General features: G+C 31.8%; 4 protein-coding genes across 6 annotated transcripts; 2 read left to right on the top strand and 2 right to left on the bottom strand.

The window, feature by feature from the left end:
* Positions 1–16,890: 16,890 nt before the first annotated feature.
* LOC111022495 (Protein kinase superfamily protein) lies at positions 16,891–20,814 on the bottom strand. Of its 2 annotated transcripts, none has more exons than XM_022299659.2 (6): positions 20,513–20,814; positions 20,244–20,407; positions 19,296–19,506; positions 18,306–18,540; positions 18,065–18,215; positions 16,891–17,650 (listed from the first exon to the last, which is right to left on the bottom strand). In XM_022299659.2, exons 1-6 carry the CDS (start codon positions 20,574–20,576, stop codon positions 17,216–17,218), a joined length of 1,260 nt encoding a protein of 419 aa, XP_022155351.1. In that variant the 5' UTR covers positions 20,577–20,814; the 3' UTR covers positions 16,891–17,215. The 2 variants fall into 2 exon arrangements, with proteins under 2 accessions (XP_022155351.1, XP_022155352.1); XM_022299660.2 differs by having other exon boundaries at positions 20,244–20,383; positions 20,513–20,812.
* Positions 20,815–32,843: 12,029 nt separating this feature from the next.
* On the bottom strand, positions 32,844–43,385 carry LOC111022501 (ENTH/ANTH/VHS superfamily protein). The gene is made up of 15 exons (XM_022299665.2): positions 43,076–43,385; positions 42,850–42,919; positions 42,679–42,776; positions 41,971–42,109; positions 41,735–41,862; positions 37,339–37,431; positions 37,147–37,197; positions 35,473–35,538; positions 35,330–35,395; positions 35,072–35,152; positions 34,891–34,971; positions 34,494–34,667; positions 34,292–34,370; positions 34,079–34,206; positions 32,844–33,532 (listed from the first exon to the last, which is right to left on the bottom strand). Exons 1-15 carry the CDS (start codon positions 43,163–43,165, stop codon positions 33,179–33,181), a joined length of 1,698 nt encoding a protein of 565 aa, XP_022155357.1. The 5' UTR covers positions 43,166–43,385; the 3' UTR covers positions 32,844–33,178.
* Positions 43,386–52,113: 8,728 nt separating this feature from the next.
* On the top strand, positions 52,114–56,381 carry CRR3 (chlororespiratory reduction 3). 2 transcript variants are annotated; one of them, XM_022299697.2, is made up of 4 exons: positions 52,114–52,395; positions 52,516–52,658; positions 53,998–54,129; positions 55,301–55,971. In XM_022299697.2, exons 1-3 carry the CDS (start codon positions 52,163–52,165, stop codon positions 54,120–54,122), a joined length of 501 nt encoding a protein of 166 aa, XP_022155389.1. In that variant the 5' UTR covers positions 52,114–52,162; the 3' UTR covers positions 54,123–54,129; positions 55,301–55,971. The 2 variants fall into 2 exon arrangements, with proteins under 2 accessions (XP_022155389.1, XP_022155388.1); XM_022299696.2 differs by having other exon boundaries at positions 52,116–52,395; positions 55,955–56,381.
* A 4,672-nt stretch (positions 56,382–61,053) lies between these two features.
* LOC111022508 (F-box protein SKIP23-like) lies at positions 61,054–62,229 on the top strand. The gene has a single exon (XM_088117460.1). The coding sequence runs from the start codon at positions 61,054–61,056 to the stop codon at positions 62,227–62,229; it is 1,176 nt and encodes a 391-aa protein (XP_087973586.1).
* Positions 62,230–72,089: the final 9,860 nt, after the last annotated feature.

The following is a 72,089-nucleotide window of genomic DNA, read 5'->3' as shown; positions in this document are numbered from 1 at the left end:
CCTTCAATGATGCATCTGAGGTAATTGCCCTCAGAGAGTCCCAGACAACGATCTCACCTTCAACGAAGTCTATGCATATCATAACCCAATGGTTGTCGTTGACATTGAAGGGTAAATAGACAGTCTCCACCTCACGCCACTTGAGCGGGTAGTCCGAATGACTTCCGTCCATGTATGCCATGACGGTACTCTCCCGCGCATCCCAGTCATACTCCTTCGCCACCTGTGCTGGAGTGGCATTCTTTGATTTCACCAGCTCATATAGACCATCAGTTCGACGGAAAAAGTTATGTATATTTAATATGGATGTTGTTAGGCATGGATAAGAAATAGAGAACAAAAAATGGAGTAACAGACAATTACGTGGGACGTACCGACAACACAGTGTCTCCAGTGGTGAACTGGCGAGAACATAAGTCAGGACGTTCTTCTAGCTTCTTCCGCACGAACATGACTAGTGAATCAACGACCTGCAAGTATCACCGTCATATTAAAAGTAATAGACACAAAACAATTAGTAATTCCCATCCTCCACCATTCAAAGCCTATGTACCTCATTCGTGCACCAGTTGTTCGGCCTAAGTAGATCACGAAACCATTGCTTCTTTCGATACGCATATGGTGTCCTTCGGGACGAACAATTTGATTCGTAGTCTTCAATCCACTTTTCGAATTTGGCCTCCTCTACAGCTGGGAGATCTGGGAGTGGATTGTACACGATCACCTTCTTTCGCTTCCCGCCCACTTTAACTTCGTACGACCCTCCAAGTCTCTATGGCTTTTTCTTTTCCTGTTCTTCACGACGAGGGGGTGGACGCGTGACTGGCTGAGATAACACACGTACGTCGTTGTCATCTACACGTGTCTGGCCTTGTGGTTGTGTTTCCTCGGACGCTTGTGATTGGGATACGATATTTGGGTCAGTGTCTGTATCTGATAAATCCTGTAGAATCTTGACCTGAAAAGATGTTATCATTAGAACATCGTCAAAATAAGTTAGTGCGCAGCAATTGAGATACCTGTGTCGGTGACTGGTACAGATCGGCGTCGATGTCAACATCTCTCATGTGTTTCGATGTACCAATGTCGATACTCTGGACGTCATTGGGATGATCGGGAGGTGTTCCTTGAATCACATATTCTACCTCAGGTTCCACGGTTTTTTCGTTACCAACCTTGACCGTGTCAACCGCAACAGTGTCGACCTCTGTTGCCACCGGGTCCACATCTTCGTTTTGGACATTTTAGACAACTGCGTCTTCATGACCATCGCCCACTGCATTCCTATGTCCATCGCCCGCTGCATCCCCATGTCCATCGCCTTTGGGATGACTGTCTGGTGCCCCCTCATGAGTACGCCCTCCATCGCCAGCACTTCCTGATCCACCAGCATCGTCACCTCCTCTGCCTATTCGCATATCGGCTGGGTCGACTAGTTGACCATGTACATAAAATGAAATATTTACCAACCTTGATAGAGAAAACATTCCATAATACAAACTTAATGAAGGAAACACTTACCCTTGCAAGTCGCCACAAATACTTGCGTATGGCTTTCAGCTCACCCTCTACACCTTCAAGTCTCCTATCCATAGCGGCTACACGTGTGTCCAACACTTTAATTCTTTTTAACACTTTCTTGATAATCTTCTTCTTTTTTTCTTTGTTCTGTATCGCCTCTCCATCCTGGTTACGATCGACCTCGGCAGCGGTAAGAGCACCAACATTGTCGGTTGGACGGTCCGTGTTTATGTCCTCACCCTCGAATGCAGTCTCTAGACGTTGACAGGCTTTCTCATCAGCTTCTAGTTCATCTGATGTTGGTGGTTCGATTGCCCTATTGAAAACCTCCTCTCCGTCGGTTCCAAGCCCCTAATTCTGGCCTGCACGGAAAATGATATCAATACTACACAGTTTGAAATAAAGTCATAAAAAAGGGTCAGACTTACTGTTGTAGACTGGAAGATCTCCCTCTCCAGCACGAGCCATCCAGTCGACTGACCGCACCTCCACCGGAGCATGCGGGGTACCAAACTATCACTTATCTTCCTGGCAACTCGTCCCGTCATGGAAGATATTGTCTCATACGCCCACACCTGCACAAATTACAAATAATGTTAGTAACGATTGGTATGTCCAAATTAAATTAAAAATTCATATATATTTATTTACCTGGAACACCCACGGGAAACCATAAAGACTGTACGATTTCCTCAACGCCCCCTGAGGTGTCTTCTTCGCAAGTGCTCGCTCCAGACTCCTCACAGTCTTCTCAAATGATAGTTGCCCTCAGTCATGGTTGCAGCACACTTCCCAGTCATCTACTATTCCAAGCAGATTACTGTCGTACTTCACGCTTCTTTCCCGCCCGTAAAGTACAAATTCAACAAAGTATACAATTGAGACCTTGACTGCATCCCAATCATCCTCAAAACGAAGCACTTCATACTTCTTCTCAAACTCAGCCAAGGTTAGGTCTACATTATCATCGAAGTACAGGGCCCTAAGCCTACGATGATAGGTGTCCTTCATAACGGTGACTGTCGAATATTTTAGGCCGCTAATTAAATCAAATTCTCTCCGTCCAAAGGACACTTTACTACCAAACAAGTTAAAACTCATGGTGTCCTTACGACTCTCATTTATCTCCCTAAGCAACAGACAATGAATTAGTGGCTCGTTAAAGACAAGATTCACATCAAGCAAATGCCCAACTGCAGTCTTCCTAAATAAACGAAGCTGACCGGGGGTAAGTTCTTCTTAATAGCCTCGGATGTCTTCGCTAGGTGCGATAGACAGGTGAGCTGGGACGAGACATACAGCGCGAGAGGGACCTTCGGTACCAAATCCATTTCCTATAAGTAAATACACACAAACATTTACACTCAGATTCAAACCATCAAGTTTACACTGAACTAAACCATATTTGGTCATAAATGAACACTGTTTAATAACTCGCTAAATAATTCGGGTAAAATATATATTACAGTTAACAAAGTTTACATTCTGTAATTTTCCTCGGGCACAACCTCAGGTAAGATCGAGCCCGAGAAATTTCACAGAATATAGACTACACAAAAATATGTAAAGTCGCTCAACGTTTGTAAGCTTCTGTCATTTTTCTCGGGTTGACCTCGGGCGAGGTTATGCCCGATGTATTCAACTTAGTCTGAACCTCGAGCTAACCTCGAGGACCTCGAGGTTCAGCCTCAAGCATCTGACGAATACCTCGTGCTCAACCTCGCCCGATATCGACCCGAGAAAAATGGCAGAGCTCTCCTCCTTCTTCAACCTCCCAACACACTTAGAACGGTTCCCTCCCACATACCTCAAAACTTAATTTCAGCTCAAAAATCAATTTCGGCAGAACAACAATGAAGGAAATCACAGCAGAACAAAATCCCAATAATGGAACGAACAAAATAAAGTAAAATTGGATAGTGAAATCACTCATTCATGTACATGGTCAACAAGATACAGTGCTGGTGTTCAGGAATCAACAGAAAAAAACCCATTCAACATGAAAAAACATAGCCCTAACCCTTTGGAACAGTGGAAAAATTGAACTTACCTCGAGCGATTTCGAACGGAGACGGAGTGGGAGAAGACGACTCACGCGAATGGAGAAGGAGAAGACGACTCACGCAAACGGAAAAGGAGAAGACGAACGGAGAAGGAGAAGAGGAACGGCGACTGAAAACGGAGAGAAATTGGAAAAGTTGGAACGGTCCAATTTTTTGAACGAAGGGTACTATAGTAATTTCACTACCTATAAAAATTAATTTAATATTCAAGTGGGTCATTAGGGCGCAATAAAACAAAGAGGGTTATTTGAGCATTTCAAAAGTTTTTGAAGGTCATTTGAGTCAATATCCCAGAATTAAGCCCATGAATTCAAATGAAACGGCACCGATCCAGCCACTCCACCAGACAAGACTTATCCGGTAATTTAGGTGGGTAGCTACTGTTTAAAAAAATGCGCAGAATAAATAAGGCATTTTAAAAAATAGTCAAACATATTAAATATTGTGTAAATGACTAAATAACGTTTTTTTTAGAATCCCTAAATATTATTTTAGACAAATATACCCTATAACTATATGTGAGAGATTTTATTTGGTACAACAACTTGCAAAAACAAGGCATTCTAATTGTAGGAATCAATTTTAAATAATCAAATTTAAACAATTAAAAATCTAATTTAAAAATTGAAAGTATATTTTGAAAGTACATAAATAAAAATTTATTCAAAATTTGACTAACGTTTAAAATTTATAAATTTATAAGTTAAAATCTAAAATCTAAAATTTAAAATTTCTAGGTGGTAGGAGTAAATATATTTAATGGGTCCATACAACTATTTAATCAAATTAAATCAAATATACCTTGTCACGTGAAGTCGTCATGGTTTCAAATGAGTAGGAAACAACATTTGAATTGAAAAATAAGTTTGTTGGGATGGTTAAATACTTGTAAATTCCAAAAAAAAAAACATAGAAAAGGCATTGTGGGAAAAAAACTAAAAAATGTAAAATTCCAAATATATCCTTTAGCCATTTTTACAAAATTATAAACAAATGGATATTTTCTTGAGTGGGTGGCATAATTTAGCCACTTTCTTAAAATCCCCTTTGAAAAATGGTCAATAGTATCACATTTTGCATAAATAGCTAAACTACTTTTTAGGCGATCTAAAATTTTGATGGCTTTCCAATTTTGCCCTTAAATCTATTTTGGTTTCTCCTCATTTGAAACCACCTAACATACGTTAGATTTGAACCAACCTCCCATCTTCCCTAACGGATTTAATTGATTTGATTTTATATCTCAACCATTTTTTAAATTTAGTCTCAAAGTGATCTCTCATTGTTCCAACCTTTCCCCTCTGCAACAATTTGATTGACAATATTGTTCAAGGTGGACGTTGTCGTCTCATTCTTCCAAGCTCTTCACTTCAACGATGGATTAAGTCTCATCCTTTCAAGCTCTCCCCTCGGGAATAGTGAATTCTGTACTAATCGCATTTTTATATGATAGTAGTTGAGACCAAAACAAATCACTCAGACCATGACTTTTAAGGTGTTTGAGATCAATGATGTGAAAGCATGGAAATCTATTTTAGTATCTATAACTTTCTACCTCCTAGGCTTCGTCGTGATTGCGAAAGCTGCATGGTATCTACTACACTTAGCTTGGATGTGGGCTGGGGTTAGTCTTATTCAATTTTCTGTTTGTTTGTTTCTCAACAAATCATTTTCAATGAACAAGTTAGTTGTGGAAGACATTAATGTAGGTATTTCCTTTGTAGATATCAACATTTATCTAGAAATGAAAATGCGACACTAGTGCAGACCACTGTAGATATTGATATTGACCTCCAAAATGCAGACTAGATATTGATATTGACCCCAAAAATGTAGACCATTGTAGATATCAACATTGACCCCAGAAATGAAAGTGCGACACCAATGCAGACTATTAACATTTACCCAATAAATGGAAGTGCGACTCAAGCGTAGACCACAATTCACCATCAACTCCCCAGTAATTATACGTGTATCTATTGATATATACAGTGTGCATATGTTATTATCGTTTGACAAGACCACTTAACGTGACAAGGTATGTATGATTTTATTTGATTTTAAAGTTGTATGGACCCATTAGATAGGTTTAACCTCCCACCTAGAAATTTTAAATTATAGAGTTTAGATTTTAACTTAGAAATTTACAAGTCAAATTTTGAATAATTTTTTATTTATCTACTTTCAAAATATACTTTCAATTTTTAAATTAGATTTAGTTGTTTAAATTTGATTATTTAGAGTTGATTCCTGGGGTAAGTTGTTTTTTCATACCAAATAAAATCCACATATAATTATAGGGGTATATTTGTCTAAAATATTTAATATAGTTATTTAAGATTCTAAAATAAATGTCATTTAGCCATTTATACAATATTCAATATGTTTGGTCATTTTTTAAAACGCCTTATTTATTTTTGTCATTCCGTCCCATTAAAATAGTATATATCGCCTTTAAGCCACAACCTACTAGAATAATAAAAAGTTTTCTTTTATTCAAACTTGGCACCAACAAAGTGCCTTGTCTAGAGATTATTCATAGATGTCTCTTTTACAATTTTCCTAACATTATTCTTGGAAATAGTTTAGTGGAAGGTATATTTTTTGAATTAGGTGGTAAAAAATCATCATTAATAAAAATCTGAAATTTCAAATTTTCATATTTTATGACTTAATTAGGGCTTGTTTAGTAACGTTCTTGTTTTTTGTTTTTGTTTCTTTATTTTTAATTAAGAAAAATGTGTTGCATGGTTCCAACCTCTAAGAATTCAAGTATGATAAAACAATTTTTCTTTTATTTATGTTTTGGAATAAATTGGAAGTGGGAACAAGAAAGGATAAACTAGTTTTGGTTGTTTCCAAAATTTCTATATAATTGTGAGAATGTTCCCAAAAAAGGAAAAACAATAAACAAAGTTAGTTGAAAAATACTTAGATTACTTGAGAAAATTGGAAACGAGAAACAAGAAACGAGAATGTTACCAAACAAGCCCTTAATTTTCACAAGTTCTGCAACTTACTAAGTATGATATGATATAAATTTATCATCAATCAATTTTAATATTTAGGGAAAAATACATTTTTAGTTCTTGAGGTTTCGAGTAGGTGTCTATTTGGTCCCTAAAGTTTGGTTTTAGTGTCTATGTACTACCTCAAGTTTCAAAATAGATACTTTTAGTCTTTGAAGTTTGAAAAATAGTTCTAAATAGTCTCTAAGTTTACTAGTGTTAAATGACGTGGTGTTTTAATTGCTGACTAAGTAAAATATATTAATTTAATAATATATTTATGAATGATTGGACTTTTCTTTTTTCTTTTTCATATGAGATAATGTCTTGGATGAGCTGTTTTGGAAACTTATTTTCACAAATGTCTAATATTTATCAATTTTACAGTTCTAGATTTCTTGATTTAAAATTTTTCTCAAATATCAAATTTACCCTTATTTATAGCATTTATATTTATTATAATTAATTTTTTATTTAAATATAAAATATTTAATGCTCCAAATTTGATTTGGTAAACATTAATGGGACCTAAATCAGTTATTCCCATAATCGCATAATTTACTCCTTAGTTCTACTGAAGAATGAAATTTATTACAAATATTTTTTCATTTCATTCCAATTTTTGGCTCAATTTCAATACATTACACAATATACATATATATATATATATATATATATATATATTTATATGGAGATATAAACTTTATTTGGCTAACTATAGCGACATACACTTATATGATATATAAATTATATCTGGCTATAAACTATAAAACTATAAAATATATACGGCTATATCCCTCTACAATTAACAAACAAATAACCTACATAATCAAATATATAAGACGTTACCGCCAAAACGGCTCCGAAACAAACAAAAAAAAAGGTGCGTGCCGTTACCGAGATATAAAAAACACCCAAAATCAGAAATAAAAAACAAACCTAGAATATTTAAAACGTAAACATTAGAGAACGTGTTGGATCGGTATGACAACCCTAGAGGGGGGTGAATAGGGTTTAATTAAACTTTATAAACTTTTTACTACGGTGGGCCCAAATTTAAACAAATAAGTAAACTTTTTAGGAACAATTAATTTTATCACAAATTAAACAATAAATTAGAAATACAAACACCCTAATTAATTTCACCACCCAAATAATTCAAATATAAACATTGAACATAAATATGAATAACAAATTCGAACAATTAATTTTATTTAATTTGTAATAAAGAAAATTAATTGCAAAAATTAAATAGAGTAGGGTTAGAGAAAATGACACCAGAAATTTTATAGTAGTTCGGCAACAACCGGCCTACTCGACTATAATTGGGAGTTAATTCAATAAAATAATAATTGATTTTGAAAATATAATATAATAAAATAATAATAATAATAAATATTTTTTTTCTTTCACTCTAACGGCTCTTCAACGTTTTTTTTTTCCTTCTAATTTTTTTTTAATTCTTTTCTTCTCCTTTTCTTTTCTCTTTTCATTCTTTCTATAAACTAAAAAAAATTTCTTCTTTTCTTCTTTTCATTTTCATTTGTAAACTAAGATTTTTGACTCATCACATGTCCTCCTCTATTCGTCCATGTAGGATTTAATTGTCACGTTATTCACTTCAAGAATTTATCCTTTCAACTTGATTCGGCAATAACTTCTTCGTTTGAGCTCCGATTTGGGTAATTCAAAAACTATTGGAATCCTTATTTCGAGCTATACACTGTGGATACTTCAAAACAATAAAATTGTCAAATAACAAAATTAAGTTTGTTATCATCAAAACATTAATTAATTAATTAATTAATTAAAATTAATTAATTTGAGATTAAGGGCCAAAAAGCCAACAATCTCCCCCTTTTTGATGATGACAAACAACTAAAAAATGCGTGGACAATAAATAACAACATTAATTCCAACATATCACCATAAAAAACATAATCAAAATTCATTCAAAACTTAATTTCCAACAAATTAATTTATTTTTCTTATTACCTCTCCCCCTTTTGGAATCAATCAAAAAGGACAAGTAAGAAAAATAATAAAAACATGAAAGCTCATCTTTTAAAAGCAATTTAACACTTCCTTTTATAAGGGACAAAAAAGAGATTTAGCACAAGTTTTTGTAAAACTCCCCCTATAGATGCTTTCTAAAAAAAATTAACAAGAAAAATCAAGAAGCATCACTTATAAGAAAATAATTCTAAAACAAATTTTAATTCAATGAATACTTACTCTCCCTAAATAGATAAACAATAGTATAAGAGGGGTAAAGTTTCAACATACCTCAATAAGCTTTAGTATCAATACATTTACCATTTTCATCTTTGTCAAGCTTAAGGGAGGTGCTCATGGGAGTTTTTGCAATTTTAGCTTTAATAAACTTGAACATTTTCAGCAAATTCTCCCAACATACTCAATGTTGAAATCACTATGCATACTCTTAAAAAAAATCACATAAACAATAAAAAGCAATATGTAGAAACAATTCATCAAATTGACAAGTATTATAACTCCCCCTAAAGATATGCATTCTCCTCTTAAAAAGACATATCAATAAATATCAAGGAGATAAAGAGATACAAACAAAAATTATCTCAACAATTTGCACAAGATAGATATATATATAAAATCATGGTAGATTAATCTTTCTCTAACAAATTATCAAAATATTACACAAAATTTCTATTCAAGAAAATATGGTATAAGACAAGAAAAATTTCAAGAGAGTAATTTTAACTCTCATGGTTATGCACAAAAACAAATTTTCAAATCAAATGATAGTCTAAGCAAGTTAATCTCAAGGAATGAACTTATCAAATCCATGCAATATATAAAACACCATCATGATACCAAAATATTAAATGTTAGAGAATAAATACCAATTGATAAAGAAAAAAAAAACAAAATTGATACCAATTTGTCAAAATAACAATATCATCGTTTATGCCACCAAAAAAGAATTACAGATTAAATATAAGCAAATGACATCATAAAAATATTAATCAAACAAACATTGATGCCTAATGTACTTGATCATAGGTCTAATTTGACTTATGTCACCACAAAAAAATATCAATCAAATATAGACAAAAAAAATCACAATAATCAATCAAACACTTTTGATAAACAAGCTAACAAAAGTTTTACAAAAAAAAACATATTTCATAAATACTCCCCCTATGAAAATGCATTCAACAACTCTTTTCAAACAAAATTTCAAAACAAACAATTTTCAACATGGGAAAAATTTTGAATTTAATTTTCATAGAGAGCACATAGTTTATGGCCAAAAAGCATTCAATCAAAATTTTGTTAATCTCATCCAAAGAAGATTCTCATGTAAAAGACATAAAACTCAATAAAACAAACTTGTTCAAATAAAATATATCAAACTATCAATAACCATAATTATCAAAATAACAATAATCTAAATGACCAAAAATTCAAGACTTTAAATTTATCAAAAAATCAAGAAATTTGGATAAATTTACGAATCAATCAATTTGATAAACATCAACATTAAAAATCAATAATCCAATATTCAAGCAATAAGCAATAAGGCTTATGGATAAATGTCAAAATAATACTCAATATCTTCATTATGGTGCAAAATGGATATTCAATATTTCTCAATGACATATAACAATCCAATATTTCAAATAATTGGTAACAAAGATTATGGATAAGTCTCAAAATAATTTACCACAATGTTTTTCAAGAGAATTAATCCACTAATTCATAAATAATCAAATAAAAAGATTAATGCAAAAAAATATTTGCAATTTACTCAAGAGCATTAATTCACTAATCCAATAAATAATCAATCAATAGACATAAATGCCAAACATATTCTCAATTTACTCAAAGGCATTTGATTCAAATAAACAATAAAATTCAAGAAACTAATCCAAACTTCTCTAACCCATCAAGAAGATATAATTATTCCATAAATTATACCAATAGCATAATAATCTAAAAAAAATATAAATGTTACCAAATAGGAAACTTTCCTTTTGTTAGGTTCAAGCAAGCTATAACGTTGCCTCATTTGAATTAATTTTCAATTTGAAGTCCAAAGCAACCCTTTTCTTCTTGAAACATACCTACAAAAATAAAGCTCAATCAAAAGATTTTGGTACCCATTTCTTGGGTCCTTCATTGTTAGGAAGCATAGATTTTGGCACCCATTTCAAATTAGTTCCAACATTATTTGTATTTAATTTTGGCAAATAACATGTATGAAATTTATGACTAATTTTGCCACAAGAATAACAAACAACATCAGGCAAGAATTTCTTTTTAACAAAATGATTTGGCACAATAGTTTTCTTATAGAAATTCTTCCTTTTCAATTTAAAGCAATTAGGCTTAGTATGACCTTTAACTCCACAAAAATGACATGTAGGCACAAATTTGTCATTATGCATATAATTTGATTTTCCATGAACATGCTTAGATACAAGTTTAGCACTATGTATATAATTAGTTCTCACATAAACATGTTTAGGTACAAATTTTGATTCTACATGCATATTTGTCTTTCCATGCTTAGGCATAAATTTAGAACTTGCATTTACATTTGAAGCTTTAGATTTAGGCAAGTGACAAGAATAAGTTTTATGTCCATACTTGCCACATGAGGAACAAACAACATTATACAATGATTTATTTCTTTCAACAAATTTGTGTACTCTACTTTTCTTTGGGAAATTTTCTTTTGGAGCATTGTGAGACTTTGCTATTTGAGAAAAATTTCTTCTAGAAGAAGTAGTTCGTGCATATTTCAATTTAAAACACTTGGGTCTAATATGCCCTTCAATACCACAATGATGACATATAGGCACAAAACTAGATTTAGCATTTTTAGAAACAACATTAGGCATATTAAGCTTAGGCACAATAGATGATGCTTTAACAAAGATAGTTTTAGAACTTGAAGGAGTAGAACATTCATCTATATAGCCTGAACCTCTCTTATCACCAAAAGGTTTGCCTACTTCAATTATTTTATCTAATCTTTGACTACCTATTGTCAACTTCTTAATAGACTCTTTTGCAATTTCAAGCTCTTTAATTGCAAGCATTTCTTTTTCCTTAAGCACATGCAAAAGATCACTTTTCTCTTAACTATCACATTCAAGAAATCTAATTTTGTCAATAAAATAAATTTTCTCTTTTTCTAAAGATATATTGCTGGTTTCTAAAATAACAATTTCACTTTCCAAACTAATAATTTTATCTTTTAACTCCAAAGAAAAAGATTCAATTTTCTCATTTTTTTTCTCAAATCATTTAAATCCAATTTTAATTCACATGCTAAAGATTTGAGATCCTCATTTTCCTTTTCAAGAAATTTAATCCTATCATTCAAGATATTTTTCTCATCATAACAATCATCAATACTTTCATGTAACAACATATCATTAGTAGCTCTATTTTTCAAACAAGAATTTTCATCTATCAAAGATTTATTCTCTATGGATAATGTCTTATACTTCTTTGATAGTTTAACATATTTAGAACTAACTTTTTCTAAATCACATTGCATGCTTTCAAATGCATCAAACAATTCATCATATGAAGAGGGTTTATGAATTACCTCATTGTCATCACTTTCAAGATCGCTCCCGTTGTCTGAATGAGCCATCAAACACAAAGAGGATCGATCATATTTTTCTTTTTCCACTTCATGGAATTTTTCTTGATTTTGAAAATTATAATTCTCCTTCACATCAAATAAATCATTAGTAGTACAAGGAGAATTTTCAATACTATAAGCATCATCAAGAAAATTCCAAATATCATATGCATATGTTAAATATGAGATTTTATCACATATATTTTTATCTAAAGCACAACATATGATATTTATAGTTTGGATGTTAAAAGAAATCATTTCATCACTTAATTTGGATTTTGATAAATCATTTTCACAAACATACAACATATCAAAATCAATAGCAAGCAAAAAAGTTTTCATTCTATGTCTCCAAATATCATACTTTTTACCATCAAAGAAAAGAGGTCTATCAATGTAATAACTTTCCAAATAATCTAAAGTTGGCATAGCTCTAGCAATTAAGCTTTTCAAATAATTTTTCAAAAATTAACAAGATACTTAATATCAAGGTAAATTTGAAAAATAATTTATGTAGAAGAGCGAAACCGAGCTCTGATACCAATTGTTGGATCGGTATGACAACCCTAGAGGGGTGAATAGGGTTTAATTAAACTTTATAAACTTTTTACTACGATGGGCTCAAATTTAAACAAATAAGTAAACTTTTTAGGAACAGTTAATTTTATCACAAATTAAACAATAAATTAGAAATACAAACACCCTAATTAATTTCACCACCCAAATAATTCAAATATAAACATTGAGCATAAATATGAATAACAAATTCGAACAATTAATTTTATTCAATTTGTAATAAAGAAAATTAATTGCAAAAATTAAATAGAGTAGGGTTAGAGAAAATGACACCGGAAATTTTATAGTGGTTCGGCAACAACCGGCCTACTCCACTCCCCAAGCGCCTCTTGGGTATTCGATTAAGAAACTTTGACTCTTTCCACGGTAGGAGTCAAACCGGTATAAAACCTTCTTTTTACCGGAGCAAGAAGAAACCCGATCCTTTCCATGGTTCAGGATCAAACCGTTACAAATACTCTTTTTAAGGCTCAAGAGCAACCCTTAAAAAGGATATGAAATTTGAGAACGAACTTACAAACTCTCTCAAAGAGTGGATATACAAATATTTGCTCACAAATTTGTAAGAAAAAATTCTTACAAATAAAAGCCCTCAAATTGGCTAAAAGAAATAAAATTGGAAGCTCAAATATCTCTCAAATAAAAAATTCTCCCTCAAGAACATAGAAACAAAAATTGAAGCTTTGAAGAGAGATTAACAACGTAGAAATTTGGAGAGAAAATTGGGAGAGAATAAGTTGTATAAAATGTTGAAGGAAGTAGGGTTTAAATAGGTGAGGAAAAGTTGAAAATAAATTTGAAATCGAAATTGAATTTGGGCTATTAGATCTTTAATGATTGAAAATCAAAGGTTGGGAGTTAATTCAATAAAATAATAATTGATTTTGAAAATATAATATAATAAAATAATAATAATAAATTTTTTTTTTCTTTCACTCTAACGGCTCTTCAACGTTTTTTTTTTCTTCTTCTTTCTTTCTTTATTCTTTTTTTTTTAAGTTAACGTTGTAATTTTTTTTTTAATTCTTTTCTTCTCCTTTTCTTTTCTCTTTTCATTCTTTCTATAAACTAAAAAAAAATTCTTCTTTTCTTCTTTTCATTTTCATTTGTAAACTAAGATTTTTGACTCGTCACATGTCCTCCTCTATTCATCCATGTAGGATTTAATTGTAACGTTATTCACTTCGAGAATTTATCCTTTCAACTTGATTCGACAATAACTTCTTCGTTTGAGCTCCGATTTGGGTAATTCAAAAACTATTGGAATCCTTATTTCGAGCTCTACACCGTGGATACTTCAAAACAATAAAATTGTCAAATAAAAAAATTAAGTTTGTTATCATCAAAACATTAATTAATTAATTAATTAAAATTAATTAATTTGAGATTAAGGGCCAAAAAGCCAACAGAACGGACTACCGGAAACAATGGTGAAAAGCGAACAAATTGGAAACAGGCTGCCGGAGACAGTAACAACAGAAAAGGATAACGCTAAAAAGACGATTGAAAAGGTGCATAAATTTAGGGATTTAAAAAGTAAACCTCAAATAACTATTTTTCTATTTTGAGTTTCAATATCTTAATAATAATTACATGTATATAAAAAATGGTATATTGGTAAAATGGAGATGGGTTCCATCTTTAAGGGGTGTATTTTAAGACAAGACTGTAAATTTTGTTGCATGAATCCCTTTGTGTAGTTATCATCTTAAGATGTAGTTTAAGACAAGACTGTAAATTTTGTTGCATGAATCCCTTTGTGTAGTTGTCATCTACAAAGAGTCTATCAATGTACTCACCTCTTTTCTTATTTTATTCGAATTATCTCCCCTTTCATCTTCTTCTTCCTCCCCTTCTCTGGTGAAACTCACCAGCCCACTAACTTTCGACGACCTTCGTCAGCCATGAAGATAGAAAGAAGAATAATGGGAGGTGGATCTGGTCAGAAACCGCAACAACCCAAAACAAAAAAAGACCAACTGGTATTTTTTAATAATATAATATATATTATTATATATATATCTCTGATTTATTTTTTCACTGACCGAGCAACCTCAATATATGATAAGGGTGTTCAAAGAAATCGGTGACCTGAGTAACCCGAACAACCCAACCCAAACCGTAAGGGTTGGGTCGGGTTGTTTTTTTCAGACCCGAAATTTCGGTTCGGTTCACGAGTTAAGTGAAATTTTAGTTGGTTCAACCTGAATCGAACCAAACCAAACATTAAATTATATATATATATATATATATATATATATATATAGTTCAAAATGTCGAGCGACACGTCGACATGTTGCTCGACATGTTGAGTGTAGGCATGCTCGACATCGACACGGGGGGAAAAGTCGATTTACCCCCTATGTCGTCGACATGTCGGTTTTCTCTTTTTTTTTTAGGGTTATTTTATTTTCGTCTTCTTCCTACTATGCCACTACAGTCTACAATTTCTCACAACCTCGATGACTGTAATCTTAGTCTGTTCAATGCAACATTCGTATTTTAATACTGTATAATTAATATGATTCAGAATTTGCTTTATTGATAATTTCTTCTCTAATCTGATTCTTAATTACAATTGAACAATACATGTGAAATATTGACATATATAAAGACTGAAATAATCTTAGAAATTTTAAAAAATAAAATATTATTATATACAAATATTGGTGATACATCAAGTAGAATATGTAATTTCATTAATACTAAAAAGATGACATCGGAGGATCTAGTGTACTATCTTAATAACTTTAAATATAAATTATAATATACTGAAAGTTTTGTAGGTAGTTGCTCAGAGTAGAATATAAGTGTGTTTGGAAATTGTGTAAATTTAATTGGAAAGTTGGATTGATGATTGATTTGAAAATGTGTTTGAAAAATGTGTAAATTCAAATTTAAGAAGAGAAGTAGATAAAAAGATACGAGTTAATTAGAATTTAGAAATGTGTTTGGAAACCAAGTCCGTAATTATCTCATTTACAAATAAACCATATTATGAAATACTCTAAAAAAAAAAGTAGTCAAAAGTTTAATTTATATATTCAAATAATTTTCATCCACTAAAGAAAAAAATCTTTTTAAGATATTTCCATCGACGTCGACATTTCCATAAGTAAAATGATCACATTTTTACATTTAATGGTTAAAGGTGATCAATTATAGACTAATTAAATTAGAATTCAAGTTTTATTTGTTAATTCAAAAAATTTTATCAATTTCCACAATACCTCGACATTTCAAACACTGATATATATATATATATATATATATATATATATATATATATATATATATATATATATATATATATATATATATATAAACGAAGTAAACCCTAGCTGCTGCTTTTGTTTTCCTCCCCCCTTCCTCCCTTTCTCCATCACCCTTCTCTCATCTCCCTCTCTCTTCTACCTCTCACTTCTTTCATCCTCTCCCTCTTTTGATTTCTCATCCTCATCTCTCCCACAAAGCAAACCCTATTTATTGTTATCGTTCTATTTCCTGCCAGATCTGCTGCATCTACTATTTTTTGACGACGTTCGTTGCTATTCGCACCAGATCGGCCGCTATTCGTCGTCGTCCGCTGCTGTCCGCCCCGGATCTGGTCACCAATCGCTGCTGTCCACACCAGATCTATTCGTCGTCCACCGTCAAATTTGTTCATCATTGTTTGTTGCCGTTCAGCACCTCGTTCGCCGTCGTCACCATTCTTCCTAACCCAACCCATATCTCATCTCACATAATAAAATAATAAAGAAAAAAAGAAAGATAGAACTGGAACCCGACGATCCGATCCAATCCAACCCGAAAATACAGGGTTGGGACTATGCATTTCGGTTCATCCAACCCAAATTTTCGGGTTGGTCCAAAAATCTTGTCTCACCCGAACACCCCTAATAGAGCAACATTTGGGCAATGTAATTCTTCGTGTATTATTAACAAATTCATATTGCATCTAAGTAAAGCTTGTCACATAAAGGAAAATGATGTTATCTGATAATAACAATAATTTCAAACCATTAAAATGAAACCTCCCAATCATAACGATTAAATTAAAACTAATAAAAAAAGCTTCGTATCGCAGGGGCTAAAATAGTAATTTAACTTATTACCTATCAAAATCAATACTGTTTTTTCTCCCCCTCCTAATCAAACTACAGATGTACAGATTTTCTATTCTTTTTACATTGGGGATAAAGGCTAAAAATAAAATACTGTACAAAAAAAAGATCTGATAAGAAATTGAATTGAATCTCTTCTTTCCAAATGATGAGAAAGGGGGAATCAGAATGGCGATCCAACTACACTTTCAGCAAAAGCTTTCCAACTCAACATTTACATTCTAACATAACTAAGGATACAAAACTTATAAACACAAAGAATGATCCTAATAGAAAAAAGCCCTAACCTTCTATGGGACGTTTCCCACGAGTATCGAATCCTCGACTAACTGAAGTCGAAGCAGAAGCAGTTTCAGCAGCAGTTGCAGTTTCGGTAGCAGTTGCAGTTGCAGTTATAGTTCCAGTAACGGTATTGGTCGTTGAAGCATAGGAATCAGATGCACCAGAAGTTCCAGCAGCGGATGACGATGCACTTGTTCTACGAGATCGTCTATACCGAGAACCGGGTATTCCCGGTCTCGTTGGTTCCTCCAGAGCACCAGGTTTCCTTGAGAGGGTCAAAACTACACGCGGCATGGTCGGTCGTAGTTGCGGATCGCCTTGTGTGCACAGCAATCCTATCTGAACGCACATTGCAACTTGGTCAGGAACAGCTGATGATGCCAATGTTGGGTCCATGATCTCCAAGCTCCTGCCCTTCTTGTATAGCTTATAAGCCTGCAGCCAAATTCAGATCTCGATAAGACCTTACAGATTAGAGGTTCATGTCTCAATAAAACGTCTTTTCTCGGCCTCTCGATCGTTCTTTGAAAACAACTAAACCAGCCCGTAGGTAAGACGTGTTTATTGACTATTGAGAAGATATTAGAGTGTTTGGCTAACATTATTTAATTCGGCAGCTGACTTCATGCTTTAAACTGAGATCAATGGTAAGGATAAGCACTAAAGCAGCTGACTACTCTGTGTTTATGCGAATTCCTCTAAATGACTGACGAACTATGGCAGTTAAAACATATTACCCAATCACTAGATTCTACATCTTGGACTTGAAAACTTATATTGCACTAATTGTACGTTGATCACAACTTTATTATAATCAGTCTACATAGCCTAGGCAATTAAAAAACTTACCCAATCGAGTAGATTCTCAGCGTCAACAAATGAACTAAACGACGAGTTCCGCTGGCCACTGATGAGTTCCAGAACCAAAACACCAAAGCTAAAAACATCTGCCTTTGCTGACAAATGCCCGTGCATTACGTATTCTGGAGCCATATATCCACTATTCGTACATGGAAAAATAAAATTAGTACAAGCCCAATTTAAGTTTCACGAGTTTGACTGATTATTACATATAACAAAAAAAACTTACTTTGTACCAGCAACGCGAGTATTAACATGAGTTTGATCTTCAGGGAAAAGTCGGGCCATCCCAAAATCTGCAATCTTAGGGACCCATTTATCATCCAACAAAATGTTGCTTGCCTTAATGTCACGATGAATAATGACATTATGTGAGTCTACGTGAAGATATTGCAAGCCCCTGGCTACACCAAAGATTATGTCATATCTCCTCTTCCAATCAAGATCTCCTCGTCGGATGGATTCTGCATAGTTTGTCAGTTCCGTTATGTTGGGAATATTATTAGGATAGTAAGAGCATATTAGTAAGAGTTGGGGTTCAACTAAATCTCGGAAATTCAACGAAACTTTTACCATCAGTTTGTCTTTAAAAGTCGTCAAGGCATTTCAAAGATGTCAAATCAAAACTAAATTTTCTCGACAGGAAACCTAGATGTTTATTGCTCTATACTAGTCTAGCTAAAAATTGGCATTTAACACAAATAGAAAAAGGGTATTAATTAATGAGCTATAGTATAAAATTTTATTTGCCTAATCTGGATGAAGATGGAAATATTAAAGCAATTTTAGATGAAAGAATCGGTGCATAATACAGTTATAATTTACTAAAAAATACAGCTACTGCCAGGTAGTACAGGAATGTAGTGAACTAATCATCTATCAAATAATACAATAATATCAACTTCTTACTCAAAAGTTAAGAATTATGCATAATTATCAATGCAAATTGCAAATGCTTAAAAGTAACAAGATGAATGGGTAATTCTTTTCGTGTTTGCACTTCTTCGAGCCAAAGAACAATTAGAGGAAAACTAAATGAGACTTCAGGTTCAGGAAAAACGAATAGTTAAATTTGAGAAACTTAGGTACTTGACAACATAGACACAGTAAGAAAATGAAATCCCCAGACATTGCTTCCGATAACAGAGCATATTAGTTCAATCTTCATTGGAAGAAAGAAGTAAATAGGAGAAAGAGAGAGTCTTTAAGCAGGACTTACTGAAGAGAAGCTTGTCGAGGCTCTCATTCGTTACGTATTCGTAAACTAGTAGTTTCTCTGTTCCATGTGCACAGTATCCCAACAAATTGACGACATTCCGATGCTGCACACGAGCCAACAACTTGGCCTCAGTCATGAACTCTTTTCTCCCTTGCTTTGAATAATGAGATAACTTCTTAACTGCAATCTCTCTTCCATCCTTTAACTTTCCCTACAGATTACAATGAGTAAAAGGAACTTAGATCATAGAAATTTCAAGGAAGAATTAGAAACTTGACCAAAGGAAAAGACGAAGTTTCTATAGAAATTTCGAGGAAGAATTATAAACTTTCCTCTCTTAGTAAGCTACTTCCTCCCCTAAATTCCTTTAAAAAAAAACTATCACGCCATGTAAAACTATCACCAATCAATTAACATTGACAAGCAGAAAGCATATACTTGAAAAATATTAAATCGTGAGAGATTAAATTGAAACTTTCTAAACAATGGAGACTAAATGAAAAAACACTCAAACACTGGGACTAAAACATATATTTTACATATATTTAGCAAACTTAATCTTGATAAGTTGTTTCAAGCTCATCCCGAATTTCGCAATTTTCTGAAGTGAGAAGAAGAATATGCAATAACTCAGGGAAAGTGATGGTTTCTAGATTTCTTATTGTTCAGTTCGAGCAAATATTAAGTGTCTTTCTGAGTCAGAAAAGTTAAGTACAAACATCGAAGAGCACGCTGTTAAAACAGATATAATTTTAAAAAATGCAGAAAATGGCAACGAGATGAATTAAATACTTCCAAGTAGGCCAAATCGTTTTTAACTACGACAGCCAACAGTTTCGATGAAATAAAATAAGCACAAATGGAAGGAAAAACAAAAACAGTTTCGATGGTTCGATTCTCAATCAGAACATAAATTTTACAGTCAATCAAATTTCATTCGGATCTAACCTTGTAAACTGGACCAAAACCACCTTCGCCAAGCTTGTGATTCGGGTGAAAATTGTTGGTGGCTTCAACTAAGGTTTCGAACGGAATAAGCTTCTGTTCCTTAGCTGCAATCTGCTCCAAATCCTCCTCGCCCTGGCTCTCTAATCGAACAAATGATCGAATCGCTAAAGGAATCAGTATCAGAAGATACACAAAAAATGATTTGCCCTAACTAGAAATTGACCAGAAAGAAGAAGAAGAAAATAAACGAAGTGGGTTTTTGCGGCTACCTCTGGAGGAACCGATTCTGAAGGGTCTGATGAGATTCTGAAACAAACTCTTGGACTTCGTCATGCTCGTCTAGGCCATGAAGTTGGAAGAGGAAGGTGGAGTTTTCAAGGTCGAGAAACAGCGAAAATGGTCATGGAATCGAACCGAATCTTTCACCAATCGGAGAACAAGAAGGGGTGCTGCTGTGCTGCGACAGAGAAACGGGGGAATTCGCTTCTTGATCTTGGTTTCGAGAGTATAAAACAGAGATTGAATTGCGAGGCAAAAGAGAAACATACGAATTTGACCCAATAGACCCACTGTTTGACCAAGGAAAAGTCAAGGCCAGCTTGCAGAAATACGACGCTTTCTTCTCTGAATTTCATGTCCACCTTTTTATTAAAATTTACCTTTTTTATCTTTTTACAAGTTACCGTTCTATTTTGATCCTATATTTTTAGTTTCGTTCATTTTAGTCTCTCTATTTTTAAAATATTTCCATGATCTTAAGAAGTTACCATTTTTTTGTCCCTATTTGTAAAATTTAACATAAATTCTACACATAACAGAAACCCTTTAATATAAAGTCATAGTTATATTTCAAAACATGTATTGAATATAATGTCGTACATGTTGAAATTGTGATAGAAAAATGAGATTAAAACTAAAATTAAGGCAACAAAATTGTCACTTTTTCAAAGTGGATGAATAGAAACGAATATTTTGAAAGTAAAGAGACTAAAATGAAACAAACTTAAAATACGACTAAAATAAACTAAAAATAAAAGTATAGGAACCAAAATGAATCAAAATCAAAAGTACGGTGAGAAATAGTTTTTAACTTTTACTTTTTTAATAGCTAAAGTATACAAAGAAAAAAAATTATTTGATCATGCATTTTCAATTTTGATTCATTTGAGTAGGTGTACTCTTAAAGTATTTGCCTTAGATTATGAAGTTTTAAGAAAGGATCATTTTGGTCATTATTTACAAAATCTTAAAACAAATTCTACACATAATAAAAATCCTTTAATATAAAGTTATATTTTGTCGATTTTTTTGCAATACTATAAAAATGTTGATTTACTCCTGATTGAGATTGAAATATTGATAGAAAAATAAAAATTTAGACTTCATGTGATAACGTTCATATTTCTTATTTTTCGAGTGGAAACAAACATTTTTTATAACTAATCTCATTTCTCATTTCTGAGAGTTGAGAAAGATTTCAAAAAATAGACTAAATTAACCTTCTTAATCTTACGTACGTGTTAGTGAACTTTCCTAAATTTGCATGTGCGAATATTGAATTTCCACATCATTTTTCTTTTGTCTTTTTTGTTTTTTGGTATTTTAAATAGTAAATTGACACGTCGAAAATTTTGATTTTAACGACGTAATCAGATATGTAATTTTCTGAAGGTGAAGTGTGAACAAAAAAAAATTATTAAAAGAAAAAATTATGGAAATTCATGTTCAGGAGAAAAAATATTGCACGCGCTCCTCGAAAATAATAATAATAATAAAATTATTGTTCCGCGCTTTCTGCTCCCATTTTCTTCTGGTGTCCAATTTGAACACTGCTTTTATTTTTTTATTATTTTTTTAATTATTCTCTTCTCTCTCTTAAAAAAAATGGGTGTACCAGCTCTGAAGTAGGAATTATTGTATATATTGACGTGTGATTCTAGGTTGTGTGACACATTGATTTGATGTGGATTTTGATGTAAGCTTAATTAGCTGGAAACTTGCTAACATATTCTGCTCCGTACATTTGGAAACCTAAGTTAATATTTGATTTGAGTTGGTGTCGAGCAAATCTTGTATAAATATAAGAGAGTGTGTTCCTTTGAGAATGTGGGATTCCACAAGGAGCATTGGGAAATGGTAGCTCTGCAACTTTACCGTCGTAACTATCACTCATAGAACCTTTCTCGCTAACAGTTATAAGATTCTCTATTGGTGGAACTGAACGTTACACATGTTGGACACGATGCTCCTTCCTTCTGGTCGTTGATCCTGTTCGAGTTGAAGTTTGAACACACATGCCTCAACGAGAAGGTTCACATGTTCATATTTTTTTTTATTATTTTTCCACATGTTCAGACTTGATTTGTCCCACAATGTAGATTAAGGTTTCGTATTTAATTCAAAAATAAATTTTCTTTTCATTAAAATATAGTTTTCATCTCTAAAATTTAGACTCTAGATTCGTTTGTTAACGTTTCTGTTTCTTGTTCTTTTTTTTTTTAATAAAGAAGAACATAATTACATTTGGTAACTATTTCATATTTTCTATAAGTCAATAATGAATGATAAAACAATATATCTATTTATGATTTGGAAAAAAATGGAAAGCGAAAAAACAAAAGCTTGATTTTTTGTTGTTTCGAAAATTTATATAGAATTTTGAAAACATTTGTAGAAATGAGATAAATGATATAAATAGTTGTCAAATGATTTGGTTTCACAATCAAACTGGAAACGGAAAACAAGAAACGAAACAATACTAAATGGACCCTAAAATTTCAAAATTTCTATTTGATTTAGACCATGTTATGAATTAATTAAAAAATGACAATTTATTTTATTATCGTTGATTACTTACTAAACCTATAATTGATAGGTTATAACAAGTGAATGGATTTTTCATGTTTCTATTATATTTATATCTTTTATAAACGTCTTTTAATTTTTACAATTTTTAAAAAATATCTATAAATATTGACAATTTTATCGATATTTTCATTTCTAGAAAATTAGGTCAACTACGAGTTCTCGTCAACATGGACATATAGAAATTTGGTCGAGCAAAGTTATTTCTTATAATCCAAATTCCTCTATTCAAACTCTCAACACAGTTCATTAAAAACATTAGGTTACTTATTTGGTTTAAAATATTAATGTTTGAAGAAAAAATGTTCATATGAAAATGAAAGGACTGATTTAAATTATATTATTTTTTAAAAAATGCCAGCTTGGATGAGAGAGAGAAATTGACTGGGTGAAATGAGGGGCAAAATTGGAAAATTACAGGCGCCGTATTGTGGAGGGAAAATTAAATGAATATTGTTCTAGATAATATATAATTTTATATTTGAGAAAAATCCAAGGAGAAATTATAAGCTGTTTGTTTTGTTCGTAGAACTTCCATTCCATAGCCTTTTGATAATAATTCTTTATTGGATATATTTAGAAATTATGTTGAAAAATCCTAATCTGCTTTAGAAAATTAAAAAAAATGTTTGCTTTTTGATATTTGGAAACTGGTTTGGTTGGATAAGTATAAAAATAATAATAATAAATAATATAGATTTTATTCCATTTCGGTGAATATATATAATATACTTTCAACTTTTGATTTATTTTAATCTTATTTTTCAAAACATGTATTTTTATTACTGTGCTTTAAAAAAATGTGATTATTTTATTCTCTTCGTTTTTCTTATCCTTCTTATTTCAATCATATTTTTAATCTGACATTTCATACATTAAATGTTTTGAAATATAGCCACAATTTGTATTAAATATTTTTTATTGGATATTAAATTTGTGTTAAAATTTTACAAATAAAACTAAATTGATCACATTTTAAAAAAGTATAGGGATCAAAACAAAACAAATGTTTTGAAATTACAAAAACTAAAATAAGAAAATTTGAACGTATATTTTATACCTAAAAGTATCAAGAAAAAATTATTCCACCCTCTAATATTCATTCATTCAATACCCGAGACAACCAATTAATACATGATTATGGAAATGAAAAAAAAAATGGAGATGACCGAAAATAGTTATTTTATATTTTAATTACAATTTTAGTCCATGAACTTTGTATTTTTAAAAATTTATCTATTTAATTAATACTTTGATCCTTATATTTTTAACTTTTATCGATTATAGTACATGCAATTTTAACATTTTTCATTTGATTCTTATATTTTCAAGTGTTTGTTTTCATTTTTACATCATTTTTCTCATAATTTCAACACAATGAGTTAGTTTTCATATTTCAACACAATAATAAACACAATAATAAACTCAAGAAACTTCTTGAAATATTGTTAAAGATTTGTATTAAAAAATTTCACTGTATATAAAATTTATGCTAAGATTTTCAAACATAGACTAACACGATCATTTTTTAGAAGTATAGGGACCAAAATGCACATTCTGAAATTGCAATAACCAAAATAATAAAATTTGGAAGTTAAAAAACTAAAATAAAAGTTTTGAAAATAAAATGACCAAATTAATAGACAATAATTGAAAGTATAGGGACTAAGATAAGATTTAAACATAATTGTATTTGGTAATTGTTTTTCTTTCCTCTTTCTTCTTTCTCAAAAGCAATAATTTGTTTTTCGTTTCTTGTCACCAAAAATTTTTAATTATAAGAGTAAAAGTTTTATTTGAAAATTAAAATTTCAGATTAAATATTAAAGAATTTATGTTGTATTTAGTTTTTGATATTTAGTGATTTTACGAGTCAAAAATGAAAAAAATAATATTTCTATACCTATGGTTCGGGAAAAAACTGAAAATAAGAAACTTAATTGTGTCATTTCCAAAACTTTTACACAATTTACAAACATTTCTTTAAAAAAAATGAGAAAACGAGAAAAAAAATACTAAACGTTTATATTTAAAAAAAATTGGGAACGAAAAACAAGAAATAGGAACGTGGCCAAACGAGTCCTAACATATCCCTATCATTAACTCCATAAATTTAATGCTTATATATATATTTCTACCGTATGTTTAAGATATTTAACCACTCGTTTTGATACCAATATAAAACGTAACAATATAAAGAAATATCGACGTGTTGATGGAGATACCGAAACCCTAACTCTACTTTCTCTCTCCATGGAATTTAGAAAGCTAAAACTAGTATAGTCAAGGCTTGAGGAGGAAGGAAAGGAGTATGGTGAAGATAATAATTAATGAGCAAAAATTAGGGTATAGAGAGATTTTCAATGAAGTTGGAAAAGTCAAGATTGGTAGTTTTTGGCCAAACATAAATATGGAATGGGTCCTCTTTTTACTTTTTGGTTTCTTATTAAACGTGTCTAAACTATATGCATTAATTCCAACCATCTATCTCAATCATCCATCTATCTCAAATGGTTGAGGCATCTATCTCCAGGAAATTGAAATTTTTTTTACGAATTTTGGTTTGAATACTATTTTGGTCCGTATGTTTTCGCTTTCTATTCATTTTAATTTATATACTTTCAAAATTCTATTTGAGTCGTCATATTTTTAACTTGTTCATCATTGTCTGTTTTAGCATGATAGTTTCACTTATAAGACTTCTTGAAATGTAGCCATAAATTTGTATTAAATAATTTTTATTATATATAAAATTTGTGTTAAAATTTTACAAATAAAAACAAAAATTATCACTTTTGTAACATAAACAAAATCGATAATTTTAAAAGTATAATGATTAAAATAAATAAAAATTCAAAATATAACAACTAAAATCAAGATTTCAAAATTATAAGAAGTAAAACAAACGAGAGCGGAATCAAATATATTTAAATTTTTTTCTTTTTCATGTATGTGGATGCACTTTCCTGGTAATTACCTCTTAGAAATAATTTAGAATTTCCATGTGGGAAAGTAAAATGGATATTTGTAGATAATAAATATGACAGACATCTTTAACTCTTCTCCCCCAAGCAAATATGGTTCCTGGAAATTTCGAGTTTGAATTGTAATAAATGCCCAAATCTGAATCAAAGAACATCATTTTTTAACTTCTTTCATAACAAAATGAAAACTACACATTTAGTCATGAAATTTCAGGTTTGTTTTCAGATTAAAATTCTATTTTAGTTTTAGCTTCCCTATATTTTCAAAATGAGTTCAATTTTTTTGGTTCATTTTAGTCCTTATACTTTAAATATAAAATAAAGCAAAAAAACAACACGTTGTCCACTTGAATTAAAGAGATCCGCCCGTTGGAGGCAGTTGAACCCCACTCTCCACAAGACCGTCTTCCATCACACGCTTCGCTAGGGTATGCGCCACAAGGTTAGTGAGTCATGGAGACCACTCTAGTTTCCTCTACTATCTTTATTGCATCTTCTCTAATCCAGACAATTTTCATTAAGTCTTCTTGTTGACGATGAAGAAGACGTATCCTGTTAGAGAGTCTGATTACAAGTAAAGAGTGTGTCGAATAAAAGTTTGATTTTGGTCCTTAAATATTACGTGAACTTCAAAGACTCGAATATTTAGAGATTCCAGCATGTTAAAAAAAATAAAAATAAACATTTAATATAAGTCAAGTGCCCCCACGCTTCCGTACATTTATAAAGAAGCTGACTTTTCGATTTTCCAGCTATTAAAAAAAAGGGACTTTTCGATTTTCTCGAGATGAATCTACGCGCAAAATCATTAATGTGCAAAAGAAAATAATGTATTTTCCTTTGCCAAAAAAAAAAATATTGAAACTATTTTCAAAGTTAAATTATTATTAGTTTAGTGCTAAATATAAGTTCTAGTCCAAAATAGGGTTTTTTTTTCTTAATTTATTTCTATTGTTTGTTTTAATTTAGCTATAGGATGGAGTGCGACATCAACATAAGAATTTATAGCCTAAATGCATAGGTCTAAAGAGACAATAAAGTAGCTCGACCACCTTCATTAGCTGAACCAATGAATACATTAGATTTTCATGCATGCTTCCGTAAAGATCGAGCTAACCAATATAGATCCTAACAGTTAATCTTGGTAATGGAAGAGTCGATAATCACGGTGCTACACCTTGTTACTTTTGACCATTTTTCTGGCAACACACGCTGCGAGCTCCATAACAATTGTAACCATTAAGTAAGTAGGACTCGCGACTAATGCTTTATAAATAGAGCAACATGCTCCACTTTTTAGGTAAGCGATACAATTCTTCTATCTAAGTAATAGATCGGACTTTAACTGACTTGAGTGTCGGAACCTCTTTCTCTCTCTGTGCAGGTACTGACGTCGTCAGTCTCTTCGATCCACTTCACGAGACAATCTATTTTTATGATTCAAACACATGTATTTACACATTTGTTGTACTAAAAAAAATTAGCACGACCCTTCTAAAAAGAAAGAAGGAAAAAAAAAATGTTAACAAGACTTTTGAAGATTCAATCGAATCTTTTACGACAAAGTGATAGATGGAATTGCCAACCCACTTGTTTCTTGAGGAGAGATTGGAAATATGCTCAATATTATTTGATTGAATAGTTAACCAAATAAAGCTGTAACTATTAAGATTTTATTAATCCTATCCTTCTGAAAGCAAAAGGAGGTACCTGAAATTACACCATCAATAAGATTATATAGATATCCCTTCAACACAATATAGGATCATCATCGAAAGCAAATTTCCTATATTCTCTTAAAAAATTGAACTCTCATTCTAAATTTTGTTTGAACTTTAGAAGCCAACTATTATATTTTTAATTATAGATACCAAATAAAAATAGTATAAATTAAAAAGAAAAAACCTCCAAAATTATAATTCTTTTTTTGCAACCAATCTTGGAGGTAGATGGGTCAAACCCAAAAATATGCCAATTTATCAACCACAGTACACTATTACCTAGAGTTAAAGAATATAAAATAAAATTATTGACAATACCATTCTCTAGTAGTTTTGTCAACAAAATAATAATAATAATAATAAATAATAAATAAAAATAGTAACTTCTCTAGTTGACCAAATTTCTAGTGATGCTACTAATTTCAGATTGTAGTGGAGGACTTTTTTTATTATTAATTTTATACATCCTAATAATGTTATAGAAAAGTAAGGTAATTATGAAAAAATATTTGATAAAATAATAACAATTTTTGAATGAAGTAGCATGCTAATAAGAAGTTTGACTTATTGTTTGAGAAAAATTATGTAAGAATTTAAAACCATTGCATTAGGATTTTTTTTAATTTTTTTTCTGTCCTTTCCTGAAATACTTCTCTCACTTTTTTATTTTGATTCTAATAAATTTTTATCATTAATATTGTTAATTTAAATAATATTTTCACCCTAGTGAGCATAATTCCAAAGAAATTGATGAGTTGGATCCTCTACCTTACTGTACTAAATAATAATAATAATAACAATAATAATATTCTCATCACACTTGATTAGATTAACAAGTTTATAACTAAATTTAAAATTAAATATATGATTTAATCTCTAAGTATGTTTTATCAATTTAAACTTGATAGTTTAAAAAAGTTCTAACTTTTTTTTACATTTTAAAACGTTTAGAACCCGTTTGATAGTCATTTCGTTTTTTGTTTTTAGTTTTTAAAAAGTAAGGTTGTTCGATAACTAATTCAATTTAAAATTCTATGTAAATTTCAAAAACAAACAATAGTAGTTTTCAAAACCAGGTTTCTGTTTTTCAAAATCTCATTTTTTCTTCTACTACTCAACTTTTTTTTTTCTTTTCTAAAAAATTTATTTTTCACTTTAAAATTTCTTTATTTCTTTATTTCTAAATTTCTCTCTTCAAACTTTATTTTTATCTCTCAAAAATTTCATATCTTGAATATTTATTGTTATTTGTCTCTCTCCAAATTTTTCTATATTTTTGTTTTTTTTTCTAACATACTAGTTTCATTTCTCTTCCTACAAATTTAATATTTTTCCTAACTTTTTTCTCTCTAAAATTTCATATTTTATAACTTTTATTTTCTTCGTAATCTATTTTTTCCTCTAAAAATTATATTTTATTTTCTCGTTCAATTTTCTTTCACTACAATTTTTATTTTTCTGTGTATTTATTTACTATAAAAATTATATTTTGAATCTTGTTTTTATCTCTAAATTTGTTTTCACTATACATTTTCTCTTTCTTTATAATTTATTTTTTTCTTTAACATATATTTTCCTCTCAACTTTATTTTTTCCTCCAAAATTTTTCTCTTTTTGTCTTTAACTATTTTTTTAAAATATTTTTATTTATCTCTTTAAAATTTATCTTCCAAAAATTTATTTACATCTCTATTTTCATGTCTTTACCTGAGGGAAGACAAAAATTTCCACAGGGTCAAATCCCAAAAATAGAAAATGCATGTACCGACCCTCCCCTCATCCCCGATTACATTTTTTAAGTAATTAATATATATTTATTACACTTTTTTATATTTGAATTCTAAAAATAATTAAAAACAATTATAAAACCGATAATTTTTCTCGAGAGCATCTCTCGGACCAAAGAACGAGGTGGAGACAGAGACTAAAAATTTTCACGAGCCCAAGAATGAGGGAGAGCATTCTCACTCGCACTCACACCATTGTTGACTATACTCTACATAAAATTTTCTCACTCTAATAGTATTTTCAATTTTCTAACTTTTTAAAAACAAAAAACTAAAAATGGTTATCAAACATGTTTTGGTTTTTTGTTTTTTAAAAACAAAAAACAAACAATGGTTATCAAACATATACGGTTTTTGTTTTTAAAAAACAGAAAACCAAAAACCAAAAACTAAAATAGTTATGAAATGGATTCTTAATAATACATTTTTCTATTGGTGAATGTTCAAATCAAATGATAATAAACTTACCTAACATGACAACTAGTAAATTGACAAAATTTTAAGGAGAAATCAGACCATTAAAAAGAAGAAAAATCTAAATTAATTTATGACAACTTCTTAGAAAATTAATTTGGAAGAATTAGTAACTTTCTTCCATCAGTGATTTAAATTACTCTCTAAATTTATGTTAACTCAGTAGATACAATATTATTGTCATATCAGATTTATTATCAGCTAATTTTAACATTCACTAATAAAAAGAATATAATTAAAAAATATTACCGTATAAATAATTAAATTTTTTTAGTACAGTATGTGAGGGTGGGGATCGAACTCACGATTCTCATAGTTGGAAGTATATATCAATTACGGCTGAACTATGCTTGTTTTGGCATAAATAATTAAATTAAAATTTAAACCATAGAAAAAAAACACACTAGATATTTTGGACTACAACTTATATTTAACGCTAAATTATTAATAATTTAGCTTTGAACATATTTTTAATTTTAAAAAAAAAAACTACATTTTTTAAAGGAAAATACATTATTTTCTTTCGCACATTAATGATTTTGCGCGTAGATTCATCTCGAGAAAATCGAGAAGTCGGCTTCTTTAAAAATGTACGCAACCGTGGGGGCACTTGACTTATATTAAATTTTTTTATTTTACTTTTAGATTAAATTATATAAATTTTTTCAGTCTAATAAATTATTGAACCTTGAAGAGTGTATAATATATATTTAACATAGGCTTCATTTTTTAAACATTTACGAATTTATTAGACACAATTGAAAGTTCATTTTTAAAACATTAATTTTAATTAATATCGAATAGGTCCATATATTAGACACAAAATTGAAAATTCAGTGATATGTTAGACATCTTAAAGTACAAAAGTGAATATTTAGGAACTTATTTAACATTTTTTTTAAGTCCAAAGACCTATTAAAAACAAGGTTAAAATACTATTTTGGTATTTGTATTTTTAGTTTTGGTTCATTTTAGTCCTATCCTTTCAATATCAATTCATTTTAGTTCATGTAATTTCAAAATTTTGTTTTGGTCCCTGTATTTTTAAAAAGTGGTCAATTTAGTCCTTTAATTTTATTTTTAATCACATTTTTCTATCATAATTCCAATATGACACTACACTCAATATATTTATTGAAATATAACCATACCTCTATATTAAATGGTTTTTATCATATGTTGAATTTGTGTTAAAAGTTTGAAAATAGAGACTAAAATGGTCATTTTTAAAAGTATAGAGACCAAAATAAACATTTTGAGACATGACACTAAAATGAATCAAAGTTTTGTATACGGACCAAGATGAACATTTTCAAGTACAAGAATCAGGATGAACCGAAATTAAAAGTACCATGAATCAAAATAGTATTTTAACCTAAAAATAATTATGAAAGTTCAGGGACTAAATTTGTATTTTTTTCCCCTGAAAATAAAACCTTAAAATGATGTTCTTTGACTTAGATTTGGGCATTTATGACAATTCAAACCCGAGATTTCTATGAACGTATTTGCTTGGGTGAAAGAATGAAGATGTCTATCATATTTCTTCTACCACTCCATCTATGGGCAGAGTCTTATTAATTTATCATTAATAATTAGTGCAAAATATAATATAGTTAGTTAAAAAGATAATGAAATAGTACAATGTGATAATATGAATTTTGCTTAACTGTATTTGACACTTATCTCTAACTAACTTTTAACGGTTGGTTTCGGTTGTTTTTTTAATCAAATAATTAACGACAAACTGATTTGATAAACTATAAACTATATTTTTTTTTAAATCTGGCCTGAATTGACTTGGAAATCAGGTTCAAAAAAATAGTTTTTCTTTTCTTAAAATTGTATTTTCAGTAAACTATATTAGTCTATTTATTTTTTTAGCTGCAAATAAATTAAAATTTTAGCACAAATAAGTTAGTTCCAAAGTTTCAAACAATTTCCCTAAATGAGAATAAACAAGGTAGCTAATTTAATTGACATCTAAGACGAGTTGTTTCATGTAAAGTAAAATTCCCAAAATTCACAGATATCAATTAAACAAAATTTCAACTAAATTTGGAAAAGTTGGTTGAGGATGTGAGTCTGAGGTGCCAAAAATGATATATTTGACTAATCCAAAATGGCAAGTAATTAATGGCTACCCTTAATTTTGGGCAAAATCTGTGCCCAAAGGAGAGAAAAACAAAGATTCTTCTCTTCTCAGCCAATACAGAAGAAATGTTTTCCATTCCTAATGCCAAGATGAGACAAAGGCTTCTGAAAAATGTGGAGGAAAGGTCAAGCAATTGTGCAACACTTGCTTCAACTATCGCTATACGTCTCATCTAGCCGCTTGTCACATTTGATTTGAGAAAACCGTTTTGAGTTCAATGTGTGTCTAGACAATAGATACAACGAAAGCAAGGGAATGCTAACATTTGATGGCTACTTGCACTCCCTATAACACATTCGAGGAAAAAATTACTATGGCAGGTATGAACGTCAAAACCGGGCGAACGAACGATCACTTGCCTGCAAAACTCTATACAAATGAAAGTAAACAACAAAACTAAACACATGGCGTTGAAACACGATGGTTTGAGCATGCAGCCATAGACAAACACTTCTGAATGAGCATGCCCATGTCGAGGTAAGCCTAAATTCCCCTTCGATCTTTCACGCACAAGTTGCTATTGTTCTTTTCAATTTGTTGTTCATAGATAAGAACTATAACACATATGAAAGATTAGTGGGAGGTAAATGCAGAAAAATGGGAGGATCTTTAAGTATGATGAACAGATGAATGAATTATATACGTATAACGTATGCATAAAATTTCAGCCCAATTCTATGAGAAACGTGCTTGTAGTAAGCAGAAGAATAGGACACAGAATTCCAAAGCCTAAAACTTGAAAGTCATGTATTGCATTCACTACTCTTATTACACCTTGCACTATTCACTCACTCACTCACTCACTCACTCATTGTAAGTTCCAACCAAAACAAATGTCGCACCATTCTTCGCAGCTCGTTCAAGAAAACCAACCCTTTACATCCCACCAAATACGAAGAAACCAAATCTGTTGACTAAATTACAAGATGGAGAGCGCACCACGCACATTCTACAGAATGCCTGTGCTTCCGAATGGATTGCTTGCAGGCGGATGAACAGGGTGATGGTTAGGAGCCGGGAAGGCTCCGAAACCTGCATCACCAAAAGGATTTGTTGGATCCATTGTGAATGGTTGCTGTTGCTGTGGGAAGGTAGGTTGGTATGGACCAAACGGATTCGCCTGCTGCTGAGCTAATGGCGCCATTTGAACCGATGGAGGTGGAGCGATGGCACTTGACAACGCAAATGGATCTTGCACCTCGAATGGATTTGGTGCGGGTTTACCGTACACAGGCTGTAGAGAAGCTCTATATGCACCTTCATCGTATAAACTGTCAAGAGTGAGTGTGTCCAATCCACCAGCCTGGCTCATCATAGAATGACAACAAAATTATCAATTAGATTGAAGAATATGACACCAATGTTTGGATACATAAAGATCATATTCCCAATGCTTTAAACTGAAACGAATTGGAAAAACTCGATATCAAACACGAAGGGGACAAGAGCAAAAACGACAGCATTAAAACTATGATTTCCATTCCCTAATAATGTTTTGTGAGCCTCGGTTACAAAAGAGTTTCGTAATTATCAGATTGGAGTCCCTCCTTGTAGGCTTGGCTTCTTTTTGTTGGTTTCTTTTATATATAATATATATATATATATATAAACTTGGGTTTCCATTTCCTAATAATCCCCTTGAATTTCAAAGAATCTACCCTCAGAAATGTTCCACTAGCTGAATTCAAGACTTGCTCGTCCAACAAGAAGTTAAGGCAAACCCTAAAGATGTTTTTTTAAGCCCTTAGCTTTGTCAGTTTCATTTCAGAATTGTTTTGAAGGAATAATGGCCATTCAAGATGTAGAGAACCAAATGGTGCAGAATTCACAATAATTTTAAAGCCCCTACCAGTTGTCTCTCATTAGCTGATGAAATGTTAGTACTTGGAGTGGTGACCAAAGCTAGCTCCCAACCAGTAGGATCAAAGTCCTTTGCCTGTACGGCATTGGAATCAAAAGTGGGTGCTGCTGCTGCATCTGATATAAGGTTTGGTGTCATAAACACAAGTGGTTAAGAAAAATTCTCAAATAACCCAACCGGTAAGAAAGACTGGGAATTTACCTCCAGAAGGAACTATAGCTAAAGCCATAGCATTTCTGTCCTCGATTGCAGATACTTCTGTGGTAGCAAGACTCAATCCCTGAAGAATCCACCAAGAATAGGGTTCTATTTATTTATTGTGGATTTAAAAAGTGGGAAGGATGGTGGTGAGAGGCATTAGCATTTATGACAGAAAAAAAAAATTTAATTAGTACATATATACCAATAAATCTCCAGTATCTAAATGGATTTCAGGAGCAGGGGCTGGAGCTGGAGGTGGCGGTGGAGCCGTCTCAACAGGGGTAATAGAAAGATTATCTGAAGGAGAAGCCTCTGGTTCTTCAGTGGGTAAGTTCGGATCTTCAGGAGAGTCTTCTTGCTTGTAAGTAAGTTGCAGCTGTCCGGAATGAGAAAATATTAACTTAAATATTTTCGAAAATATTTCTAATACACACAAATAATATTCTCAAGGGCAAAAACGGACAAGAAAAAAGAAAACAGAGTCATGTTGCCCTGAGAAGTAGATTCCAAACTTGAAAATAAATCCAAATAGCAAATCCTCACGAATGCTTAAATACAACCCAGTTTTTGGTATGGAAAGTTATTGAGAATATACTAACCAGTGGCTCATTCGGTACCATAACCACTCTAGGTGCCTCCCTAATATACTCTTCCATTGTATTAAGAAATGACTGTGGAGGCTGGAAGTGCATAACAAGGCATAAAATAGGAAAACATAAGTTCATACAGTAGTTTTTTTAAGAACAAGAAACAAGAATCGCTATAATACACTATCATTACCTCTCTTAAAACAGGAAACTGGAAATTCCGAGCAAGTTCTAACCCTTTGCAAATATCATAGAAATCAGACAGGCTTGCTGCCTGCAGTAAGGTAAAGGCAAGAAAAATAAGCCTGAATTCCTAATGGTGTACCTCAGCTAATATAAATAAGGTTGGAGAAATTTGGAGGGAAAACAACTAAAAATGTTGATGGAAGACAAGAAAATCATCGAAAAAGATAACTATCATATTTAAACACAAAAATGAGTTCAAAAGTACCTGTTGGCCAGCTCTTTTATAGATATCAAGGGCTTTGATAGCTTCATGTCTTGGCATCTCAAAAAACTGTAGGAAATAACTTTATTGTTACCAATGCACTGTATGTATCTGTGTCTACAATTCTTGCTTACTAACAAACTTACCTTGTCAACGAGATTTATAATACCGTCATTAATAGCACAATAGATTTTAAAGCTCTCTTTCAATACCTGAAATAGCATGCCACGGCATTATCAAGACTGGAAATAAAGCTTTCTTAAGTAAAAAGTATCCTTTGAGAACAGAAAAAAAGAGAGAATTTTTAAAACTCTTTCCACATAAGGCAAGATACATCCATAAAAGAACAAAAATATGGCCTTTGCCCATATCTACTGTGTTATCCTTGTCCTTACATATTAAAACATGGAGAAAGTGGAGAGGGTGACAGGTGAAATAACAAAATAAAAGATATCCAAGTTTTATTTAAATCCTAAGCCATTGCTTTTACGGCATTCAACCATAGAGTTTTTCCTCCCTGCTTAAAACCATCATGGCCTAGCAGTTGGCAATGTTACTTTCCTAAGTTTTGTCAAAATTGAAACAATTGACCATGTCAGATTATAAAGGCAGTTAAATAACCAATGATCGTGATTTTCTTCCATCTTTTGCGAAGACCTCAACAACTGGGACTTAGCAACTTGGACATCTCTTTTTGACTCTTCCAGCAGTAGATAATACTTACTTGACGGATGGTACAGGCAAAAAACTTAATTTCTTCAGACTCTTCCTTACAAATAGCCGAGGAAAATTTGCCACTTAGTGCAAGTTTGGTGTGTCCAGCAAATCAAAGAATAAATATTTTGAGAATTGAGTGCTACAACTAGATTTTCCCATCTGGGTGATTTCCTATCAAACACATGAAAAAGGTCCCCTCAAGATCCCTTATTCGGATTCGGTAAGACTACTCAAAGTTAGTCTCCAACTCCAAGGATCCTCCTCCCAAGCATGTTTTATTGTAATATATTCTGAATCCGAGACCACAGAAGTTTGGAAATCAATCAAATAAAGCTTCATCCCCAATCCTTTATATCTTTCCAAGCTGATCTTACACCCTGTCAACCAATTTAAGGGTAGAGAATCTCTAAATGTACTGCATTTTATGCAATGTTGCTCCAAGGACACAATCCCGAGACTGCTTTCCTCTCTTTTTGAATACCCTAGTTCCTCTTTCCATAGATACTTGGAATTTAGTTCGGGATGTCATTTTCATTTTTCCCCTTAAACATTATGCCAAGCCTTCAAACCAGAATGTCCCTATTCCTAATGTTATTTGCTCTTTGGTAACTTCTACCTAGAATCAAGCTTTTGAAAAACCAGTAGAAAAATATAAAACGTCAAAACTTTATTCCTGCTCCTTGTAAATGACATTAAACTCTATTTAAACAGGAACAGTTCTAAAGTTTAGAATAAAAGACTTCTCCAGCATTGACTTTTTAATATTATCCAGATTCCACACAATGGTCTTCGACTCTTCGGACACTGAAGGAACTATTTTTTTTTTTAGTACAACATGTAGGGTGGGGGATTGAACTCACAACCTCTTGGTTGGAGATTATGCCAATTACCGTTGAACTATGCTCGCTTTGGCCACTGAGGGAACTATTCTGTTACTAAGAACATGATATGACAAGCTTAGGTGTTTAAGCGGTTCACATTTTACTCGACAATTGATTCATGAAAAATTCAAAAGAAAATGAAAATATCTTCCTAAAATAGATACTCCCATCCTTATCTGCAAGCACAATGCAAGTTATTATAAGTAGAGAAATTCAGCATACCAGTGCGAGGGCATACTGTATAACATAATTCCCAATAGCTGCTCCTTCAGGCTGTAATTTTAACATCAAGTCGTTTTCATGTTTATAGAAGGTCAAAGTAAAAAATTTTACAAAATAAAGCCATATTCTAAAGAAGAAAGTTATTATGAGTATCAAGCAAAAGCGGAAGATTCAAAGGTGTCAGAAAGATACCCTGCAACCAATAAGACGATACAACAGCTGTTGCAAAGCAGGCAAATGTTCCAACAGTTCTTCACTGTCAAGTTCCCTAGTTCTGCTATAGCCCTGCCAATGGAAGAAACCATGAATGAGAATCCATGAAGTGCAAACACTCATTAGACACTCCAAAACACATAATTTAGTTTGTACTTTTTTTTTTTGGTACAACCTCAGATGCATCAAGACATGCTTGTCTTTGATTAAAACCCAAAAGTATTACATAAGGAACTAAGAAATGAAACAAAAGGTACAAACCTGTAGAAAGTGTTATCAGTATCACCAACAAAGCTTACACGCATTTATATGCTTAATAAAAAAGTTTCGATCTATTTCATTCTCAATTTATTGTTTTTGTCCTATATTACTATTTATGTTCATTTATTTATTAAATAAAAGTTTAAACACTTTAGTTCATGTGTCTAATAATTGTTTGTCAGATGTTCACGAGTGTCAATATGTGTTTATTATGTACAATGATGCATCTTTGTTATATGTTTTACAAGTGTTCAACATGCGCCCAATAAGTGTAGATTCATATTCAATTTGTTCAACTACTGGTCGATGCATGTCTATTGTGCTAATAAGTGTCCAACATATGTCTAACAAGTGTCAAAGTGTCAAGCACGCACACATTGCCCAAACTAAAGTGTTCATGTTTCATAGGTTTTTTGGTGGACTTCAATACACAAGAAGGTTTTTTGTAATTACATTTTGTTTTTTATTATGCAAGATTGGAAAGCTGTAATTAGATAGTCTTGAGGGGAGGGTTCTCTCTACCCTCCACCATTAGGTTGTCTCCCCCATTTTTTGGGCTCTTTCTTTGGTAATATACATCTTTGTTTCTTATCAAAAAAAAAAAAAAATGTTTCGTAGGTGTGATATGGAAAATTGACTCTCATTTAATTGGTACTTGCATGCTTATCTGCCTACTTTTTTCCTCATTTTCATTGCTCCACAATCAATTTCTAAAAATAATGGATAAGCTCATTGTAAATCTTCTCTAGGAAATAATCCCACATCTAATGGTGGTTGCCACCAAGTCAATTAAAAATGGAAAGTTGTCACTCTTCTAAGGGACCAAGGCTAACACAAGAAAAACAAGAGAGAAAATTCTTTCTTCATGAAATGACTTTAGATGTGTTTTAATAATTCAAACAACATGAGGAAGGAGGTTATTTCCAGAAAATATGAGGATTCATTCATTGGAAGCATTCCTCATATATGTCATTTTCTAAGCATCATGAGCTTCTAGAAGCAAATATCACTTTCTAAATCTCATGATCTCTATACAAGGTCTAGTGTCAAAGGCAAGACTTGCGCTTTTTTTTGGCACCATGATCCCCAATATCCCAAAATTCGCAATCCATGAAAATGTTTAAGTAAACAATGCTCGTGGCTTGAAGAATTATTACTAGGACCATCAACTTCAAAAATGATCTTCTTGAGAGGGAATTTAATGTACGGTTTCGACTTTTTGATCTTATTGATGGAATTGCTATTACATCGGGAAGACACTCTAGAATTTGGCTCTTGGAGGATTCTGATACCTTCACAATTAAATCTTTCTTCAACCACCTCTTTTTTTTAACAAGATACGAACTTTTCATTGATAAATGAAAAGGAACAAAATTGTTCAAGGATACAAACTTCTAATAGGAGTGAAAAGAGAAAGCATAAAAATAGAACAAAACTACAAAGGAGTTATAAAGGTCTTCAAATTCATACAAATCAAATTAGGAGAATAGGGAAAGAAAGTATTGAAAAGAGCACACCATTGAGAAGCTTTAAATTTGGCAATACTGAAGTTGACTAACGGCTGGAATCCTTGAATATCCTTTGATTCCTTTCAAACCATAACTCTGAAATAATTGCCTTAAAACCATTAATCCATAGCAGATTAGCTTTAGGCTCCAATCTAACTCAATTGAGAATCTGGAAAATGTTTCTAGCAGCCACACAGTCCCAAATCCAAGCCAAATTGAACATCTGGAAGAAGGAAAACCAACGGGCAGAAGCATATGGGCAGAAGAAAAACATATGATTCAAGTTCTCACCCTGTTCAGCACATAAAAAACAAATGGATGGCTGTAAATCCATATTAGGGGACTTCTTTAGTAGAATCTCAGCTGTATTAACCTTGCCATGTAGGAGAATCCAAATTAACATGTTTACACGTTTCCAAAGAGAAGATAAATGAGCTTTTGACAATCGCAAATCAGCTCCTCCAAGCTTACTAAGAGAGGAAACTGAGAAAAGTCCCGAATTTCCCAAGCTCCATCGACGAGCATCACTTTAAAGACTAACCGTAGAAATACATGATAGCAACTCCAAAAACTCTACAAACTCTTCATCTTTCAATGCCCTTCTGGTAACAATATTCCAAGAAGAGGACTCCCTATCCCAAGCATCCGAAACCGAAGTAAAGGGAGACGACGAGATATCATAAATAGAAGGAAATATGACCATGAGAGGAGATTCACCAATCCACAAATGATGCCAAAAAAGTGTTCTGGACCGTTTCCTAATTTGAAAAGAGAGAATTTCTCCACCTTGAACCAATGATCATTGATTTTGTTCCAAGGACTACAGCCCGAACCATGAATTCTAGGCATCGCATTCCAATTAAAACAAAGTACCTCTTAAAGGAGTCAATTTTAGAAATCCTTCATTCTTAAAAATGCAAATTCCTTTTTTGGTCTGTCTATCCTGGCGGTAACAACAAAAGTTATAAACCTTGGTTCCTACCTCAATCCAGATTGGCGTTGTAAGAGCAGTGAAAACCATCTTTTCCTATATCCAATCCCTACACTTCAAACATTCTGGGTAACTTATAGGGGTAAAAGAAAACCTTCTGGGTAACCATCTTTTCCTATCTCCAACTCCCTTATCACCCTAACAGAGAAAGATTTTTGTGGTCACCACTTAAAGGGGTAAAAGAAAACCTTATGGAAAGAAATTTTAAGGGTCAGGTGATGGCGTGAAATAGGGGGATTTATGGTTATTCCAAAATTAGGGTCAAAATAAAAATAGAGAGATAATAGGTTTTGTGCGTTGAGCAGCAAATAGAGTTGTGTTGGGGAAGCAAGTATTAGGCTGCTTTTTGGTTGAGAGAGTGCATCATGCAACCACCAAATTTTATAGGCTTTATAGGCGTAATGAGTATGACCAGGCTTGTTTTAAAGAGTGGGATTTCTGGGTATTTTCCAGCCAAACTCGAGTCAATAAAATAAAGAGGAAAACGGAAAGCTATGTAGATGGAATTCCCCCAAAAAAGGGGAGGAAAAAGAAAAGAAAGAAGGAAAAACAAGCATTGCCATAATGCCACCTTTTATGGGTTTTCTTCCACTTCCTCCAATAATTTTTTCAAATTTGCTTCAAGGGAACCCACTGATCAACCACATCTTCAAGATAATGTGTGTTTCAAGGGCAAAGTAATGTTAGGCATATTAGTAGGAAAATATTAGGAATATCATTAGGATTTTAGAGACATGTTATCCCTTAGTTAAGGAATTAGTTAGTAGAGTGATTCTAAATAGAGTAGGTTAAGGGGTTTGAAGGAAGAATTTTGAAGAGAGGCTTTACCAGGAAGGGTTTGAAAGTATATATTTCTTTAGTCTGTTCTAATACAAATGAAACTGAATTGTTTTGGTTCCAGCCGGTACAGAGATAGACCCAATGCATCGACGATTAAGGAAAAAGGAAGAATTCTTTGCCAAACTTTGTCATTTCTATTGATACTGCCTAAACAGTAAGCCCAACAAAAACCTTACATTTCTCTAAAAAAGCAGCCATTCAAAGAATCTAACAAAAATCAGGCTGTAATACCTGGATATATGTTAGAAAAAGTTAAGCAAGCATTTAGCCGAGAATAACATAGAAATTAGGATTTTAGCATTGGAAGTGGAACTCTCGTAACTTAAGGATGAAAATAGGTTTCTCAGTTCCCTACTCCCTTGATTTTTCCCCTTTATTAAGGATTACTCCCTTGTTTGCTATTTGGAGTCAACCTAATGCGGATGTTCAGTTTTGCCTAGGCTAAAATGGAGGTTCCCCCAATTAATATCCTCACTAAGGTCCTCTTGACCATCTAGAGTCGATGGAAAAAACTGTCATTAAGCCAAACTTCACCTCCAGTAAACTAAATCAGCTTCCACCTCATTAAAGGCAACCATATTCAAAATTTATGGAAGAAATATTTATGGTGAAATTGGGACGTTTATAATAAGAAATCTATCATCACATTATTTTTAATGATAGCTAAAAGATATGCATCTTTCACAGTATGTAGCTAAAAAAACTGTTATAACTCACTCAAACATGTACCAAGCAAGAGGCCATGTGAATTAACAAAAATTCTTCAATACAATACCTTCTCCTGACCCTGAGCAGGTCTTGGCAGACGTTCAGATTCAATGTCATACTTTAGTATCCTGAAACATTCAAGTCGCTCCTCTAAAAACAATGCATATGTACGTACCCAAGCAGAGCAATCCCAAGCTATTAAAAAGATATATGTATCAGTCATTTATTATTATTGACTACACAATTAGAGTATGATTTGTATGAATCATAGAAAACTAATAGCTGAGAATCTCAAAAAGTTACCAATAGGACTTGAATCATCCTTAAAATTAGACAGTTGGAGAATTCGGGCTCTTTGTGTAAAATTCAGAAGTTCCTCCCTAAATGTTGGATCACCCTCCCTCAAGGTCCTATGTATGACTATTAAAGTTTTCAGAGCCACCTGTAAAACATGAAGAAACTTATAAAGTGTATGCCAAAAGAAATGAAGTCAAAAGTATCAATAGACAATGTAAAAAGAGACGCAAAGGATTAAATAAATCTAGACAAAATCTGAGGACAATGGTCAGCTGTTAACATTGCATTGTGACATTCATTCCACTGAAAATCATGGATCAGTCAGTATCACATTTGTCAAAATAACTGAGATACAAACATTTGGTTTTGAGGACCGGATAAGACCTGAATCTTCAGTCCACAGAGGTCCTACTTCATTACCAGTAAATCGATGAAATCCTAGAAATATGAAACAAAAACTTCAAAAAAAAGACTCAGCTAATAATGGGATAGATCAAGGAACCAAAAGGTTTTGTATTTTAGCATAACAGATGGAAATGAACTTACTAGAAACACTGACAAATTGACAGAAAGTTCAAAATTCCCCTTCAAGTAGTAACATTCAAAATAAGGAAAACAAAATTGTACATGGCTGTTGAGCAACATACAGATGATGCAAAAAAAATTGAGCAACATTCACAGAGTAATTCAACCCAAGGTGAACAATATTCGTACCGTCCAATTCCGCGTCTTGGACAAGCGTCGAGCGAGCGCATGAATGCAATAAGCAACATCAGCTCGCGGTCTAATCGCCGAAGTAGCAACCAGAATTTCTGAAACAAAAACAGAAAATCAAATTTCTGCCTCAAAAGAAACAACCCAGATCTGGCAACAGCAATCACTCACTCCTGAGATGCCTCTCTTTTGGCGGGCACTCGACGTGGTTAGTAGCTTTGACTATCGCCACATCCAAATCCTAAACTCAGACCAGAATCCCGCATAATAAGATAATATGGAAAAACCAACAAACCGGATCAAACACGATCGATAAAATCCAAAAAAAAAAAAACCTAATAATATAGCGCATAAGAAGAAGAAGAATAAAAAAGAAAAGAAAAGAATCCAAGAATACCGCGTAGTCGCTGTTGACATGGGCAAGGCCGACTTTGGTAGAATCCTTGAGAGCGCCATAGGCTTTCCGCCATGTCTGAAGCGTGGCCATGAATTTGTAACACTCTTCAGATCTCTCTCTCTCTCTCCGAAGATTAAGAGAGAGACGTGTTTCGCAGGCCTCGATTCTCTGATTCAGAGGTTTCTCTCTCTGTGATCCAACGAAGAACAGGAGGGATTCTTCAGCGGAGAGGAAGATTGAGGGGAGGAATTTTTACTTTCCTTTTTTTTCTCTCTCTTTTTTGGAATTTGAACTCCGATTTTGGAGAAAACAGATTCCAATTTCTGACATGTGTTGGGGATGGCGTGGATGGCCCCATGGTTCGGTATATCATACGTGTCATCATCATTATTTTTTATTTTTTAGAAACTTTGTTTTTGTAATAATAATTATTATGGACATTCATTTTTCATATATAAAATGGTACTAATTTGACTTCGTTATTAATTTCAAGAAAATAAAATTTGACTCCGTTACTCTTTAAATAATGAATACTACATCCACGCTCAATCTAAAAATATATCTTATTTCTGGTATTCGAATCCTACACTTATTATTGTACTAAAAAAGTTTTTTCGATAAAAAATCTACATATATATCCTCCTCACCTGATAATAAGTTAAAATAATATTTTTATCTCACTACTTTTTTAGATTTTGTTATTTTAGCTCATGTATTCTTAATTTTAGTTTATTTTAATTTCTATATTTTTAAAAATATATATATATATATTGTGTTGGGCTCTTATACTTTATAAAAAATAACTTTTTTTTATCTTTGTTTCCAAAATTTTGTACAAAGGAAATGATCTTTAAATAGAAATGAAAGAATCCGCAGAACCAAAAGTGACTATAGTCTACGACCAGATGAAAGAATCATTGGGAGCTCGTATGAGAGTTGGTTTAACTGCCCTAACTATGGTGAAGTAGTTGTGACAACCTTACTTAAGGCATATTTGAGAGTGATTTTAGCATTGCTAAAATTACTTTTACTCACGCCAAAATCACTTCCATTTTAAAATAAAATGTTTGACAATGACTCAAAAGTGATTTGGATTCATTCTAAGGGTGTGTGGTTTGGGAGTGGTGGTAGAATAAATGATTTATAAAAAAAAAATTCAAACATAATTGATTTTCCAAAATCAGCATCAAATGATACCTTAAAAATCAATTAAAATGATTTTTAAGCTCTCTTAAAATCAATTTTCTAATTGTCAAACATGATCAATAGAAATGGAATTGATTTTGACAAATGACAAAAGTAATTTTAGTCATGCCAAAATCACTATCAAACATACCCTAAGTGAATCTCGATCAATCATTTGGAGGGTGATTCTCCAAGTGATTTTTAACCCAAAAAAAAACAATAAGAAAATTAATTTTTAAAATAGTTATTGTTCTCATTTTCAAAATTACCTTTCCTCTCTTATATCTCTAAAATTTCTCCCTCTAAGGTTTTTGTGTGTAACTTTTGTCAAAATTTTCTATAAACTTTAAATATTAATCGTTAAAAATCATTTTTAATTATATAAAAATTCCTCGAAAAAAAGTTTTAATCAAACATTAAAATAATTAGCTCAAACTTATTCAACTCTAACCCTAAAAAACTTTAGATTTAAGTGGTTCTTGACATTAATTTTTAACTTTCGATAAAATTTTGGGATAATTGCATAAAAGACTCATGAACTAACTATAAAGGGATGTTTCATTCGCAGGTTCACATCTTAAACCTTGGGATGTTAAGTTATGGGTAGATTTGGGAAAGTTGTGTAGGCTATTTTTCAGTATATTATGAATCTCTGTAGCTATTTGTGGTGTCGGGTTGTGTAGTAAGTTTGAAATTAAAAAAACAAGTATTATAAAAAAAAACAAGTCTGAAATTAAACATAATTAAAAAGGCAATTTTTAAACCTGTGTTTGAAATTCATGTTCATTGGCCCTCGACCCAAAATTAAATTGAATTTTCTAAAATTTTTTTATTTTTATTATCAAATATTATCAAAATTAGAAACATAAATATTAAGGGTCCGTCTTTGGTTTTTTATTTTTCTGTTTTTTGTTTTTTGTTTTTAATTTTTTGTTTAAAAAAAACATACATATTTGATAACTGGTTTTTGTTTTTGTTTTAAAAAAAAAGAAAATCAAAGTACGGTAACCATTTTTAGTTTTCTGTTTTAAAAAGTTAGAAAATTTAAAATATATATTAGAGAAAGAAAATTCTATATAGAGTAGGGATGACAATGGTGTGGGATGGGAGTGAGGATGTCCTCTATCATTCGCGTGCTCGTAGAAATTTTTTTCCTCCGTCTTCACCTCGTTTTTCAGTTCGGGAATCGAGATCCAAGTTAAATAATCCTTATTTGTGGACGAGGAATTCACGAGAAAACTTATCGATTTTATAATTAATTTTAATTATTTTTAGAATTTAAAAAATAAAAAGTGTAATCAATATATATTAATTATTTTTAGAATTATTATTTACTAGTGTAAATAATTAGTTTTAAAAAATATTTAATATTTTATTCACAATTTAGTAATATATGTCAATAAAATATATATTAATTATTTAAAAAATAGATCGGGTCTTATTTTTAATCTCTTTAGCACGAATATCATTAATAATCTATTTAGTCTTATGATCAACATTTTACTCTATAATTATATCATGTGTATCAAGACCATTCATGTTATTTCGATAAAGAGAATGTTCAACATTAGTATTGAAAATATTAAACTTTACAATATCTTCATCTAATTCTATTGAAAAAGTGCCTCCATCCACATCTACTTCGTTTTAGCAATTTCATAAATGGACGTCCCAACAGAATGGAGGCTAACTTTGTTGAAGGGTTACTGCCTATTTCTAAAATATTAAAGTCAACAGGAAACGTGAGCTTATTAACCTGCATTAAGATATCCTTAACAACTCTGAGTGGGTTAATGTAAGAATGATCAGCTAATTGAACCACTACACCAGTCTTTTGTAAGTCTTTCTGATGGGATGTGAATACCGGAGCGGAAGCGGATCATCGTTCATGAATTTTTTAGAAACAAAATCAAATGTGCAAGAATAAGAAATACATGGAAAACTTACATTTGAAGAACTGTTCTTCAACGATTCAATCTCCTGAACATCACCAAATGATCTTCTGTGCTATCCTCTGGGTACGAGATCGGGCTTGTAGGAACTTTGATTTGGAACAAGAGGGAGAATTGAGAGAGAGAACTTGATTGAGAGAGAATTCTTGCTCTTATAGGGGAAGAACCAATATACAGAACTAGTTTAAACAAAAGTGACGTGGGGTAACTCCCCACGTCACAACTTCCCACTCCTGCGATTTTGGAGGGGAGTTTTTAATTAAACTTAATAATTAATTAATATAATTATCAATCTAATTAATAATTAATTAACTTAATTATTAATAAAATAAAATAAATTATTAATTATTAATCTAATAAATAAATAATTAATTAAATCTAATATTAATTAAATAAATAATTAACAATTAATTATTTAAAATTTAATTAAATATCACATATTTAATTAACCCCATATATTTGAATCTTATTCAAATGCATCTCTCGTATAACCTATAGTCATAATGTACATCTTATGCACATTATTTTTAACCTATAGTTTTAATATGAATCTTATTCATATTAATTTTTATTTGAATCTCATTCAAATAATATCTCTCATAATATATAGTTTATATTATGATGTATCAATATACATATATTCCCTTGAGCAATTAGAACCGTTCAAATTCTTCCAAAAATTTGATCATCGTTTTACCCGTTATGAGCTAGCAAGGGGACCTAATTGACCTACAGATCAGAAGCTCAACGATATGAGATTAATCGGTCAAACTCATTGATCGAGTTATTCAACATTCGTCGTTAACTATGGGTCACTCCACTAAAGATCCGCAGCTGCACTCTTCTCACTGTAGAATATTTTCGTGTCCACGGATATACAACCATTAATGGCAAGTCAATCATTAACGAGTGCTCGTAACTCGAGTTAGGTCAAATTACCGTTTTACCCCTGAGTTACATCTTGCTCCTTAAATATCATTGCTCCTCTAATGAACAACCCGGTTATGGTCCGACCAATAACCGGAAGTCTCTCTCGAGCCACTGAGAGGGTGGGGCCCCTTGTTCAAGTCCCAGAGTCAGCATTTAAGAGAAGACTCATATACTTCCCTAAGGTTGGGGAGGAGTGAATTCGATCTTGTGAAGTTATGTTCCCAGCTCCCCACTCGGTCTCATCCCCAAAAATGGTAGGAATGTTGAGTCGACGACTAGGGTCACTCTCACCCATACAGATCAAAGGACGAGCCCTCACGGGTAAGAGTCCATAACTCACTCAGGATTGAAAATGAGTTGTCTGGTCATCTTAAGAAATAGCAATCTGATAGTTAACGGAGTTACATCTAAAGATTGGCTATTTTGCGGTCCGGTCTTATACAAACTCATTTTATAGGATACCCCCCACTCGCATGTCTCCACACAAACAACCTGGATCGAGTCGTCTGTAATATTTACAAAGGGGGTCGTATCCATAATGTTACCAGGATAAGGTACCCAGTCTTATCATATACTATAGACCCTTTAGGTTATTCCCGGAACATTATCCACTTATATATCAGGGGTATATCAAATATATACCCTATAGATATACTGTCCTGGTTACAAGATAATAACCTTGGATGTTTAGTGTATTAGATTTTGGACAATGCAATGCTATGAATTCAATAACAAATTGATTGAATAAAACTTTATTGAATATAAATTTGTTTTTACATAAATACAAACTACGAGTTTAGGGCAACACACCCAATACTTTCAACTTTAACTTTTGATAAATGGAAAATGGCATGATATTTACGGAAGCTCCTAAATCTAACATGACATGTTCAATTTTGTTATTATTAATCACACAAGGTAATGAAAACATACCTGGATCCTTGCATTTTTTTGGTAAGTTATTTTTCATGATAGCTGATAGATTCTTACATACATCTACTTTCTTATTTTCATTCTCTTCCTTTTTTTGTTCGATAAACCTGCTAGGAAAAGGAAGTAATAGAGTGCAAGATGAAAGAGATAAAGGAGGATCAAATTTTATTCCGCGTGATACGTTAGGAGAAGTTTCTCTCTTTTCTTCGCTCAACTCATTCTCCTTGAGTGGAATTGATACTGGAGGAATATCCTCTTCATTTCTCAGCATAATCGCAATAACGTTCTCCACTTGATTCACTTTTGGATTTACTTTTGTTTGTAAGGGTAACCTTCCAGAACTTTGAGCTTCCAATCTACTCACTAATGTAGCCAGTTGGGTAATTTGGTTGCCAAATTTTGCATACCAACCCTTGTTTCCTGTTGAAATTGAAGAGTACTATTAGCAAGATTTTTAACAATTTCCTCTAGAGACATATATAAGTTTGAAGCTTGAGTTTACGTAGGAGGTGGAGGTGGTCTAATGAAGTTTTGATTCCCATAGCTTAGATTTGGATGGTCTCTCCATCTAGGATTATAATGATTGGCATATGGATCATAGTTTCTTTGTGGAAGTCCAGGAAATCTCCCTATAGCATTGGCCTCCTAAATGGAATCTTGTTGAAATTGAGGGTATGTATTTGTAGGATGTCCTTGAAGTGCGTACATTTCATGTGGTTTTTCTCCTACAACAATTTGACGAACTAAAACAGTTAGATCAGATATTTGACTTTTAAGTTCACTTACCTCGTTGACTTGTGTAACAAATTCTCTTGTTCTAAATCCAAATTGTTGGGAGTTTTCAGCCTGTTTGAAATTAGTTGCTTGGTTACTTTTGGTGTCTTGTCTACCAAAGCTCCTCCACTAGCTACATTGATCATAATCCTATCCATTGGTAATAATCCTTCGTAAAAATATTGGATGAGGTGTTGATCACTGATTTGATAGTGGGGCAAACTAGCACACAATCTCTTAAATCATTCTCAGTACTCATATAATGTCTCCCCAGCGATTTGCGAGATTCCATAAATTTCCTTTCTAATATTTGTAGCTCGTGAGCAGGAAAGAATTTATCTAGGAATAGTCTTTTCATCTCATTCCATATTGTGATTGATACAGAAGGTAGATACTAGAGTCAATCTTTTGCTTGATCCTTTAAAGAAAAGGGAAAAGCTCTAAGGTTGATTTGCTCATCAGTCACTCCATGTGGCTTCATTCCAGAGCATACAATATGGAATTCTTTCAAATGTTTATGAGGATCTTCACCTGCACATCCACGAAAAATAGGAAGTAAGTGTATTAATCCAAATTTTTATTCAAAATCATTTTCAATATTTGGAAAAGATATGGAAAGAGGTTGTTGATTCAAATCTGGTGTTGCAAGCTGTTTTAGTGTTCTATCTGCCATTTCTTCATTGAATTCCAAACATCGTCTTCTCTCCCCTCTTAACTGGTACAATGTCCTTTCAATTTCAGGATCAAATTGTAGTTCTATATTTTGAGAAAAACGAGTCATAAACAGTTAAATTGAACAATGAGAAAATAATAATGATTCCCCGATAACGGTGCCAATTTTGGTAAGGGTTGTCGAGACCCTCCAAAATAATTATTGATTTTACTAAATCTAACTTGTAGAAGTAGTGCGACCAGGTCGAATCCCAATGGAACCAATGAAATTAATTTCTGAAAGTAAAAAAATTGGGGGGTTCTGAATTTAAATTTTTAAATTTAAATAGATAAACTAAAAGGAAAACGAAAGTCAATCTTACCAAACTTCCAATCCAAATGTGTGATTTTCATCAAATTATAATCTTGATCATAGGCTTTACACAAAATTAGTTTCTTGATTCAAGAACTTAGTCGACTTACTCGGAAAACCGTGGTGAGTTTTAATTCTCCTAATTTAATTAATTTAATTAGACTAAGCATCAAAATTAAATCTTATTAATTAATCAACTGGGTACGATAGCATTCCATATTAATCAAAGAATAGCATTAAGGATAACAAAAATGACTAAACCAAAATCAATTAATTTGAGATAACTACAAGTTCATTAATTTTGTCTCTTTGTTTCCCTAAAGTCTATCAAGCTATGTAAACATGGAAAAGTCATAAAAACACACACATAAGCCAACTCCTTGCTACTTATTTCAATTATTGATGACAATTACGGATGAGTTACGGATCACAAACTCATGGATAGCAGTAGAATAATTAATATGAAATAAGGCGTCAATTTAATTAATATAAATTGTTCATAAATAATAAGAACAAGAAAGAAAGAATATTTGAAAAAGAAGAAATCTCTATCTAACTTGAGCCTCACAAGCTTACAATCAGACTTGAATTACCCTTGAATTGGAAAAATTAAAGTCTCACTCATGGTAGAGGGGGAAAGTAAGGCTTCTCTATTTATAGGATTAATGTTATCGAGATGAATTATTTCTAATAAGGAATTCATAACTAATTGGAATTCCTAACTAATTGGGAAGATACCATTTAAAAGAAAACAATTTAAATAAAAGACTTATTATGTTTCCTACTTTGATTATATCTCTTTCTGCGTCCCTCCATAATAATTAGGTTTGTATTTTATTCGTTGGTGAAGTCTGCATTATCCTCTAAAATTGCGCTTTTAAATTGTTACTCTTGAACATCTTCAATCTGCCACAAAATAATAAATTATAATTAAATTCAAATATTTAAACATAATAAATTAATAAAATGTAAAAGAAATATATTAAATATGGGAGTATTTTTCATCTCGAAATTTTTAATATAAGGTGATCCAGCTAACTGCAAGGAAGGGAACTACGCCCATTACAGGAAGGTTGTAGCTCCATGTCACCTAAAATGTATAAAACATCACTAGATATACTTTCAAACTGAGGATGCGTTTTTGGGAATGATGTTGACATGACTAAAATCACTTTTGTCACTCTCAAAATCACTTTCTTTTCCACTGATCATGTTTGACAAATTAAAAAAATGATTTTAGGAAAGTTTAAAATTACTCTAAATTGATTTTAAGGTATCACTCAGATGTTGATTTTGAAAAATCAATTATACTTAAATCTTTTTTTTTTTTTTCAAAATCACTAATTCTACCATCATTTCCAAACACACCCTAAAATCATATAGGTCCGTTTGGTAATATTCCTGTCTATTGTTTCTTGTTTTCTCATTTCCAATTTTTGAGAAACATAAGCGTTTTTGTAATTGTTTTTATTTCTTGTTTTTCATTTTTAAAAAAACGTTTCCAAAATTGATCATTTTTAAAAAACATTTCAAAAAGTGATCATTTAAAAAATAGTATTTCCAAAATTTATCATTAAAAAAAGAGCGTTTCTAAAATTGACTAATCATGATTTCAAACAACAAAATCAAGTTACCTCCAAAGGCGGCCCCGTTGATAAGGGCTTGAGATATTTTGATCATACCGATCTAGAGATCTCAAGTTTGAACATTAGGGTGAGCTTAATACAAATATATCCTTGATGTCTCTTGCATCGGTGCCTCTTGATTATAAAATAAAAAAACAACAAAATCAAGTTTCTTGTGTATGTCTATCGCTTTTAGAAATATTATTTTATCACGCTTTTGACATTTTTTTTAAAACAATCACGCTTTTGACTTATAAAATGTACAATAAATATAAAAAACATATAACATACCAATTATGAATATTTAATTTAAAAATAAATTTTCATACAAAACTTATACTTTTTCTAATTTTAAAGAACGGAAGCAAGAAATATATATTTTTCCTTCTGTAAATAAAAAGAAATATATTTTTCCATGACATTTTGTCAGTATACATACCTTAACGAATTGATAATGAGAGTTATTTTTAATCAAAAGATGATGAATGATCATGATCTCCGGAAAAAAAAAAATAATAATAATAAAAGCTCCCCTTACCTAATGATTCATAATTGTGGACTAAAAAAAAAAAGAACACACATCTCAATGGATAAAGAAGATATTTTGGTAATTTGGTTCAAATATGATTCGCGAAATTAAAGATTACTCATACCTCATACCGCCATGGCTTTTGCATTGGCTTCCTTCTCCTGCATTTCTGTGACCAAAAATGTTGCTCTCGCCTCTCTCAATGGCAGCGACGACTCGCACTCTCCTTCTCCCAAACCCAATGGCACCGCCGACACCATTCCGATCAAGAATTCACCGCACCGCCGCCTGCCAAAACCGCGCCGCCCCTCCGTCATTGAAATCGAACGCGCTATTGGCGCCGGAAGGTTCAGAGACGCCGACCCTAGGCAAGTCTCACAATTCCTCTCTCTACTACATTAGCTGTTCCGTTCTACTAAAATATGAGATGGTGGATTTGGGGGAGGGGATAATTTGTGGTGTGCAATGCAAATTTTTTTGATTCTCAGGGATTTGGAAGAAGATAGGAAGACTGTATTTGATATGTTTTTACTGAGTTTTACGGAAAAATATGAGGGGCCACTCATGAAAAAGCTTCGTGAGACAGGGGAATGGGTAACCAATCAAACTGAAACCAAATTTCAAGCTTCGGGTAAGAATTTTATGTCTATTTTTCAAAACTTGGTTTTGTTCTGTGTTTGTTCATCTTTCTTTTCTTGTTGATGTTTTGAGCATGAGAAAGGATATTATAGACTTATTTGATTGTTTCCTCAAAATTTTGTTGTCTTTTAAGTAATGCAATGAAATATTGGTTTTGTTCTTCTTATACAAAAAAAATGGAATATGTTCATTACACGAGAATTCTGGAATCCAGTTAGAAAATGTAGAGAATGTTAAAGGTTCTTCACACATGCTCGCGAAATTTCAATTTTGAAAGAGTGATTTAGAACTCTGTCCAAATATTCTGCTAAACAACAAACATAAGCTTCTTTCCCTAGAGACATGTAATAAAGTATTTAAACCATCAGATGGATAGGAATGCCTTTGGGTTAATTAGGATTATTAATGAGATAGTAAGTATATACAAGTAATTAGCTAAGGAGTGGGTTAGTTATACATAGATTGAGGGGGAAAGGATGAAGGTAGACAATTGTTAGTCTGGTTTAGGCTTAGGGTCCAAGTACCTCGAATTACTCGGGATAATTGTAGTCACTCTCTCATTCTCTTTCAATCTATTGTAGCTATTTCGACTCTATCATAAACTTCATTGGGAGTGGAGTATCCATGGCTTGTTATGTGTTGTACAAATTAGAAGGCCATTCAACTATAATGTTAGTTGTATTTGGTTTGAATGATCAAATGTCTAATGGATCTTTATAAGGGAAAACTCTCAAAATTGTTGATCTAAAAGAGCCACATTCTTACCAACTTTATTTTCTTTGTACTTCGGTAATTGATCCTCCCATGTAACCACCGTAGAACTTCTCATAAGAATATAAAAACATATCACTCGCTTCCTACATTCTGGCCTGAACCTTTGGGTAGACTCTTTCTTCTCATCCGTGGCACTGAAACAATTTTGTTTTCGAATCAGGTTCTTTTTCAATCTTTAGTAAATTAGGATGATTGAGTCAATGTTGTTGAAGCATAAGGTTGACTTAGAAGCATCTTGGAAGACATGAATTGATGGGTTCACGAACAAAACATAAGACACCGCAAGAGAAAGAAGAATATTGTCTCTTGAATAACTTACTCCGTTACATGGGGACAATAGAAAAAGATAAAAACAAATACTGAAACATGACTACATATATGTCAAATATCTAATAAATTATTGTCCATACATTTAAAAATGCATCATTTCATTAATCTAGAAATACACCAAGTGATTAAACTATCTTATTTCCAAGCTCTCGTTTCCTCTGTTCGGTTACCCTGTGAAAGGTGACATTTACTTTGTCATACTTGTTTGATTTGATTTTAATCTGTAGGAAAATGGTTTCTGCTGTTTACATTTCAATGGCTTCTACCAATTTGGGCATTGTCACTTCTTGTGGCTTCTGGTGTCATTAAGCTACCATTCAGCACTCCATTTCTTGATGAACTTCTTATGTAGCAATAAGGTAAGTGTGTGCATTTACACATTACTGTACAAGACCTTTTGTAAAATTTGTCTTCATCTAATAGGCTATAGCAGTTGCATGTTTTTTAAAATACCGGCAAAATGGCATAAAATAAAGCTCCTCTTAGATATGCTTGAAGAAATAAAATATTATTATATGTTAGATATAATGTTCTTGTATAGATTCATGAACTAAGATATTATTCTATCTTTTACCGTAGTTAAAAGTTAAAAGTTAAAAGAGAAAGTAATTCTTTCTTTTCTGAAGTCTCATGAAATGAGATATTATTTGAAGGTGTAGAAACCCAATTAATTGGTAGTAGAGATATATAACTTAGAAAATAAAAAGGCCCTATAAGAAGTTAATCGTTCCTAAGAAGATTGGTTAAGTAGAAAATAAAAAATGAAGGAATATAGATGATCTTTTCTTTCAAATCAGAACCTATTGAGTTATGGGTTTAGGCTATATAATTATAAGTTTAGTAGATTGTGTCAGATAGGTACTACGTCCTACACATTCAATTTTAACAGTTCCCTATTTATTAAACATTTTTTAAAACTTGCGGACTAAGAAGCACACAGACATGCGATACGGATACGACACAACACGGCACAGTGACACGTCACAATTTCTAAATAAGTAGGACACAATATGCTGGGAACACGTCAAATTTTTTTTTTAATAAAAATATAATGTACATATTTTGACAAATAGTTTTAAAAGTATATTTTTACTGGAAGTAAGTACATCAACATAAAAACTAAATAAATATGATCTGTAGCCATTATTGGTAAAAAAAAAAACTTAATTAAACAGGAAGATATTACAAAACTTTAATATTTAATAAATATTTAATAAAGATAAAAAAAAGTTTATTCAATATTTTAATAAAAAAATTTTGGAAATAGATTTGGAAAACTAAAGTAAGAGAATTTCTTAAAATATTTACAATGGTATGACTGACATGGAAGAAAATAATGCCAGCTAGCTTTCTTTTTGTTGGAAGAATAAATTTACCAATTATCATTCATGGAAAAAAATACTCCATGGAGTGATGACTTCTTCTCTTTAGTCTCTTCTCCTTCTCCTTCTTTTTATTCCTCTTCTTCTTCCACCTCTAGACTTTACTTGTTCCTTTCTTCTTCCTTTTTTGTCACTTTTCGCGGAACAGAAATGGAGAAGAAAATCAAGGTGCAAATGATGTTTGCGGAACCGTGCAAATGAAAATGGGGGAAGCGGAAGGCTGGTGGGTGGAAGAAATGATGGAGAAAATGAAGATGAAAATTGACAGAAATTTTGAAAGAAAAAGCAAAGGGGAACTATGGAGAAGAAGAAAAAGATATCGGGGAGCACAGGAAAATCTAATAAATTGGGTTGGGCTATGGAGTGTGCACTGGAAGACGAGAGAATTTGAAAACTAAATGGGATGCTTATTTATCGTGTCCTGTGCGTGTCACCAACATCAATTAAAAGAAAATTTTAATTAGGACACCTGTAACAGACGGTGTCCGACGTATCGGTGTCGACACTTGACTAATTTTCATGTGTCGGTGCTTCCTAGCTCCTAGAGTTATTAAACACAGAATTGAAGTTTCACGGTCTTAATAGACACAAAATTCAATTTTGTGTTTAATAAGTCCATGAATTTTAGAAAAACATTGAAAAGGTCAGGGACTCATTTGGATACAAAATTGAAAGTTTAGAGATCTATTACACATGAAAATAGAAAGTTTAAAGACTTATTAGGCACTCAGAAACTCATTAGATACTTTTTAAAGTTCGAAAGCATGTTAGATACAGTTTTGAAAGTTCACTAAACTTGCAGGTGGATAGAAGATGGGTTGGTGTAGTTTGTTGAGGTCGTGAGAAATAGGTTGTGATGGTGAAGACATGGAAAACAGAACTGTAGAAGTTTTAAAGGAGGAACCAAGACTCATTGTGCAGCCAAGACGAAGTTGAAAACTTGAAACAGAGCCATTACGAAGCACAGAGGAATGGCCAAAAGAGGAGGCTCTAAAAATGCTAAGGTTAGATGGATTATCCATCTAATGTAATATAATATGTAACTATGGACTCTTAAATGTAGGAACCAGCCAAATTCATAAATTTCATCAAATTTCCTTTCCAACAAAGGAGAGATGTTTCTATGGTTTGAACTTAGACGAAAGAATTTTGAGATTTTAAGGATCTGTTTGGTAACGTTCTCGATGGAACTCTATGAATGTTGATATGGTATCAAGTCTTTCTTATTAGGTTTCTTATCTTTCCAGTGTGGGATTCTTAACACACCTCGTTTAGATGTGCTTCTTTTTGGTTCACCAATCTTGGTCGAATCTCATTTTTGGACTAGATGTTCGTTTGAATTTTTGGGTTATTTATGGGAGTTTTATCTTAAAATCAATTGACAATGAGAGAAGTAACACACTTATATTATAAACCTTGATTAGGTTCGTTATCTTTTCAACGTGGACAAAAATATAGTTGTGTTTGATGATTGTTTATGGTTCCTTTATTGAGAAAAGAAACATAATCATGCCACAATTTTTTGTTTCTTGTTATCTAAAATGTTAAATTAAAAAAAAAAGGTTTTATGTGAAAATAAAATTTCCAAAATTAAGTATTAAAAATTCTTATGCTATATTTAATTTTTTTATACTTTTTATAAGTCAAAAATGATAAAATAATATTTTTATTTATGCTTTGAAAGAAAAAAACTAGAAATATGAAAGAAACTTACGTGGTTTGTTTTATTGTTTATTATTTCTCGTTTTTAGTTTTTAAACTAGAAATATAAGCCTCGGTAACTATTTCTGTTTTTCTTTTTTTAGAAACATTTTAGAAACAACCATTATGTGGTACATGAACTTTTATCGATCTTTATGTAATATTTTAAAATTTGTCCACACTTTTGTATTGAACTAGTAAGAAACATGTGTGGTGTACATGAAATTTCATAGTTTTTATTTCAATGTTTAAAAATATAAAATTTAATTAAATAGTTAAAATTTATAATCTAATTTGATTCTTTTTATCTCTAAATGTTTACCTCACTGAGTTTTTTCGTATTTTCAATGTTTATCTCATACAACAACGTCTCAATAATTCTCATCACCCATTGATGCGATTAGTGTGACTAAATGTATTATTCTTCAATTACTTAAAAAAAAATTCTAAAAAAACACATATTCATAGACTTGTCATTTTTTTCCCAAAACATAACAATACATAAAAGTAAATAAAACTTTGTTTCAATTTCTTATTTGAGTCATTGAAAAATAAAATGACAAAAAAAAAATAGTGAGAGACAGAGATGCGTTCAGGACAGCCGTTCTTTGCCATGTTCGAGTTCCGATCCAATTCCTTGCCCTAGCTCGACGGGAATGCCAACCGCAGCCATGTTCCGATGGATTGCTCCGGCTATTTTCATCACACGATGATCACTTAAGGAGGAGGTCATTGAGAGAGTCCTCGCGGTTATCAAGTGTCATCTCAAGGTAGATCCGTCCAAGGTGATTCGATCTTATCACTCATTTTCCCTTTCCTTTTTCCAGTTGATTGAGTTGTTTGGAAAAAAAAAAATAACTAAAAAAGTTGAATATTCGATCAAACAATCTAACTAAATATAAGAAAACACAAGACATTGATTAAAGGAGAAAATTAACATAGCGAAAGAGAAAAGAAACTCAAGTTTTAATGAAGAAAAAGTTGGGAGAAAGAGTAAGAAAAAACTCTTTATATAGTTGTAGAAAATAAAAAGTTACGAAACTTTTGAAATTCTTTATTAATTATAATTCAAAATAAGTTATAACTTTTCAACATAGAAATAAAGAGACAAAACCCTCCCTATTCTAACTCTTTATATTATATTCTAACCTTTAGGAGGGGGAGTTTATTAGAAAGAGAAAACTAATTTGAGAAAAGTAAAATTTGTAATAATGAAGATTAAATATTTTAAAAGAAATGAAAAAAAAAGGGAAAGTGCCATGGGAGTGAAGAAAAAGGGGAGGGAATGAGAAAATTTTATACTTGAAGGACAAAATTGCTCTCAAAATATTTATGGAATGTTGAAATTAAATGGGTAAAATAGGTGGAAAAAATTTCTCACTATAGCCCATTTTATATATACTATAGATTTATTACCATATATAAGTTAAATTTAATTGAGGTTGCATTTAAAAATTTGAAATCGAGCTTTTCACTTACTCGATTTAAATTTTATTTGGTAAAAAAGATCATTATTTTTTCAAGGAAAAAAGAAATAGGTAACAAACAAAGGAATAATTTTTTAAAATAATTAATACACGATTTACTTGCTGATTCAGCTCCGAATTTCACACGTCAATATGCATAACTTAATTTTGTAAACTTTTTATTTAATTTACAATTTTATTATTATATTATTATTACTTTAAAAGCCACTCTACTTTTATAAGTTTGACACTCCTTTTATCTTTATTTTCTGTTTTTTAAAATTAAGCTAGTTTCACTCATTTATTTATTAAATTTTCTTAAATTGCCTATTTATAAAAAATATTTTTAAGATATAAGTAAAATTTTGAAATTTTAAAAAAATTCAAAATTTTGTATCTATTTTTAAAATTTGGCTAAGAATTCAAATAAACCTAAAAACATGCCCAAAAAAATTGTGATCAAGTAGACTTAATTTAAAAATATAAAACAAATAAATAATTAGTTATTAAATGGGTATATTGAACACTTTTTAAAATGTATTAGTAAGAAACACGTGTAGTGCACGTGAAATTTCATAGTTTTTATTTCAATGTTTAAAAATATAAAAATTAATTAAAATAATTAAAATTTTAATATAATTTGGTCATTTTATCTCTCAATATTTACCTCACCAATTTTTTTTAATATTTTCCATATTTATCTCATAAAATCAACGTCTCAATAATTCTCATCACCTATAACTAAAAAATATTATTATTCAATTACTTAATTTTTTTTTTAAAAAAAGATATTCATGGATTTTTCATCGTTTTTCCCTAAACATAACCATGCATAAAAGTAAATAAAACTTTGTTTTGATTTTTTATTTGAGTAGTTGAAAAATAGAATGATAAAAAAAAAACAAGTATGTCATCTCTTAAACTAGGTAATCAAGTATTCTTTAAATAACAATTATTAACATTGCATTGAAAAAAAATCCTAAAAGTTGAATGTTCAATCAAATAATCTAACTAAATATAAAAAAACACACATTGACTAAAGGGGAAAAACATACCAGAGAAAAGAAGCTAAGTTTTGATGAATAAAAAGTTGGGAGAAAGAGTCAGAAAATATATAGTCGTGGAAAATAAAAGTTAGGAAACTTTTGAAATTTATTATTCATTATAATTAAAAATAAATTATAACTTTTTAATTAATTAAACTTACATATTCTAACTCTTTATATTCTCACTATAAAAAAAATTAATTTGAGAAAAGTGAAATTTGTAGGATCGAGATAAAATATTTTGAAAGAAATGAAAATAAAAAGTGAGAAGTGGCGTGGAGAGAAAGAAGGAAAAAGTGAAAGAGAAAATTTTATATTGATAGACAAAATTATCTCAAAATTAATATGAAAATAATAAAATTAAAAGGATAAAATAAATTTTCTCCCGATAACCTCTTTTATATATAGAATAGATTCCCTTTAAAGTTAAAAATTTAAGATAACATTTATAATATGTCTTTAAATAATCTTTTATTATTTAAATAACCTTTTGTTTGATAAATTTTTCATTAACTATATATAATTTAAATATAAGAAGTTAGATTAAAGTAAAAAACTCTGCTAATTTCTTAAAATTTTGAAAAAACAATTAAAAGTTTCTCTCTTAAAAAGTGAATCAAAAGTCATATCTGTATATTATTTTAAAATGGAAACAAATCTTTTAAATTTCTATGGAAAAAAGTACCTACACCACAATTTTTTCCAATTTTATGATCCAAACCCACTTTTTTTTTTTTTACGGGGAAAAAAGAACTTTTGGCAGAATTTAAAAAGTTTTCCATTTATATTCTGGCTATGATTTATTTTATGAACATTATTTTTTAATGATTTTATTAACACTATTTTGGCACCAAAATTTAAGGTCAAATCGCGTATAAAATCCCACGCTTCTATGCCATTTATAAAACATTAGAAAGAATAGAACGAATTCAAATTATTTTGAAAGGGTGTGAATAAAATAGGTTAAATTCCAAGTTTCGTCTTTCAATTTTAAAAGTGATGTCAAATAAGTTAACTTTAAAAAATATTTAACGGGTCTCTATCGTATGATTTCTAAATTTTAAAATTCATTAAATTTATGTCCAACAGACTTATAAAGTTGAAAAATGTCTCATAAATAAAAAATAAGACATATTAGAAGATTTTTAAAGTTCATATTAGTCACATAACATCGAAATTTTTGACATAAATATTTTTTTGGGAAAAGTGTCTTTCTGATTCCCGATTCTTAAAGTCGTGTTGGATGCTCATTTTATTTTTTGTTTTTTGTTTTTTTTTATTATTAAGCTGGTAACCGTTATTTTAACCCATATATTTCCTTATTTTTTCATAAAAATGTTTTTAAAATGTAAACAAAATTTTGAAAATTAAAAACGTTATTTTGAAAATTTTGTATTTATTTTTGAAATTTGAAAAAAAATTCAAATATTCCTTTAAAGGAACGTAAATAATTATCAAAGAGGGCGGCTTATCCAAATGGAGAGATTTATATATATTTTTAAAATTCAAAATTTAAAGACAAAATCTGCAATCCATCGGAATTCGAGTGGGGGAAGGAATTGTTAATCGAGAGTCGTAATTGGTAGAGGATTTGTAATTGGATTCTTATTTAATGGTTTGTTTTTTCTTCTTTCTTTTACTTTTCCCTCTCTCTTCCTCACACATCTTCTCCCCCTTTGAACTAAGACATGGTCGAGTGGACCAATCTTCCTACTGATCTCCTACTCCAAGTTGCACATTATTTAGATACGTACACCGATTATGTTCGATTTCGAGCAGTTCGTCGATCGTGGGGGCACGTTTTGCCGAGGCAACCCCGACACTCGTACTACAACATCCCATGCCTCATGATTCCCTACCATCCTCACAATGGCAACCTTCGAGGTTTCTACAATGTTTTAAACCAACAAGTTTACTACTTGGAGTTGCCTCAACTTACCAATCAAAAATACATTGGCTCTTCCAAAGGTTGGTTAGTGACTTTGGACAATGGTTTGACATTGCAACTCTTGAATCCTCTTACCAAGTCTCAACTCCAACTCCCTCCCACATCTTCATTTCCTGGCATCATAGGGTATGATCCTAATAATCAAGGAGAAGAGTATACTCTTCTTCGTCCTATGGATAAGATCAATACCAAAAGTCGAGCTCGTGTCCATGGTGAATATATAAGGAAAATTGTTTTGTCCTCTCTCGCCCCTTCAAATGATTTTATGGCTGTCGCCATATATGATTCATCCGACAAGTTGGCTTTTACGAAGTTTGGCGATGATAAATGGACTGCAATTTCTACATCATTGAATAATTTTCATGATTGCATATATTTTGACGGAAAAATTTATGCAGTAAATGTTCTCGGAGACCTAGGGGTCTGTTCCATCGACGACACTCCGACCCAGCTGGTAAACTTGCCCTTAAAACGGCCTAAGTTGGAGGTGACATCTAAGTTGTATATGGTTGAAACAAATGGTGATCTGTTGATGGTTGAAAGGCTTTCAAAGTACATGGCTCTCTTTAATAGAGGTCGGAGATGCTACGGTTACAAGACAATTGGATTCAATTTATTCAAGTTGGATTCCGACGGATGGCTCAAGATTGAGAACTTGGATGGTTGTACTATTTTTTTGGGGTTAAATACTTCCATGTGTATCTCATCCAAAAGTTGTCCCAAGTTAAGAGGTAATCATATTTATTATACATTTGATCACGAAAGGGAACCAGCTCAAGTTATAGGTTCCCATGCTTGCTACGATTTTGGTGTTTTTGACATGACAGATAGAAGTCGTCGATGTTTATGGCATGATGATCCTTCAGATCCATTTGTTTGGCCTCATCCAATATGGGTTGTGCTTAATTCTTATTAATCTTATGCTGTTTATTCACAAATATATATACATATATATTTTGTGTCATTACATAGATTTATTGGCAAAAGTAGTACTAGGTTAGTTTTTTAATCACATTATTTTGGTTAATTATATTGTAAATTGTTTTAATGGTGAGATTGTTATTATTCATTTAAGTAGAAAATGAATTCAAATTTTGCATATGCATTACATACAGATTACAAGTTTTGCTTCCTTTTCTCTAATTAAAAAAATGGATCCTTCTAAACCAAAACATTTATATGGGAGTAATTGCACTATTAATTTTTTTATTAAGAGAAAAACTGAAACTATTAATAAACAAAAAATATATTAGTTCATTACAAATATTCAAGGCAAATTTTTATAGTACAAGAGAATGTATCTATTAAGAAAAGCAAAAATTGGTTAGAACTTAATTTTAAATTGTCAGCTTAAAATTTGAGCGAAATTTTAGTAACAATTCGTCCAAAATCAGTGACCATATTTATTCTCTAATTTTATTATATAACGCTTTGTAGTTTAAAATTTATAATAATTTAATCTCTACCATTAAAAAATTCATAATTAAATATCTATCTTTATCATGTAACAATTTACCCTCTATTATTAAAGAAAAGTACCCGTGGAAAGTGATTTTTAATTTTTTTTAAATGGTAAAAAAGTGCTTTTGACTCATTAATAGTATTTTTTACAACATTTTCAGATAATCAAAGTGATTTGAGTAATTATAAAAACAGATAAAAATTAGTACTTAAAAGTATTTTCATATTTTGTCAAAAAAAAGGCATTTTTATATGAATCATTTAACTAATTTTTTTTATAAAAATACTTATATTAACTCTACTGTAGCACCAAAGTTTCAAGTCAAGTTGTATTACTCTGGAAATTTATAAAACAAACAAATATTCTAGAAGCAAAATTTAAAGTTAGATTGTGCAGTAATTCTATGCCAATTTAACAGGTTTATATCTATTAGTAACGTTCCTATAAGGGTTTTGGAGTCGCCACCAATAATCTAGATTTGCGAAAACAGATTTTGGTTCGGGAGTCTACCAGGGAAGATGTTAGCATCCTACGACTCCCGTTCGAAAATGGTATAGTTGTTTAGTAAAACAATAAGTCATATATTTACCCCCAAGAAACCTACCACTATGCCAACACCACAACATACAATTATATTTCCTTTTCAAAATATAAATCTTTACTTTAAAATTTTGTTTAAAAAAAAAGAAAAATTAAAATTAAAACCAAAAATTAACAAAAAAAAAACTTTTATTTGTTTAGATTTGAAATCCGTATAAAAAAAACTTCCTTAAAACTTATTTAAAAGAAATTCCATTTAAAACAAACTTATTTAAAAAAAATCATATTTAAAACAAACTTATTTAAAAAAATCAGATTTAAAACAAACTGGATATTTAAAACGAACTCATTTAAAAAAGAAATCTTATTATTTTTCAAAACTTATTTAACATATATTTTATTTTAAAATCAAACTTTTACAATTTTCCAATAAAAAACTTTTTGTTTTAAAACACAAATATTTCCTTTTAAACTTACCTTAATTTATCAAGCAAATTTTATTTACAAAATTTTTAGTTTCTTTTTAAAAAACTTGTTTTGAGATTCTTTTGTTTAAAACAAAAAACCCTTTTTTTCCAAAAACGTTTTCTCTTCTTTTAAAAAATATTTTTCTCAAAAAGATTTTTTACTTAAAACAAAACTTTGTTTTCAAAAACAAATTTTACTTAAAAAAAAAAGTACTTTTCAAAATAAAATTTCCTTATTAAAAAAAAGAAAAGAATCATTTCCAAAGAGCATTTTTTTTAAATCACGTAACTGCAGAGAGGAATTTCTTGGTGTGCCCGCGAGTCTGAAGTTGTGAAGGAACACTTGAACTACTGTGCTGGTGGGAGTTGAGTCACCGGAGATTTGTGCGTCGGTTGTAGAGATTGCCGAAATTTCGTGCTATTGCAGATGAGTAGCCCGATTCGTTGTATTATTGTTGTCCGTTGGGATTGTAGAGCTTTGCGTTGGACTATTGTGCTGTAGGTTACCAGAGCTTGTGGTCGTTGGGGGACGTGTACCGTCGGAGTATCATCGTCGGAGGTCGCTGGGCTTGCTTGCCGATGCCGTGGGGTCGTCGGTGTGGGTGAAGAAGAAGAGAAGATGATGGTGGTAAAAAAAAAGATAAAAATAAAGGAGGAGATGGTGAAGGAAGAATGAGAAGATTATGGTGGTGAGAAAGAAGGGAGTGAATGAGATTTTTTTGTCCCTCTTCTTTCTGTGGGTTCTATCCATGATTTGTTTATTGCACTCTCTTAAATACCACTCAACATAACGGTTAGATGGAGGAGTGAAAGAGGAAGAAGAACAGAGGGAGGGGGAGTGTGACAGTGGGAGACTTTTTTACGAACAAAAAATCCAACCAAACGAAAAACTGTTTTTTCAAATTAAAATAAAATCATAATTTAAACAACAACAACAATAATAATATCAAATTCTTTTTAAAACAAAATTTATTTTTGTTAAAATTTAATTAAAACTTTACCTTAAACTTTTGTTAATTAAATAAAACTTAATAAAATAAATAATATATTTTTTTTAAAATAAAAGAGAGTCGGACCAAATACGGTGTCTACATGTTGTGGAACAAATTTGGAAATGAGAGAAAAATTTGTTTTTATTATTTCTAAAATTGTATCATTTTTTAATCCTGGGGTGCTTTTAGGACCCTACAATTCTAATTTTCTATATTAAAAATTAGGAAACAAAAACAATAAATGAGAAAGTTACCAAACAGACCCTCCATGATTTTTTTTTTCTCGTTTCCTAGTTTTTTAGAAACATAAGAAACAATAAATGAGAAAGTTACCAAACAGACCCTCCATGTTTTCCGTTTCTCATTTTTAAGAAACATTTATAAAATTGTGTAAAAATTTTGGAAACAATAAAATCAAATTTCTTGTAATTTTAATTGTTTGGAATTTTCTACAAAACATAAAGAAAAATTTTATTTTATTATTATTTACTTATAAAAGCATAATGAAAAATTTTATTTTATTATTATGGACTTATTATAAAAGCATAATAAATATTAAAAATGATTATAAGATAGAAATTTTGAATATTTAATTATAAAATTTAATATTTATATAACAAATCTTTTTTTTGTGTAATTTAAAATTTTAGAGAACAAAATAATGATTACCCAACTTACTCAACTTGCAGAGTGCAGGCTCTTGCCGCATACGCCATTGTCCATGTGCGCCCCTTACTGTGACGCTTGCCCCTATGCACGCCATCACCGCAGTGCCCATGCACACCTGCAGGACTCATGCTTGCCACCCCTACTGTGTCGCTTACGTCTTTTGCACGCCTAATGCTTGAAGCGGTTGATCACTTGTGATTCAACTTCAATTAGAAACGAAACGATACCAGCTTTCAAAAAACAGAACTGTTCTATTAAAATGGAGGTTAAGCCTCTTTAAAGAAAGAAAACTTACTTTTGTAGATCGTTAGGAAATCTTCTTCTTCCTCGAACCCAAAAATTGAGCAAACACGAACAATCAAATGTTGGACACTACCACCACGTTGCCTTGCTATGTCTCTAGGTGTTAAGGACAATGGTATCCCGAATACCCAAAGTATCTCCACAATGATATGATATTTTCCGCTTTGGGCATAGCTATCACGACTTTGCTTTTGGTTCTACCCAAAAGACATCACAATCCTCCCCTCGAACAAAGTACCACCCGAGCCTCCCTCAAGTAGTCAAAGTTTGCTCTTATCCAAGGCTCCAGACACACCTTGATAGAACACACCCACAGATTATACCATGACCACATCTTCCGAGGCTCACCAATTCTTTGTTCGGCAGTTGAGGATTCACCAACAAAGCTAGGTTTAGACTATGGCTCTGATGCCACTTGTTAAGGACAACAGTATCCCGAGTATCCCGAGTACGCAAAGTATCTCCACAATAGTATAATATTGTTCGCTTTGGGCATAGCCCTCACAACTTTCTTTTGGTTCTACCCAAAAAGTCTCATACCAATGGAGATAATTGTTCTCTCTTATATACCCATGATCATTCCATTTCCTAACCAATGCGGTACTTTGTTTGCAATCACCTTACAAAACCAATAATCCTCCCCTCGAACAATGTACCACCGAGCCTCCCCTCGAGTAGTCACTCATCCGTCTACTCTCAAACCTAAATAAGAGCTTGCTTCTACCCAAGGCTTCTCGGCACAACCAACGGTATCCCAAGTACCTACGTATCTCCACAATGGTATGATATTGTCCGCTTTGGGCATAACTCTCACGTCTTTGTTTTTTGTTTCACCTAGAAGGCCTCGTACCAATGAGATAATTGTCCTCTCTTATATACACATGATCGTTCACTTCCCTAACCAATATGAGACTTTGTTTGTACTCTTTATAAACCCAACACTAGGATCAAAAATGGATTGTGGGATCCTTTTTGAAAGAAAATCAAAGGGAATTATGATCGTGAGAGAGGGATTATGATGTTTTGTGTTTTTGGAAAAAAATCTAAAACAACATCTGGAACACAGACTTCCTATGTTTATGAAAGAGGGAGGAGAGAGAAGAGTGGGAGTAACCTCCCACCCCCACCTCACCACATCCCAACAAAAATGGGATGTGGTGTAAATTAATTAATTTAATTAATTAATAATTATGTAACATATATATAAAAATATATTTTATTAATTAAATTAAAATCATTTTAATTTAATAAATTATATTTAATTAAATAATTAATTAAATTAAAACTTTTTCAATTTAATTATTAATTAATTAAATCTTAATTAATTAATTAATTTGTTGGGCCATGTATTTGTTTTGGGCCCAAAATTAATCTGTGTTGAAATGACATCTTCATGGGCTGGGAATAATGACAATCATGTGAGACACGTGTCTAAGGCACCTCACTTATTGGTGGAAAAGTTGAGAACCAATTTTTGACTTGTGTGTGTGTTGTCTGCGGCTGTACAGAAAGCAAAAAAAAAGAGAGGGAGCAGCTTCTTCTTCTTCTTCTTCTTTCTTCGAGTGTGTGAGCCAAAACTAGAGTGTTTTGAGTGGGTTTTCTCTTGCAATATTCCCTTGGACTCCATGTATTTTAATGTTGATCTTGATGATATGAATGGAATGGATGGATCGTCACAGTGGATGTAAATCACGTTGATCGAACCATTATAAATCAGTGTGTCATTTCTTCTCTCTTACTCATTTACTTTGTTAAATTTATTGTTGAAACTTAGCTTGTTGGTGTTATATATTTTCTGAATGTGTTAGTGCTGTTATTGTAAGTTGGTATTGCCCAACAAACATAATTTAATTAAATCACATTTAATTTAATCAATTAATATTTGAATCATATTTAGATATACATTTGTCTTATAACTTATAGTATTTGATATGAATTTAATTCACATCAAATTTTAACATATAGTTTTGATATGAATCTAATTCATATTATTCTCTCATAATATATAGTTTTATAATGTATCATCATACATTATATTAAATTGTGTCATATACAATTAACTCAAATTCCCTTTAATTAAAAATGAACCATTCAAATTCCTTCCAAGACTTAATGTTCTTAATTACCCTTTACGAGCTAGCAAGGGGACCTAATAGACCTATAGATCAGAAGTTCCAACATTACGAGATTAATTGGTTAAACTCATTAACCATCTTAATCATCATACGTTAACTACGGGTTACTCCACTAAAAACAAGCAACTGAACTCTTTTCACTATAGAATATTTCTGTGACCACGGATATCGACCATTAACGGCTAGTCAACCCTTCACGAGTGTTCGTAACCATATATGGGTCAAATTATCGTTTACCCCTTGTTACATTTTGTACCTTAAGTACCACTGATCCTCTAATGAACAACTCGGTTATGGTCCAACAAATAATCGAAAGTCCCTTTCGGGCTAGTGAAAGGGTGCGGCGCCTTGTTCAACTCCCGGAGTCAGCACTAAAGGTAATACTCATCCACTCCCCTAAAGTCAAGGAGAAGTGAATTCAATCTTGTGTAGTTATGTTCCCAGCTCCCCACTCAGTCTCGTCCCCAAAATGGTGGAAATGTTGAGTCGGCGACTCTCACCACTCTCACCCATATTCAAAGAACGAGCTCTCACGGGCAGGAGTCCATAACTCACTCAGGATTGAAAATGAGTTGTCGGGTCATCCTATGAAATAGCAATTTGTTATTCAACGGTGTTACATCTAAAGATGGGCTATTTTGTGGTCCGGTCTCATACAAACTCATTGTATAGGATATCCCCACTCGCATGTCTCCACATGAACGACCTGGATCGAGTTGTCTGTACCATTTACAAAGTAGGTCGTATCCATAGTATTGTCATGGATAAGATATATACTATAGACCCTTTAGGTTATTCCCGGAACATTATCCGCTTGTATATCGATGGTATATCAAATATATACCCGGTATATATACTGTCCCGGTTACATGACAATAACCTTGGATATTTAATTTATTGGATTTAGACAATGCATTGCTATGAATTCAACAACAAATTGACTGAATAAAAATTTATTGAATATAAATTTGTTTTTACATAAATACAAATTACGAGTTTAGGCAACCACCCAACAATGCTTGCACACTACGCTCATGCCGCCCTAGCTGCTGCACGGGCGTCCCAACCCTTTGGTGCCAACTATGCTTGTCTAGATGTAAAAAAAATTATTTTCCTTAATTTGTTAACTTGACCAAACTTGTGGAGTGTTTCCAACCCCGAGCATAGTGAGTATTTTGTCTACTTTTGGTAATTGACTGTAAATGTAATCAATCTAACTTTTCTCTTTCGGATTGAACCAATTATAATTCAAGTGGCTAGAGGTTTGAGAAGTCCATACGTTGTCGGGTATCAATGATATTGCACTTTTTTTTATTTGATTTGAATTATTATTTATTTGTTTATTCATTTTTACCATCATTTCCAAACTATTTTTTTAATTAACTTTTATATATATATATATATATATATATATATATATATATAAACCATCTACACAATTTTCAAATCTATCATATCTGGTTCGGTGATGTAAATAAAGACTATATTTGATTAGAAATTATTAATAAAACATAATTAAGCAACACTAATTTTACTTTACTAATTCAAATAATTTTCATCTATCTTCATTATCTTGTTTTGTGATTGCCATCTACGTCGACATTTACATATGTAAGTTACTCATATTTTTACATATGATGGTATTAAAAGTGATCCAGCATAGCTTAATTGAACTATAATTAAAGTTTTATTTATTAATTCAAACAATTTCAATCAATCTTTACCATTTTCGTGATTTTTCCCAAAATATTCGTCGACATCGACATTTCCATCATTTTCGTAAAATCAAGACATCAGCATTACCGTAGCGTCCAAGGTACTGTTGGGTTTTGGCAAAATATTGGAATTGAAGTTGTCCCACATTGGAAGAATACAATGATGGTCTCTATGTGCTAGGAGTTGTCCCACATCGAAAAAGTACAAGGAGGAGATGTGTTCCAACTACTATAAAAGGAACTCATGAGCTTAGGTTTTAATCATCCCAATTGAAATACTTTAAGCATGATATACTAGCTCTAGTTAACTGAGCGGTATTTGATTTGAAAGGGGTCGGGGAGAGAAATCTGTGTGATTGTAATAATTTTTTACATAGTGGATTTTTCCTTGTGGGCCGTGGTTGTGGGCCGTGGTTGTGGGTCGTGGTTTTTTCTTCGGTTTGGAGTTTTTCCATGTTAATTCTTGTGTTTCTTTATTTTATTGTTTTCTTTAAATTTCTCAGTTATTTTCTGCTTATTCCTACGGTAGAAGTAGGAGATTTTTTTTTCCCAACAAGTGGTATCAGAGCTTCTGTAGTTACAGCATTGTCTGAACTTCCACATCAGAAAAGATTTCTTGAAACGAGTTACGATTCTGTGAATAGTGTGGATTGTTCACTATTTGCAGATTCGCTAGGAGTGTGAAGCAGATATGTCATTCTTTATGAGTCTAGTGAAGATTTACGTGGAGAAATTTGACGGAAGGATCAACTTTGGCTTATGGCAAGTGCAAGTCACGGATGTACTGATACAATCTGGGTTACAAAAGGCGTTGAAGGAAAGACCAAGTGAAGGTACTTCGGAAAAGCTAAGCGATGATGGTGGTCCAATGGAGCCCAGTGGTGGTTTGAGCAGAGGTTCTAAGAAGTTTAGCATGAGTGATGAAGATTGGGAGGAAATGGATTTGAGAGCTGCAAGCGCGATACGAATATGTTTGGCTAAGAATATTCTTGCGAATGTGCATGAAATTTCGACAGCCAAAGAACTTTGGGAGAAGCTCAAAGCGTTGTATCAGGCAAAGGGCATCTCAAATCGGCTGTACCTGAATGAGCAATTTCACACGTTGCGAATGGAGGAAGGTATGAAAATTTCAGATCATCTGAGTAATCTCAATAGCATCATCTTTGAGCTGGAGGCGATCGAAGTGAAGATAGATGACGAAGATAAAGCACTCAGGCTCATCTTATCACTTCCATCTTCTTATGAACACATGAAGCCGATCTTGATGTATGAGAATGATACTTTAAATTTTGCTGAGGTTACTGGTAAAATCTTGTCAGAGGAAAGAAGGCTGAAGAGTGAATGGCGTATTTCACATGAAGATTCGGCACTGGTAGCTAGCAATTGGAAGAAGAATAAAGACTCCGTACAAAAGAAAGCTTGTTGCTAGAGATGCGGACAGTCTGGGCAATGAACAAATATTGTCCCAATAGAGGCGGTTCGTCAAAGGGCTCTGGGCGGGATGCTGACAGTGTTTTTTTCATCAGGGGAGACCATGATCAGTTCTTTTGAAGAGTGAGAGAATTCATCCGCATGGTAGGTCCGCTTTACCATGATAGAAGATGTGATGTTAGCGGTTCCACAAGTTTACATATGGGCATTGGCTTGGCGGTTATGCAAGGTGTGTGTGGTGGAAGTTATGTCGATGGCTGAAGAACTTCCAAGTGAGCCAAGTAGGTGGAAGTTGCACCATAAATCTCAACAGTATTTATCGACATGTGACGAGGAAGAAAAATCTAGGAAGGCGACATTCCAAGTGATCTACTTTTATGGTGGAGTAGGCTATAGTTTTCTGAATTGAGGATTATGATTGTCTGTGAAGACAATGAGTGCAGTAGAAGCTGTGAACTTTTTTCAATATCTTGCCAAGGTGGAATTTGTTGGGTTTTGACAAAATATTGGAATTGAAGTTGTCCCACATTGGAAGAATACAAGGATGGTCTCCATATGCTAGAAGTTGTCCCACATCGAAAAAGTACAAGGAGGAATGTGTTCCAATTACTATAAAAGGAGTTCATGGGCTTAGGTTTTAATCATCCCAATTGAAATACTTTCTGATATACTAGCTCTAGTTAACTGACCGGTATTTGCTTTGAAAGAGTGTTTTGTGTAATTAGGGTCGGGGAGAGAAATCTGTGTGATTGTAATAATTTTTCACGGATTTTCCCTTGTGGGCCGTGGTTTTTTCTCCGGTTTGAAGTTTTTCTGCTTATTCCTGCGGTAGAAGCAAGGGATTTTTTTCCCAACAGGTACTTAAGATCGATAGACCCAAAAAGAAACTAATTATTGAGATCAATAGACATAAAAAGAAACCGGCTCTTGGAATTATCTTTAAATCGACTATGTTCACTAGTCACACTAATTTAGAAAGAAAATTCAAGAACTCTCCTATTAATATACATGAGTTCATCTCAAAATTAATTGGCAATGAAAGGAGTAGCCTATGTCTATTAT

This window comes from Momordica charantia (assembly GCF_013281855.1).
Source record: "Momordica charantia cultivar OHB3-1 chromosome 9 unlocalized genomic scaffold, Mcharantia_2.0 BLBB01000009.1, whole genome shotgun sequence".
Lineage (NCBI taxonomy): Eukaryota > Viridiplantae > Streptophyta > Magnoliopsida > Cucurbitales > Cucurbitaceae > Momordica > Momordica charantia.
The sequence above is the reverse complement of the archived record's forward strand: the minus strand, read 5'-3'. Positions and strand labels throughout refer to the sequence as shown.

Coding starts and splice junctions, on each gene's coding strand:
- LOC111022501 (XM_022299665.2), bottom strand. CDS start 43,165: ATGGCCACGCTTCAGACATGGCGGAAAGCCTATGGCGCTCTCAAGGAT. Junction 34,668..34,890: donor TGGTACCGAATGAGCCACTG/GTTAGTATATTC, acceptor CATTCCGGACAG/CTGCAACTTACTTACAAGCA. Junction 34,207..34,291: donor AGCTATAGTTCCTTCTGGAG/GTAAATTCCCAG, acceptor ACCTTATATCAG/ATGCAGCAGCAGCACCCACT.
- LOC111022508 (XM_088117460.1), top strand. CDS start 61,054: ATGGTCGAGTGGACCAATCTTCCTACTGATCTCCTACTCCAAGTTGCA.
- LOC111022495 (XM_022299659.2), bottom strand. CDS start 20,576: ATGACGAAGTCCAAGAGTTTGTTTCAGAATCTCATCAGACCCTTCAGA. Junction 20,408..20,512: donor CAGAATCGGTTCCTCCAGAG/GTAGCCGCAAAA, acceptor TGATTCCTTTAG/CGATTCGATCATTTGTTCGA. Junction 19,507..20,243: donor GTTTTGGTCCAGTTTACAAG/GTTAGATCCGAA, acceptor TGTAATCTGTAG/GGAAAGTTAAAGGATGGAAG.
- CRR3 (XM_022299696.2), top strand. CDS start 52,163: ATGGCTTTTGCATTGGCTTCCTTCTCCTGCATTTCTGTGACCAAAAAT. Junction 52,396..52,515: donor TTCAGAGACGCCGACCCTAG/GCAAGTCTCACA, acceptor TTTGATTCTCAG/GGATTTGGAAGAAGATAGGA. Junction 52,659..53,997: donor AACCAAATTTCAAGCTTCGG/GTAAGAATTTTA, acceptor TTTAATCTGTAG/GAAAATGGTTTCTGCTGTTT.